At 44.6% G+C, this 59,107-nt stretch overlaps 2 protein-coding genes across 3 annotated transcripts; one reads left to right on the forward strand and one right to left on the reverse strand.

The window, feature by feature from the left end:
* Positions 1-16,464: 16,464 nt before the first annotated feature.
* Positions 16,465-37,993, reverse strand: LOC121288890 (transcription factor Ovo-like 2). 2 transcript variants are annotated; one of them, XM_041207727.1, is made up of 4 exons: positions 37,876-37,993; positions 36,051-36,253; positions 34,907-35,093; positions 16,465-17,561 (listed from the first exon to the last, which is right to left on the reverse strand). In XM_041207727.1, exons 1-4 carry the CDS (start codon positions 37,910-37,912, stop codon positions 17,254-17,256), a joined length of 735 nt encoding a protein of 244 aa, XP_041063661.1. In that variant the 5' UTR covers positions 37,913-37,993; the 3' UTR covers positions 16,465-17,253. The 2 variants fall into 2 exon arrangements, with proteins under 2 accessions (XP_041063661.1, XP_041063652.1); XM_041207718.1 differs by lacking the exon at positions 37,876-37,993 and adding an exon at positions 37,090-37,488.
* A 13,757-nt stretch (positions 37,994-51,750) lies between these two features.
* Positions 51,751-52,143, forward strand: LOC121275434 (histone H2A-like). The gene has a single exon (XM_041183026.1). The coding sequence runs from the start codon at positions 51,751-51,753 to the stop codon at positions 52,141-52,143; it is 393 nt and encodes a 130-aa protein (XP_041038960.1).
* Positions 52,144-59,107: the final 6,964 nt, after the last annotated feature.

The following is a 59,107-nucleotide window of genomic DNA, read 5'->3' on the forward strand; positions in this document are numbered from 1 at the left end:
ATTTAAACACATCTCCCTGACATCACACAAGGATGTGGAGACTAGTTCAACTGGAGGTTGACATCACAGCAATATTACTCTCACAGTGGGACACTATCACTGAATGGAAGCAAGCCTAAAAGTCAAAATAAGAGAATTCCAAAGTACAAAATCACGTCTTTAGTTGCCAAGAACATTCACGCAACCATCAAATGTATTCACAAAAGTGCAATTTCTTTACATGTCTAGCCCACCTGTGACCCAAAGTGACATCAATTTTTCTTAGCTTTCCTAACCCTACCGCTACGCCTGGGTGCAGCCCTGACATCCGCAGCAGAGATGGGGGCAGCCTGCTGACTGCTACATCCTGATCTCTATGATAACCTTGGCAGACGTCCTCTGTTGGTCCGAGGCCTGGAGGGCCCCGGCCTGTTAAGGGTAACCTGCTTAGGGGCAGAAGCAGCTTCGACAGCCCGAACAGTTGGAGTGGACGGGGTCACAGGCAGAAGGGGCTGTAAGTGGCTGCACACCTTTGGAATGTCCTGAGAGGGCGGTCGGCTCATCCTCATCGAGGGCCCCACCCTGACTCCTGCGGGAGATGGCACACATGGTCAGAGGTCAAGGTGCCTCGTCCACATGTTGCTACATCTTGATGGTGCCCACCAGGGTGTGTGGCCATGGAGTGCAGGGCCAAGCACAAATCCGGCAAGGCCTACTGGACCCAAGGTGGTTGCAGCCTTCGCAGTCGGAGCCACGACATCAGGCAGAACACGGCTGGACTCCTCCATCGTTTGCTCTAGTCTGCTGAGTGACTGTCGAATCTCTGCCTGATGTTCCGCCGCCTGTTGTTAGATTTCCAGCATTGATTTGGTGGCCATTTCCAGAGGCTCATCATCTGACTCGGACTGGGTGGGTAGCTGGTCTCTGGCAGCCCTCCGAGTGCCAGAGACCTGGGCTGTCCCTGCTTCTGACTGCTGCGGGGACGTGTCAGTGAGGTGTTTCCCAGAAAATGAGCCTGAGCCTAATCTGCAGCTGTGCCCCACCGACGTGTGTCTCTCTGAGCTGGTGGAGCGTGTGTGTGAGCGCCGTGACAGTTCTTCTGGAGCATCATCTTTGGATGCAGTCCGTGGGCTCACACTGGTGCTGGACTGGCTTGGGGGCCTCGATCTGCTGGTGCCTAGAAAAGAGAAAATAGAGTTTCAGTTAATGAGCATGAGCTAGATAAGACTGTGTGTGACTCACTATGAATGTCAGGATCTGATGAAGTGAAAGAGCTGTGATTCACACTGGGTTGGTGGGAGTGGCCAATCTCCCCTTCCACACAGGAGCAAACCCTGTCCTCCCCAGCCAGCTCGGCTACAGCCTCCTCAAACTCAGTGAGGGCAATGATGTCAGCCATCCCTCCCCCAGTCTGTGATCTCTTACTTCTGTTGTGTGCCAACTTGGTCTGTATGAAGAAGAAAGAAAGGCATGTGATGAGAGGGGATGGAGCAGAGATTGGGTGAGATGCATGTCCCCTGTGTGTGGTGAACCCTCCCCAGAAAGGCCAGAGGATGGAGTGTGAGCAACATGACAGATGGGATGATGGTGATGTGAAAGTTTTGGTGAGAGAATGAGTGTTGATATGTGTCCCCTGCTGCTGGTTGTGTGAGATCCCTGAAGAGAGTAGCCATTTGAGAACGTGATGCCTTGATGAGAGTTTGATAATGGAGGGAGTTGAAGAATGACTTACCCTGGCAGAGCAGGTGAGATCATTCATCCTCTTCCTGCACTGAGTGGCATTTTGGGTGCAGTTGTCAGCTGTGCTGACCTGCTCCATGACGGCCTCCCAGACCAGATGGGTGAGGATGCTGTGCTTCCTGCAGCCATCCCTGGGATAGAGCACCTGCACCCATCTGATCAAGGCCTGGTGGGTGAAGCAGGGTGCTGCCTTCTTCAGGCTTTTGGCCTTCCTCTTCTGGCTGCCAGACATCTCTGGTGGGCTGGACAGAATGAGATTGTGTGTTGAACTGGTCTTCAAATATGGCACCCAGAATTTTCAAGCCATAGCTGATGACAGGCGGATGAATCAACTCCCAACCTGCCAGGTGATTCGGACCAATATGTGCCTTTGCATAATTAATGACCCTCCAAGTGCAGATGCCAGTCTTCAGCCAATTCCATTCACTCCACATGATTTCAAGAAACGGCTGAAGGTACTGGATACTGCAAAGGCTTTGGGCCCTGACAATATTCCAGCAATAGTACTGAAGACTTGTGCTGCAGAACTTGTGGCGCCTCAAGCCCTACCAGTACAGCTACAACATTGGCATCTACCCGGCTATGTGGAAAATTTCCTGGGTATGACCTCTACACAAAAAGCAGGGCAAATCCAACCCGGCCAATTACTGCCCCATCAGTCTACTCTCAATCATCAGTAAAGTAATGGAAGGGATCATCAACAGTGCTATCAAGCGGCACTTGCTTAGCAATAACTTGCTCACTGATGCCCAGTTTGGGTTCCACCAGGGCTACTCAGCTCCTGACCTCATTACAGCCTTGATTCAAACATGGACAAAAGAGCTGAACTCCCACGGTGAGGTGAGAGTGACTGCCCTTGACATCAAGGACGCATTTGACCAAGTGTGGCATCAAGGAGCCCAAACAAAACTGGAGTCAATGGGAATCAGTGGGAAAACACTCCATTGGTTGGAGTCATACCATGGATGTAAAGGGCCATGGCGGAACCCAAACTGGGTGTCAGTGAGCAGGTTTTTGCTAAGCAAGTGCTGCTTGACAGCACAGCTAAATGACCCCCATCCATTACTTTATTGATGATCAAGAGTAGACTGATGGGGTAGTAATTGGCCGGGTCGGATTTGTCCTGCTTTTTGTGTACAGGACATGGCTGGGCAATTTTCCACCTAGCCAGGTAGATATCAGTGTTGTAGCTGTACTGGAGCAGCTTGGCCACGAGTTCTGGAGCTCATGTCTTCAGTACTATTGCTGGAACATTGTCAGGGCCCATAGCCTTTGCAGTATCCAGTGCCTTCAGCCGTTTCTTGATATCATGTGGAGTGAATCAAATTGCCTGAAGACTGGCATCTGTGATGCTGGGGACCTCCGGAGGAGACCGAGATGGATCATCCACCCTGCACTTCTGGCTGAAGATTGTAGCAAATGCTCCTTAACTTTAGCACTGATGTGCTGGGCTCCTCCATCATTGAGGATGGGGATATTTGTGGAGTTTCCTCCGCCTCTGAGTTGTTTAATTGTTCACCACTGGATGTGGCAGGACTGTAGAGCTTAGATTTGATCTGTTGGTTGTGGGCCTGCTTAGCTCTGTCAATCACTTGCTGCTTATGCTGTTTGGCCTGCAAGTAGTCCTGTGTTGTAGTTTCACCAGGTTGACATCTCATTTTTAGGTATGCCTGGTGCTGCTCCTGGCATGGTCTCCTGCACTCTTCATTGAACCAAGGTTAATTCCCTGGCTTGGTGTTAATGGTAGAGGGGGGGTGGGGGGGATATGCCAGACCATGGGGTTACTGATTGTGATTGTGTTCGAGTACAATTCTGCTGATGGCCCACAGCACCTCTTGAGTTGCTAGATCTGTTCATTCAGCAACACAACATGATGGAAGCTGGGACTTCATCTCCGCAATGACTGTGTGGTGGTCAGTCCTACTGATACTGTCATGGACAGAAGCATCTGCATGAGGATGAGTATGATTTTCCCCTCACCACCTACCACAGACCCAGTCTAGCAGTTATGTCATTTAGGACTCAGCCAGCTCAATCACTAGTGTGCTACTGAGCCACTCTTGGTGATGGAGTACATGCTCCCATGCCACCCTCAGTGTTTCCTCCAAGGAGTGTTCAACACAATCCATCCAGTTTCATTCCTTTCCTTTGTAGGAGTTTGATGCAACAGAGTGGCTTGCTAGGCCATTTAAGAGTCAACCACATTGCTGTTGTTCTGGAGTGATAGACTTTCTTCCCTAAAGGAGCAAACCAGATGGGTTTTTACAGCAATGGTTTCGTGGTCATCATTGGACTTTTAAGCCCAGTTTTCATTGAATTCAAATTCCACCATCTGCCATGGCCAGGATTTGAACCCCAGTCCCCAGATCATTACCCTGGGCCTCTGAATTATGACAATACCATTACACCACCGCTTCCCCCATCACTGCAGGAGTTCCTCAGGGTGCTATCCTCGGCCCAACTATCTTCAGCTGCTTCATCAATGACCTTCCTTCCATCATCAGGTCAGAAGTGGGGATGTTCGCCGATGATTGCACCATTCGTGACTCATCAAATACTGAAGCAGCCCATGTCCAAATGCAGCAAGACCTGGATCATGTCCAGGCTTGGGCTGACAAGCGGCAAATAACATTCGCGCAACACAAGTGCCAGGCACTTGTCTCCAACAAGAGAGAATCTAACCATCGCCCCTTGACATTCAATGGCATTACCATCACTGAATCCCCCACTATCAACATCATGGGGGTTACCATTTACCAGAAACTGAACTGGACTAGCCTTATAAATACTGTGGCTGCAAGAGCAAGTCAGAAGCTAGGAATTGTGCGATGAGTAACTCACCTCCTGACTCCCCAAAGCCTGTCCACCATCTACAAGGTACATGTCAGGAGTGTGAAGGAACACTCCCCACTCGCCTGGATGAGTGCAGCTTCCACAACACTCAAGAAGCTTGACACCGTTCAGGACAAAAGCAGCCCGCTTGATTTGCAACACATCCACAAACATTGACTCTCTCTACCACCGACACACAGTGGCAGCAGTGTGTACCACCTACAAGATGCACTGCAGGAATTCACCAAGGCTCCTTTGACAGCACCTTTCAAACCCACAACCACCACCATCTAGAAAGACAAGGGCAGCAGATACATGGGAACACCACCACCAGGAAGTTCCTCTCCAAGTCACTCACCATCCTGATTTAAAAATATATTGTTGTTCCTTCATTATCGCTGGGTCAAAATCCTGGAACTCCCTTCCTAACAGCACTGTGGGTTACCTATATCACATGGACTGCAGTGGGTCAAGAAGGCAGCTCACCACCACCTTCTCAAGGGTAACTAGGGATGAGCAATAAATGCTGACCCAGCCAGCAAAGCCCACATTCCATGAATGAATTTTTTAAAAATCCCATCTAGATAGCCTTCACCCAGTGCTTTTCAACAGTAACAGGGCTAAAGATCTGGATCTCACTGTCAGTGCATCACAAGCTTGAACAGTGAGCTACCACTTATGCTGTCAGTTGTGACTCAGCAATCTCACCTCTGAGTCAGAAGATCAAAATCCACTTCAAAGACTTGAGCTCAAAATCGATGCTGACACTCCAATATAGTACTGAGGGAGACAGTTTTCAATTGAGACATTAAATGGTGGCCTCCTCTGCCCTGTCAGGTGGACAGCAAAGATCCTAAGGTGCTATTCGAAAAAGTGACCCTCTAATCCCCTCACCCTCATATGGTTATATAACTTGCCCTTAATTGCACCTGTACTATTGGCCTCAAATACTCCCTATGGTGGCAAATTTTGAAATTTCGCCACTTTCTGGGTAATTGTTTTTTCAGAACTCCCTATTTGATTTCTTGGTGATTATCTTGCATCGATGACCTCTAGTTTTGCTCTTCCCCACCTGGAAACACTCTCCCTCTGTATCTACTCTTATCAAAACTTATAAGAATTTTAATGACTTCTATTAGGGCAACCCTTCAGCTTTTTCTTTTCAAAAGGAAAATAGACTCAGCCTGTTCATCCTTTCCTGATAGCTATACCTTCACTGTTCTGGTACCACCCTTGTAAACCTGTTTTACACCCTCTCCAGTGTCTTCATGTCCTTTCTATAATGCAGCAACTAGAACTGCACTGAACGAATGAACTGTGTTAAGTGAGTTCTAACCAAGATTCAATATTTGATTCACATAATTTCTCTACTTTTCAATTCTATTCCTCTCGAAAGAAGCCCTAGTATCTGGTTTGCTTTTGTTAAGGCTTTATAGATCAGCATACAGCTATTAGTGATTGTGTATTTATATTCCCAGATCAGTTTGCTCCTCTATTCTACTTGGAATCTTATTTTCCAAGTAATATGTGACCTCCTTATTTTTCTTACCAAATTGAAATCACTCACACTTAGCTATAATAAAATTATTTCGCCAAGTACACATCCATTCGTCAAGCTTATTAATGTTGTCTTGTCATTTATTGCAGTTCCTCAGCGCTGACTATCCACCCCCCACCCCCAACCCAAATTTGGTGTCATTTGCAGACTCAGAAATTGCATATTTGATTCCAAAGTCTAAATGATTAATAAAAATTCTGAGCAACTGTGGTTCCAACACTGATGTTGTGGCTGCCTTGCAGCCAATTAGCCATCCGTTCTGTTGCTAGTCCCCTAACTCAGGGTGCTCTGACCTTAATCTATCCATCCTTAGACTCGGTGGGGTGGCCCCAGGAGACTGGAGAGTTGCAAATGTTACACCCTTGTTCAAAAAGGGATGTAAAGATAAGCCCAGTAGCTACAGGCCAGTCAGTTTACAGAGACAAATTCAGTTGCAGAGAAACTTCTAGAAACAATAATCTGGGATAAAATTAACACTCACATGGACAAATGTGGGTTAATTAAGGAAGTCAAGCGTGGGTTTCTTAAAGAAAAATCGTGTTTAACTTGCTGGAGTTTTTTGAAGAGGTAACAGAGGGATAATGAGGGTAATGCTGTTGATGTGGTGTACTTGGACTTCCAAAAGGTGCTTGCTACAATGCTGCACAATAGATTTGTGAACAAAGTTATGGGTTATGGAATAGAAGGGACAATAGCAACATGGATATGGCATTAGCTGGGTTACAGGGACTAGAGAGTAGTGGTTAATGGAGTTTTTCATGCTGGAGGGAGGTTTGTAATAGAAGTTCCCCAGGGGTCAGTTTTGGGAGCTTTGCGTTTCCTTATATATGATAATACCTAGACCTTGGTGTACTGGGCACAATTTCAAAATTTGCGGATAATATAAAACTTGGAAGGATTGTAAACTGTGAGGAGGATAGTGTAGAACATCAAAAGGACATAGACAAGATGATGGAATGAGTGGACAGATGGCAGATAAAGGTCAATGCAGAGAAATGTGAAGTGACTCATTTTGGTAGGAAGAACATGGAGAGACAATATAAAACAAAGGGTACATCTCTAAAATGGGTGCACAGCAGAGGGACCTGAGTCTATATGTGTATAAGTCACTGAAGGTGCAGGACAGGTTAAGGGTGCGGCTAATAAAGCATACAGTATCCAGGGCTTTATTAATAGGAGCATAGAGTACAAGAGCAAGAAGGCCATGTTGAACCTGTATATATTCAGCCTCAGCTAGAGTAGTGTCCAGTTTTGGGCACTGCGCTTTAGGAAGGATGTGAAAGCGTTAGAAAGGGTACAGAAAAGATTCACAAGAATGGTTCCAGGGATGAGGAACTTCAATTATGAAGAGAGATTGGAGAAGTTAGGTCTGTTTTCCTAAGAGAAAAAAAAGCTGAGAGGAGATTTGATAGAGATATTCAAAATCATGAGTGGTCTGGACAGAGTAGATAGGGAGAAGCTGCTCCCACTCATGAAAGGATCGAGAACAAGAGGCTGCAGATTTAAAATAATTAATAAAAGAACCAAAAGTGATATGAGGAAAAACTGTGATGCAGCGAGTGGTTAGGGTCTGGAATGCACTGTCTGAGAGTGTGGTGGTGGCAGGTTAATCTGAAGCATCCAAAAGGGAATTACATTGTTATCTGAAAAGGAAGAATGTGCAAGGCTACAGGGAGAAGTAGTAAGGTGGGGAAATGGCACTAGATGAGTTGGTGCAGATACTGTGAGCCAAATGGACACCTTCTGCGCTGTAACAATTCTGTGATTATTCCTTAGTCTATTATGTGGTAACTTTTTGAAGGCCTTTTGGAAATATAGGCCAGAAATATCCCCCCATTGGGTGGGATTGTGTGGGGACGGGCATGAACCCGATCGGCACCCCGATCAGGGCCGTGCCGCCATTTTATGTGGGCAGGTCAATTAAGGCCCGCCCATCACAATGCACACCCGGAAGCGCTGAGCACTCCCTGTGCGGGCAGGGGGGATTCCCTGAGTGGTTCCCTGCGCTCTTTCGTGCATGTGTGCGAAAGAGCACAGAGATCTCCCTGAGGCACTTCCGTGCCTCAGGGAGATTTGTTTCAGTCTTAAACTTTAAAATAAAGGATTTTTAAACATGTGACACTATCACATGAGCTGGGACATGTCAAAGAATAAATGTATAAATTTTTATTAGATTTTAAAACAGTTCATGAAACCTCATCCTGCCCATGGATGAGGTTTCATGAAAAATGCGAAGGCCACCTGGGCTCTTCACCTGCCCACCAACCTTAAGGTTGGACGGGCAACTCATTAAATTGAGTTAATTAGTTTTTAACAGGCCTTCGACAGAACTGACAATCTAAATTACGTGCGGTGACATTGGGACGCACACCCGATGTCACTGTGTGTCATTTTACGCCCGCTCGCTGATGGGAAAATACTGCCATAGATTTATTAGAACTATTACATCATCCTTGTCTACACAGTGTTACTTCAAAAAATTAAATGGGCAGAATTTTCTGCCTGTCGGGAGGCTGGCCCGACCCAATCTCTGGCGGGTGGGGAGCCATTCCCCACCGGAGAAGTGGGCCACGCCGCCATTTTATGTGGATGGGCCAATTAAGGCCCACCCAGTGTGACATCTGGCGGGAAGCACTATGCGCTCCCTGTGTAGGCAGGAGGGATTCCCCAAAAGTGAGAGTGCGCTCCTTTGCGCATACGCACGAAAGAGCGCACATCTCCCTGAGGCAAAGTGCAGCCTCAGGGAGATCGCTTCCACTTTGAAAAAGATTAAAAATAGAAAAAAAAATTCCCTAACATGTCCCCCTCATGTGACAATGTCACATGAGATGGGACATGTTCATAATTTACACTATAACTTTATTAAACTTTTTACAGCCCTGCATGAAACCTCAACGCGTTGGTGGATGAGGTTTCATGTTTTATCTATTTGCCGCTGGGGCTCCTAGCCTGCCCGCCAACTTTAAGGTTGGACGGGCAGGTCCTTTAATTGTTTAAACGATCCTGTCAATGGCCTCAATTGCCATTGACAGGTCGGCGGCCTGCAGCTAATTTGGCTGTGGCCCCGCTTTCCTGAAAATTTAAATGGGGCGGGATGCTGTCGGGGATTTTGCCCGACGTTATCACGTGTCATTTTACGCGTCGGCGAGCGGGCCCTGCCCCCTGCTCGCCAGTAACAAAATTCTGCCCAATGAGTTTGTTCAAGCAAGACTTTCCTTTTTGAAATTCATGTTGGCTATTCATTACTTTTTTTGGTCCCTAGAATTTTTTCTATCCTTTCCTTTAGCAGGGATTCCATTATTTTCACTACTACTGAATATAAGCTGACTGGCCTATAGTTTCCTGAATATGTTCTACCTGCATCTCCCCACTTATTAAATATAGGACTATTAGCTATCCACCAGTCCTCTGACACTGCACCCTTTTCTAATGAATTATTAAACATGTCTAATAGTGCCTCTGTTATCTCCTGTTATTATAAAGTGTTATTCACCCAGACCAGGGATTTTATCCTCTTTGAGTTTGATTAATTTATTTAATATTTTCCTCTAGTTATTTTAAGTGCAGTTATATCAATTCTAATCTTACCTTCTGCAGTCATGTTTGTGGGAATGATCTCCCTAATAAACACTGATACAAAATAATTCTTTAATATTTCTACTATTTTGCTGCGGCTGCCTGTAATTTTATCCTATCTGCCCCTTGCTGGCCCTATTCTCATCCTTACATTTCTTTTTAGAATATTTGATTATTTTGCTTTATATCCCAAGATAATTTCATAGTTCCCCTTTGTCTTCCTAACTGTAACTTTTCCATTCTCTTTATATTTCCCTTGACATACTTTTTTAGTGTATGCCCCTTTCCTCACCCTCAATTTTCCCTTATATCTTTATTTATCCGTAATGTCTTATTAGTGTTTAATTCTTATTTTTTTAGTGGAACACAGTGTTCCTGGACTCTGTTGAACACCTTTTTAAATGTTGGGAAGACTGAAGCCATTGTTTACAATCCCCGCTCCAAACTCCACTCCCTAGCTACCGTCTCCATCCTTCTCCCTGGCAACAGTCTGATATTAAACCAGCCTGTTTGTAACCTTGTTATTATATTTGACCCTGGGATGAGCTTCTGAAAACATACTTGCACCGTCACACTGTCCATTTCCACCTTTGTAACATTGCCTGCCTTTGCCCCTGTCTCAGCTCAACTTTATAAATGGATGAATTAGAGTACAAAAGCACCTTTAAATAAAACCTTTATAAACTACTGGTTCAGTCTCAGCTGCAATATTGTGTCTAATACTGAGCAATGCACTTTAGGAAGGATGTGAAGGCACTAGAGATAGTGCAGAAAAAAATTACAAGAAAGGTTCCAGTGATGAGGGACTTCAGTTATATAGATAGATTGGAGAAGATGAGGGTGTTCCCCTTAGAGAAGAGAAGCTTGAGAAGAAATTTGATAAAAGTGTTAAAAATCATGAGGAATCTGGGCAGAGTGGATGGGGAGAAACTGTTCTCATTGGCAGAAGGATGGAGAACCAGAGGATACCAATTTAAGGTGAAGGGCAAAAGAACCAAAGATGACATGAGGAAAAAATGTTTTTACACAGTGAGTGGTTAGGATCTGGAACGCACCGTGTGAGAATGTGGTGGAGGCAGATTCAATTATGGCTTTCAAAGGGATGACATCCTTTTTGATGACATCCTTTAAAAGCAGAATTGAGAGAGGTGGATGGTTTGTAACTTACCTGGTGCCAGGACCAGAGGCCTCTCAAACTGCCTTGAAAGGATATTTGAGAAAGGCAGAGAGGATCCAGTCATTGTGCTCCATATTAAAAAGTGAAGAACATAAATAGAAGTAGACCTCAGGCCTCTTGAGCTTGTTCTGCACCATTCAATACAGTCCTGGCTCTTCTTCTGCTTCAACTCCACTTTCCCAACCACTCCCCATATCCCTAGATTCCCAAGAGACCAAAAACCTGTCCCTCTCAAACATAAACAAAAATGGAGCCTCTGGAGTTCAGAATTCCAAAGATTCACAGCCCACACTGTGAAGAAATTTCTCATCTCAGTCCTAAGTGATTAACCCCTTATGCTGAGATGGTTCTCGGTTCCCTAGGCAGGGGAAACAACCTCTCAGTATCTACCCTGTCAAAGCTCCTTCAGGATCTTGTATGTTTAAATGAGATCACCTCTCATTCTCTAAACTCCAGAGCCAATTCGCTGTACTCCCTCTGGGTCAAGTAACTCCTTCCTTAAATATGGAGATCAAAACTGCACAAAGTACTCCTGGTGTGGTCTTACCAAAACACTACACAACTGGAGCAAGATTTCCTTATTCTTATACTCCAATCCCCTTGCAATAAAGGGCCACATGCCATTTACCTTCACAATTCTTGCTGTATCTGCATGCTGTGTTCCTTTTATGAGTACACCCAAGTCCTTCTGAACATCAAGATTTAGAAGTTTCAAAGCTTGTAAAAAATATTTTGCTTTGTTATTCTTACTACCAAAGTCAATAACCTCACATCTCCCCACATTATGTTCCATATGCCAACTTGTTGCTCACTCACTTAACCTGTCTATATCTTCATGCAGCATCTTATGTTCCTCATAGCTTACATTCTCACCTAGCTTTGTATCAGAAAACTTAGATACATTACTGCTTGAACTCTTTGTCTAAGTCATTAATATAAATTATAAATAGCTGAAGCCACAGCACTGATCCTTACAGCATGACAACCTGAAAATGCCCTGTTTATCCTGACTCTCTGCTTCCTGTCAGTTAAACAATCCTCAACGCATGCTATTATATGACACCCAACTCCATGCACCTTTATGCGTATTATCCTCTTGTGGGGCATATTATTGAATGCTTTCCTGAAACCCAAGAGTGCTCCATCTACTATTTCATCAACAGCATAGGAAAGAGCAGGCAAGCGATCCTATTTTGACAGCCCTAGGAACTGGGAGCTAAATTAAAGAACCTCAAGAATTGTCTGGATCATTACCCAAGCCATGTGCAAAAGGGCATAGGGATAAGCAGATTAGGAAGGTGGTGGGGGAAAGAGATGTTTCATTTTATGGGACACAGGCACCAGCACTGGAACAGCAAGGATGTGTACAGTTGGGACAGGCTTCATTTGAACTGGTCTGGGACCAGGGTCTCGGCAGAAAGGATAAATAGAGCAGTCAGAAGGACATTAAACTAGTAAATGGTGGTTGTGGTGGTGGGGGGGAGGGCTGATGGCGCAAGTGGAAAAGGTAGTATAATTATTATTTCAAAACAAACAAAAGTGAAGTGAGTAAAGTAACAGTCAGAGATTGTACTTTAGGCACTACAGATAGAGGGAAAACATTCATCCATTACTTTTTTGCCTCTAGACTTGACTATTCCAATGTACTTTTGGTCAACCTTCCATATTCTACCCTCCACAAACTTCAGGTCATTCAAACTCTGCTGCTTGTGCCCTAGCTTGCACTAAGTCCCATGCATCTATCACCTTTGCGTTTGATTATCTAAATTAGCTCCTGGTCAAGCAATGCCTCGATTTTAGGTTATCCTTGATTTCAAATCCCTCCATGGTCTTATATCTCCCTATATCTGTAATCTCCTTAAGCTGTAGAAACCCCCTTGATCTCTGCACTCCACCAATTCTGGCCCTTGAACATTCCAATTTAAACAATCCACTGTTCATGGCTTCTTCTGCCACGACCCTAAGCTTTGGAATTCACTCCCTATATCCATCCTCACCTAGCTCTCCTTCCTTTTTAAGAAACTCCTATATTCCAACCCCTTTGACCAAGTTTTTGAACATCTGGCGTAATATTTCCCCATGTGGCTTGGTGTTGGACTTTGTGCCATTACACTGCTGTAAAGCACCTTGGGATGTTTTATTATGTTAAAGATGCGATATAAATGCAAGTGGTTGTTGTTGGATTTCTTATGCACTGGGTCAGACAGAAATCCTATACACAGGATCAACCCTGGTTCAATGAAGAGTGCAGGAGGCCATGCCAGGAGCAGCACCTAAAAATGAGGTGACAAACTGGTGAAGGTACAACTCAGGACTACTTGTGTGCCCAACAATGTAAACAGCATGCAATAGACAGAGCTATGTTATCACACGACAAATGGATCAGATCTAAGCTCCAGTCATGAATGGTGGTGGACAATTAAACAACTCGCTGAAGGAGGAGGCTTCACAAATATACCCATCCTCAATAATGGAGGAGCCCAACACATCAGTGCAAAAGACAGGGCTGAAGCGTTTGCAACACTCTTCAGCCAGAAGTGCCAAGTGGATGATCGATCCATCTCAGCCTCCTCTGGACATTCCCAGCATCACAGATGCCAATCCTCAGCCAATTCAATTCACCCAACATGATATCAAGAAATGGCTGAAGGCACTGGATACTGCAAAAGCTATGGGCCCTGACAATATTTCGGCAAAAGTACTGAAGACATGTGCTCCAGAACTTGCCATGCTCCCAGCCAAGTTGTTCCAGTACAGCTACAACACCGGCATCTACCCGGCTATGTGGAAAATTGCCTAGCTATGTCCTGTACACAAAAAGCAGGACAAATCCAACCCGGTCAATTACCGCTCCATCAGTCTACTCTCCATTATAAGTAAAGTGATGGAAGAGATCATCAACAGTGCTATCAAGCGGCACTTGCTTAGCAATAACCTGCTCACTGACCTCTAGTTTGGGTTTCACCACGGCTACTCAGCTTCTGACCTCATTACAGCCTTGATTCAAACATGGACAAAAGAGCTGAACTCCCAAGTAGGTGAGAGTGACTGCCCTTAACATCAAGGCAGCATTTGACTGAGTGTGGCATCTCGGAGCCCGAGCAAAACTGGAGTTAATGGGAATGAGGGGAAAAACACTCCACTGCTTGGAGTCTTACCTAGCACAAAGGAAGATGGTTGTGGTTGTTGGAGGTCAGTCATCTCAGTTCCAGAACATCACTGCAGGAGTTCCTCAGGGCAGTGTCCTCGGCATAACCATCTTCAGCTGCCTCATCAATGACCTTCCTTTCATCATATGGTCAGAAGTGGGGATGTTCACTGATGATTGCACAATGTTCAGCATCATTCACAACTCCTCAGATACTGAAGCAGTCTATGTCCAAATGCAGCAAGACCTGGACAATATCCAGGCTTGGGCTGACAAGTGGCTAGTAACATTCACGCCACACAAGTGCCAGGAAATGACTATCTCCAGCAAGAGAGAATCTAACCATTGCCCCTTGACATTCAATGGTATTACCATTGCTGAGTCCCCCACGATGAACATCCTGGGGGTTACCATTGACCAGTAACTGAACTGGGCCAGCCATATAAAAACTGTGGCTACAAGAACACGTCAGAGGCTAAGAATCCTGTGGCAAGCAACTCACCTCCTGACTCCCAAAGCCTGTTCGCCATCTACAAGGCATACATCAGGAGTGTGATGGAATACTCTCCACTTGCCTGGATGAGTGCAGCTCCAACAACACTCAAGAAGCTTGACACCATCTGGAACAAAGCAGCCATTGATTGGCACTACATCCACAAACATTCACTCCCTCCCCACCACCGACACAGTGGCAGCAGTGTGTACCATCTACAAGATGCACTGTAGGAACTCACCAAGGCACATTCCAAATTCACGACCACTACCATCTAGGACAAGGGCAGCAGATGCGTGGGGCACCACCACCTGGAAGTTCCCCTCCAAGTCACTCACCAACCTGACTTGGAAATATATCACCGTTCCTTCACTGTCCCTGGGTCAAAATCCTGGAACTCCCTCCTTAACTGCACTGTGGGTGTACTTACACCACTTGGACTGCAGCGGTTCAAGAAGGTAGCTCACCACCACCTTCTAAAGGGCAAAAAGGGATGGGCAATAAATGCTGGCCTAGCCAGTGATGCCCACATCCCATAAATGAATAAAAAAAAATTGTGGGATGGCTTTAGCTACCTCTTCCAGGGATAGTTGATTGCCCAAGATTATTTTCCTATGTTTGTTACTCATTTCCTTCATTTGTTTGCATATTCATTCTTCCGTCTCCCATCCATTATTAGATGGTCTGTAGGCTATCCCTGTTAGTTACAGTTGATCACTTTGTATTTCTTATCTCCATCCAGTTGTATTCTATTTGTCTTGCTGATGGCTGTGTTACTTTTTCCTAGTCATTATGTTCTCTGTTCTCTTTGTAAGTACAGCTACTCCACCTCCCCTGTTTCCCCCTTTATCTTTTCTAAATATGTTATGTCCTGCAATGTTTAATTCTCAGTCTTGATTTTTCTGTAGCCATATCTCAACAATCCTGATTATACCTGCTTCCTTGCAATGTATTATTGCCCCCAGTTCCCTGTTTTATTACAGACACTGTGCCTTGCTGTACCGACAGCTTTAGTAATTTTTAATAGAAGTTCCTTCACTTTATTCTTAAGCATCTTTTTATACTCCTGAACTATAACTATTTATTCTCTGGCCATTTATGTCATCCCTTGGTGTAGCCTATCCCATGATCTCCTTCCGTGTTTTATTTATATTTAAGCAAGTTTTATTTCTTGTAGGTCCCCCCACCTCAATCTTACTACTTTAAAGCCTCCCTATTTTGCTCTTTCCATTAGGGTACCGGTCCCATCTGATTCTTATAGAGTCTGTCCCATCAGTATGGCTCCTTCCTGTCCCAGTACAGCGCCCAGTGTCCCATGAGAAGGAACACCTCTCCGCCACACCAACCCTTTAACCACAAGTTAACTAGCTGAACTATCTCTCTTTGCCAATTTGCACGTGGCTCAGGTAATAATCCAGAGATTGGTACCTTCAAAGTCCTGCTTAATTTAGTTCCTAACTCCTGGTATTCCCTCAGTAGAACCAATTTCAATAAAACAGATTATCTGGTCGTGATCTCTTCATTGTTTGTGGAGCTTTGCTGTATGCAAATTGAATGTTGCATTTCCCTACAGTAGAACAGTTACTACATTTCAATAATACTTAACTGGCTGTAAATCATTTTGGAATGTCCTGAGGCTATGAAATGCATTATATAAATGCAGGCCTATCTTCTTTCACTTCCAAAACATGACACTGTGCCACTATACCATTCTAAAATCTGTCTGAAAGTTTCACAGATACCAAGTTAGATGTAGGGATAGTTTCCAGTATCTGCAGAACTTAATGAAAGGCTAAATTTAGGTGGGATTCCTATCTGTTTTTATCATTGTTTGAAATGATAAGACTGGTGCTAGCTGTGCAACATGTTAAGACAGGCTGATTTTCAAAAGCAATCTAATTTTGTTTCATGGAATGAAGCAATTTCTGAAATCTGGTTAAGAACTCATTTTTAAAAAGTTAAAAGCTCAAGGAATTTTTTTAATAAACGGACAGGTAGAAAACAGCATACCATATATTTCAATTCCTCTTAGTAGTATAAAGTATTTTTACAATGTTTATACAGGACTCCTTTTTGGAATGTTATGCATTAAATTATCTGTATTTAATATTTCCTAAATTCTCCATACTAAAATAAGAAATTTGTACTGAATTTTGGAAATTCATAATATCTTGCTTGATACACAACTCTTTTTAAAATTCAGAAGGCTACAAATGAATAAAGTATATTCCACTGTGGAGCAAAAATGTACCCTGAACCAACAAATTAAAAAAAAAACAAGAAAAATGGTAAACAAGATATATCTTAAAAGAACAAAATCTACAGAGAAGTGTTGAAAAGCCCAAAGCACCATTTGTACACTTAGCCGTTTGGTTAACAGCCACCTGAATTGGCCTAGCATGTCATTGGTTGTGTTAGATCAAATACAAAACAATAACAATTAATGAAGGCATCCCAAGGCCACCTCTTCAGGACAACTAGGAATGGGAAATAAATTGATAATGATACCCAAGTATTGAGAATTTTTTTTAAAGTGTGGCCCTTTAGAATACTGGATCAGTAACAGCAGTGTAAAGGTTTACTCTGATTGCTATATCTGGCAAATAGGTTTTAAAGGAGTTGGTTTACACTAGCAATTTAAGGGAATCTTCCTGCTGTTTTAATATGGTGATGCTGATCAGAAGTTTTATTTATCCAGCACGGTAAGGATCAAAACTTCACCACAGATACTATTGTGTCTACTTTTGCTCCTATTCAGAATCCTTATTTTCATCATTGTTATGCAGTACCGAGTTGAGTTTGTTCTGCAAAGCTGCAGCTATTTTCTTGGAAGTCTTTTTAAGAAGTGGGTTTTCTGGGTGATTCTGCTTCATGTGAAGGTAAAGGTCCTCTTGGTTCATGGCTGTGAACCCACATTCTTCACAGACATAGAGCTTTGCCCTCCTCTCCTTGTAGCTGTACTTCTGTGTCACTCCATGGATCTTCTTGAGGTGTGATTCCAAAGAGCATCTCTGCGTAAAGGCTTTATGGCAAAGGCTGCATTTATAAGGGCGAATTCCTGCACATGAAAAATAAATATGATACTTCTTAATAATATGCAGTTTTAGCTAATTACCTATGATACAAACCTGATTATTTTCCATAATTATATGATCTCCACTCCTTAAAGTATGAATTCAAGTAACAGAATTCAAGTACAAGATGTCCTCCCCTCCAGTGCACAATTCCTCACTTAACATTATGGTCGCATCCCTGAAAAGTGCGACTTTCAGCAAGTGGAACAATTAAGCGAATCAGATTTTCCCATTACAACTAAGGTAAAAAAAAACTAGTTAGGTTCTTTTGAACATTTATCTAAATATAAAAGAAACATAAATTTGAACTATTCACAGAGGTTTCACCATTGAACAAACCAAGAGCGAGAAAGGCATCATTAAACCTGGGGCTGGTGAACAGAACACAGGTACAAGATGTTAGATTAAAATTGGATGAGAAAAGGATCATTGGGAAAGAAATTGTGGAGAGTGAGTATGACTGACAGAAAGAGAATGTGTGAGAGAAGGATGGAAGGAGCAGAGAATAATTCATGAGGACAAACTGCTAAGTGTGTAGAACAATTGGGTTATTGGGTTGTTGTCAGTTTAGGTGAGTTTTATTTTTGGACTCACTGCCTGTGTGTGTATCCCTGTCAGGTCCTCACTCTGTTTTGGAGAAAGTTCCATTTCCTTACTTACAGATTGAATTAAAAAAAAATAATGGAATCAATTATTCAGTCATAATTCATTATTTAAATATTGCACTTTAAAATCTCTGACCACTGAATTCAATAAAGAGTGAGGTTGATTTCATCAATACATTTAAATTCTCCTCACTGTTGCTCGCTGGTAAATGATGTTCTAGCGGACAGCACCACATTTATTGTTCCTTGTTGTCTCAGCGTTGTTATAATGCAAAATGTTGACCAAATCAACATTAAGTGAGGATTACAATATTCTGCTCAGGAATCTTCCAATATGGGGAGCAGCGAATGATCCATCTTCATTTACCTTTGTGCCTCAGGACCCTGAGGAAGTCCCAACACGGGGACATGCGAAGTTATGCGGGAAGTTTAAGCCTCTGATTGCCAGTTTTATCCTGCCTGGATTGCTGCACAATTCCCCACGACAGTGGTATAAGATGACCAGATCTATGGATACTTGGGCTGTTTTCCCCATATTTACCCTGGTTTTTACACAGATTTACTTAGAGCTTTTTCTAGCACGTATAAAGCCTACTAAAGAGTGCAGCTTGAGCTAAATCAGCTGGAATGTTGAAGCTTCCATGGCAACCACAACAATGTTCACCCCAATCCTAGCAATACTCACCCACTAGCGCGGGATATGCGGGAAAGTGGCATTGAGATAGATGATCAGCCACGATTTAATTGAATGGTGGAGAAGGCTCGATGGGCTGAATGGCCTACTCCTGTTCCTATGTTCCACCCCCCCAAAAATCTGACAATGTTCAATCCCCTTCCCACACCCCCTTTCCCAACTCACCTTCTGGTATCCAAGGCTTCAGTCCAATCAATGTCGGGAGAAGCGACAGTGTTGGGGTTGGGGAGGTTGTGTGGGGAGGGGTAGGAGTGTGAGCCAGGAGTGGGGGTTGCAGGGAGGGCGTGAGCTTTTCCAGGGGTGTTGAAAGGGATGAATGTTCTTGGGGATTGTACACTGGGTGAGCAATATCGGGGGCGAATATTGTCGGTGGGGAAGGGGTGAGAGGATGAATATTGTCGGAGGTGAGGCAAGTGCTGGACACTGATGGGGAGGTGAACATTTTCGGGTCTGGTGAGAGGGTGAAAACTGACGAGGGGGATGTTATGCAGTTAAAAGCTAACTATTGCAGACGCTGGAAATCTGAAACAAAAACAGAAAATGCGGGAAATCTCAGCAGGTCTAACAGCATCTGTGGAGAGGAAAACGAGTTAACGTTTTGAGTCCGTATGACTCTTCTTCAGAGCAGTGTTATGCAGTGTTGGGATTGACAGTTCCATTTAAAACAGTGTAAGTCAATGAACTGAAGATAGGGATGTTTATTCAGTTCATGACGATAAAAGGCTTCAGTTGAGGCCTCCCACCTCTGTTCGTTGCTGGATCCCTGCTGGAGCTAAGACTGGACGGTGCAAAGGCTCCAGCGTAAAATGGTAAGTGAGAAGTTTAAATTGCAGCAGCAAGCACACTCGCTCTGGGCCAATACCTTAAGTAGTGTTAACAGCCAGTTGGAAAACGATTTGGTGAGAAAATCAACTCAGAGCTACAGGTGTATGAACTCTCTATTTTGTTTCGGAACTCTGAGACTAGCCAGGTGGACAGAGATGGTCTTTACTGCTCCTCGACATTCCATTAACTGGCCAATGGAAGAAGATGAGTTTGCACTAAGAAGTGCTGAGTCGGGTGAGTGAGGGAGTTTTAAGAGTTAATTTCTATCTAAAGTCTTTTTTAAAATTTAGCAATCAACTAAAAATTACTGCTTAAATTAAGAGAAGTTAAGTTTATTCCAGCCTTAAACAGGGGTATACACACTCGCTGAGAGCAGCTGCTGCTGGTTAACTAGGTAGCTAGTTTAAACTGGTTTTCAGAGCTTGAATCATTTGTTTTTCAGAAAGTATAAAAACAGGGATTCCTCAGTGCTGCCTGGTCTGCACTGAATACTGCTTTAAGTGCACAGTGTGTCAAGCTGGCAGTCTGGTGAGTGGGTTGTTCCTTTCTTTTTCAGCCTCCAGTAGTTGGTTCTTAATTCAGTACAGGGGAAGAAGCTGATTGATGAGTAACTGCTAAGTTATTCTACTCATTCTAATTGAAAAAAATTGTTTTTAAAATTATGGTATGGCAGGGCAGCTTGGTCGAGTGGAATGTATATCCTGCACTATTTGGGAAGTCATGGTTGCACCATGTGTCCTAGACAAACACATCTGTAGGAAGTGTAACTGACTGCAGAAGCTTGAGCTCTGGGTTTCAGAACTTGAGCTGGAGTAACTGTGGTGCATTTGCAAGGCAAAGAACTATGTGGATAGCACATTTAGATAGGGAGTCACACCACAGGTTAGCAGTGTGCATGCAAAGAGGGAATGGGTGACTGCCAGGCAATCTAAGAGAACCTGGCAGGTAGTGCAGGAGTCTCCTGAGTCTATCTTGCTGCTAATCGGTTTTCCAATTTGGATACTGCTGAGGGTGATACTTCCTCAGGTATCTGCAGCCAGAGCCAAGTCCGTGGCACCACGGGTGGCTCAGCTGCACAGGAGGAGAGGAAGAAAGGTGGAAGAACAATAGTGATAGGGGATTTGATAGTTAGGGGATCAGACAGATGTTTCTGTGACTGTAAATGTGACTCCAGGATGGTGCATTACCTCCTTGGTGCCAGGGTAAAGGATGTCACAGGGCGGCTGCAGGACATCCATCAGGGGGAGGGCGAATAGCAGAGGTCATGGTCTACATTGGTACCAATGACATAGGTAGAAAAAGGGATGAGGTCCTGAAAGCAGATTTTAGGGAATTAGGAAGGAAATTAAAAAGCAGGACCTCAATAGCAGTAATCTCAGGATTACTCCTAGTGCCATGTGCTAGTGAACACAGAAATAGGAGGATTGAGTGATTGAACACATGGTTGGAGAATTGGTGTAGGAGGGAGAGTATCAGATTTCTGAGGCATTGGAACCAGTTCTGGGGCAAATGGGACATGTACAAGATGGACGGGTTACACCTTAACAGGACCAGGACTAATGTCCTCGCAGGGAGATTTGCTGGTCCTGTTGGGGAGGGTTTAACCTAACTTGTCAGGGGGCTGGGAACCTGAAGGGGAGCTCAAATTGGAAGGAAGTAAAGCTAGTAACAGGAAGTAGAAAAATAGCAAGTGAAATTGGAAGGCAGGTGAAATGAAGGTGAGTATCAACTAGGCTTAGAATGCAGAATAATGTTAAAAAGACATAGTTAAGGGCACGCTACTTGAATGCGCGCAGCATTTGCAACAAGGTAGACGATTTAAAGATACAAGTAGAGGTAAATAGATGATCTAATTGCCATTAAGGAAACATGATTAAAGGTGACCAAGACTGGGAATGAATATTCAAGGATACTCAACATTTAGGAAGGACAGGCAAAAAGGAAAAGGAAGTGGTGTGGCACTGATAATAAGGGATGGGATCAGTACATTAGTAAGAGAGGATGTCGGATTAGAAGAACAAAATGTGGAATCTGTTTGGTGGAGCTAAGAAATAGCAAGCGGCTAAAACATTGGTAGTAGATGTTTACAGACCACAAAACCATAATGGTAGTGTGGGACTTGGTATTAATCAGGAGATTAGAGATGCATGTAGCATGGGTAAAACAGTAATAATGGGTAACTTCAATCTGCTTATAGACTGGATAAACCTAATGAGCATTAATGCTGTGGAGAATCAGCTTCTGGACTATGTTCGGGATGGTTTTCTAGAGCAGTATGTTGAGGAATCGACTAGCGAACAGGCTATTTTATATCTGGTATTCTGTAACAAGAAAGGGCTAATTGATAATCTTGTAAAAGAACCTTTAGGGATGAGTGACCATAGCATGATAGAATTTTACATTATGTTTGAAGGTAAGGTAATTCAATCCGAAGCCAGGGTATTAAATTCGAACAAAGGAGATTATGAAGGTATGAGAGGCAAAGTGGCTGAGGCGGATTGGGAAAATACATTAAAAGCTATGACGGTACACAGGCAATGGATAATCTGTAAAGAATTATTACATAGTTTACAGTAATTATGGGTGGAATTTTATGCTCGCGAGATTTATGGTCCTGCCGAAGTCAATGGACTTCTGGCTGCATTTTATGGCCCGACCCCCGCCACAATGGGGTTGTAAAATTCCACCCTACACATTCCTTCAAGAACCCAAAAAGAAAAGTCAGTCAACCATGACTAATAAAGTAAATTAAGGATTGTATAAGATTAAAAGAAAAGGCCTATAAAGTTGCCAGAAATACTAGTAAACCTGAGGATTGGGAGCATTTTTGAATACAGCAGAGAACCAAGAAACTGATAAAAGGGAGAATACAAGGTGAATCTAAACTGACAAAATACATAAAAGTGGACTGTAATATCTCCTATGGGCGGAATCATCCGGACCATTGGCGCTGGGCATCATGATGGGCATGAACATGGCGAGATGGCCAAAAATCGGTTCCACGCCATCGTGAAACCAGTTTGCGATCTTCCGCTCCAACCATCAATGGCAGGCCCCATTTCTGGCCGCTGCATGTCAGGAGCCTAATTTCACTACTTTAGCATCTTATTATAAGCCTGCTTGCTGGAATCATACCCCCACGTCAAATTTACCACCCATGTCATCATGACTTCAGAACAGCATGCTTCGTGACTGCCTTTAAAAGGAGTGCACCTGCCGACCTGAACTTCAAGGGGAACTCTGAGGTGAGTACGCACAACCTTGCACTTGTAAGCGTTGCCCCTATGACATTAAGAAAAAGGCACCGTGCATTGAGGGGTTGGGGATGGGTGACGCACACAAGCAAGTCGCTTTCTCCTGACTGGCTTTCAGTGTGGTGCCGGGGTAAGGGCTCCTGTGCAGGTGAGGCTGGGCAGGGTGGGGGCAAGGCAGCACAGCCTGAAGGAAGTACACAAGCACATGCTGGGGGTTGTGGGAGGGTGCAGTAGTGGGGGAGGTGTGGTAGAGGAAGTGGCATGGAAAAGCTTGTCGAAAGTGAGCATTCTTCTGCAGCTGAGATCGTTCAGCAGCAGCTCCATTGACATGCTTGGAGTTGGGTCTCTGAAGCATTTCCACCTAATCAAGCAATGCAACAGCATAAAAATGCCACCAAATGCTTCAGAACTTTTTGCCCCTCGGGGCAGACTGCAAATGAATGTCTGTTTTAGGGGGAATCAGGACAATTGGCTGACTGGACAAGTTATAGAATACCCTTGCGAAAGGCGGCCATGGTGCAGTCACAGGTGGAAGTGCTCAGAGCCCTTCCAGTGTCTTTATTAAGGTTTGGACTAGTATCCATTATGGTTCAAGCTAACAGCACAGCCTTGCAGTGCTGCTAGGAGAATGCCTGAGCTGAGAACGCATCATATAGTCCAGTGGCCAAAGTTGCCGCTAATCAGTCAAATAGAGTGAGGAGGAGGTGGTTGGGGTTTTGGACAGCCAATGAGTGCATTACACACTGGCCGTCCAAGTGGTGGCCTGCACACTCCTGCATGCATGAAGGGGCCTTCAGACTTAACCAAGAGAGTTTCTTAGGACACATATGCTAACCCACGTGTCTCTCTCTCTTTGATCCTGCAGGAGGAGTACGTCAGGATCATGGAGCCTGGTGATTTAGCAGTATGCCTCATGGCTTACAGAGAGCAGAGAAGAAGAAGAGAGTGACAGAGGTGCCTGGCTTGGTAAAGGGAGGAGCACCACCCTCAAGATGAAGGGACAGCAGGGCCTAATGTGCATGCAGCTGAAGATCTACAGAGAGCCGTCCCTCACAGGCACCTCGCTAGACCCAGGGTCTATAGACAGCATTTGTCCTTCCTGCACTTGACTGAGATCCAGTGTTGCCAAAGACTGTGCATGTCTAAAGATCTGGTCGGTCACATATGGCACCTGCTGCAGGATTTGGCACCATGGGGATATGCAGGGCATCCATGGCCAGAGGCTGTGAAAATGACCATGCGCTTAATTTTTATGCCAGTGGCTCCTTCATGACCTTCACAGGTGACCTCTGTGGGACCTTGCAAGCCTTCACACACAAGTGCATCTAGGAGATCATGGATGCCATCTTCATGAAGGCACAAAGCTTTGCGCATTTCGACTGGGATCAGGAACGCCAGAGAGCAGAAGTGCTGGGATTTGCCCAGATCTCAGGTTTCCCACAGGTGCAGGGTGCCATCGACTGCAATTACATGGTGCTTAGATCTCTGTGGCAACAAGCAGTCAGCTTCACCAACCACAAGGGCTTCCACTTGCTGAATGTTCAGCTGGTGTGCGACCACCACAAACACATCCTACAGATCTGCGTACGATTCCCAGGAAGCGTCGACAACACCTACATCCTTACCAAGGCTCAGATCCCTGTCATCTTCAAGGGTCCACAGAGGATGCAGGGTTGGCTCCTCAGGGACAAGGGCTACCCACAGAGGATGTGGCTGATGACGTCTGCGCGGCAGCCTCAAACTTCAGCAGAGAGATGGTAAAACGAGGCTCATGCCACAACCCTGACTTTAATGGAGCAAATGATAGGCATGTTGAAAATGAGGTTCCGGTGCCTCGACAGGTCTGGTGGGGCACTGCAGTATAGTCTCCAGAGGGTCTCATGCATCATTGTCACTTGCTGCGCACTACACAACCTGGTGCTGTAACAGGAGGAGGACCTGGCTGAGGAGGAGATGGAAGACCTGCATGTCTCCTTCGATGTCAAAGAGGATGACAGTGATGAGGTCCTCGAAGGCGAGATGCCGACGATGAGGCCATTGCACTGGCCAGATGAGGCAGGCGCGTTCAGGAGGCCCTCATAACTGCAAGATTTGTCAAGGATGATGATGAGATCCAATGTGGACAGTCCTGACATCCTCGCCTTGCAACTGTGAACATTTGACTCCTATATGGCTGATGGCAGAGCACATACACTCAGTGCTCAGGCTCATGTCATGGAGATGCAGTGGAGGCCCTAATAGTCACTAGATTCCAGGAAGATGATGACAACATGCTGTGAGGACACTCCATTGATCTTCACATAGCCTCTGAGTGTCTGACTCCTGTCTGGCCGAGGGCAACTCTGTAATCAAGATCATCTCATGGAGACGCAGCTGTGAAACTTTAAATGCACCTGATCCTTTGTCAGCCTTCAGCACCTGTCCCCATTCAGCAGCACACTGTCACCAGTCACAGACATCACCATCACCATCCCTGGGTATATCCTGTCCAATCGGGAGGACAGTCCAAACAGATGGCGGCACAGTGGTATACAGTCGGGAGGGAGTTGCCCAGGCGTCCTCAACATCGACTCCAATTCTCATGGCATCAGGTCAAACATGGGCAAGGAAACTTACTGCTGATTACTACGTTCCAGCAACCTGCGCACACGCCCCCCAACCTCCGCATAAGCCCCACCAACTCCCCCGTCCCACCCTCAACTGATGAATCAATGTTCCTCCACATTGAGCACCACTTGGAGGAAGCACTGAGAGTGGCAAGGGAGCAGAATATGCTCTGGGTGGGGGACTTCAATGTCCATCACCAAGAGTGGCTCAGTAGCACTGCTACTGACCAAACTGGCTGAGTCCTAAAGTACATAGCTGCTAGACTGGGTCTGCAGTAGGTGGTGAGGGAACCAACAAGAGAGAAACATGCTGGACCTCATCCTCACCAACCCGCCTGCCTCAGATGCATCTGTCCATGACAATAATTGGTAAGAGTGACCACCGCTCAATCCTTGTGGAGAGGAAGTCCCGCCTTCACATCGAAGATATCCTCCATCGTGTTGTGTGGCACTACCACCATGCTAAATGTGATAGGTTTTGAACAGATCTAGCAACTCAAGACTGGGCATCCATGAGGTACTGTGGGCCATCAGCAGCAGAATTGTACTCTAACATAATCATGGCCTAGCATGTCCCCCACTCTACCATTACCACCAAGCCAGGGGATCAACCCTGGTTCAATGAAGAGTGCAGCAGGGCATGCCAGGAGCAGCACCAGGCATACCTAAAAATGAGGTGTCAACCTGGTGAAGCTACAACGCAGGACTACTTGTGTGACAAACAACATAAGCAGCAAGTGATAGAGCTAAGCGATTCCACAACTAACAGATCAGATCTACGTTCTGCAGTCCTGCCACATCCAGTCGTGAATAGCAGCGGACAATTGAAGAACTCACTGGACGAAGAGGCTCCACAAATATCCCCATCCTTAATAATGGGGGAGCCCAGCACATCAGTGCAAAATATAAGGCTGAAGCATTTGCAACAACCTTCAGCCAGGAGTGACGAGTGGATGATCCAACTCTGCCTCCTCCGGATGTCCCCAGTATCACAAACGCCAGCATTCAACTAATTCAATTCACTCCATGTGATATCAAGAAATGGCTGAAGATACTAGATACTGCAAAGGCTACGGGCCCTGACAATATTGCAATAGTACTGAAGACATGTGCTCCAGACTTGCACCGTCTCTAGCCAAGATATTCCAGTATAGCTACAACACTGGCATTACCTGGCAATGTGGAAAATTGCCCAAGTATGTCCTGTGCACAAAGCAGGACAAATCCAACCTGGCCTATTCCGCTCCATCAGTCTACTCTCCACCAGTAAAGTGATGGAAGGAGTCATCGACAGTGCAATCAAGTGGCATTTGCTTAGCAATAACCTGCTCACTAAAGCTCAGTATGGGTCACTCAGCTCTTGACCTCATTACAACCTTGGTTCAATCATGGACAAAAGAGCTGAACTCCTGAGATGAGGTGAGAGTGACATCAAGGCAGAATTTGACCTAGTATGGGACCAAGGAGCCCTAGCAAAATTGGAGTCAATGGAAATCAGGGGGAAAACTCTCCGCTGAGTCATACCTAGCACAAAGGAAGATGGTTGTGGTTGTTGGAAGTCAATCATCTCAGTTCCATGCAGGAGTTCCTCAGGGTAGTGTCCTCAGCCCAACCATCTTCAGCTGCTTCATCAATGACCTTTCTTCCTTCATGAGGTCAGAAGTGGGGATGTTCGCTGCAATGTTCAGCATCATTCGCGACTCCTCCGATACTGAAGTAGTCCATGTCCAAATACAGCAAGATCTGGACAATATCCAGGCTTGGGTTGATAAGGTGCAAGTAAAATTCATGCCACACAAGTGCCAGGTAATGACCATCTCCAAGAGAGAATCTAACCATCGCCCCTTAACATTCAATGGCATTACCTTCGCTGAACCTCCTGCTATCAACATCCTGGGGGGTTACCATTGACCAGAAACTGAACTGGACTAGCCATATAAATACTGTGGCTACAAAAGCAGGTCAGAGGCTAGGAATCCTGCAGCGAGTAACTTGTCGCCTGACTCCCCAAAACCTGGCCACCATCTACAAGGCACAAGTCAGGAGCATGATGGAATACACTCCATTTGCCTGGATGAGTGCAGCTCCCATAACACTCAAGTAGCTCGACACCATCCAGGACAAAAGCAGCCCGCTTGATTGGTACCCCATCCACAACCATTCACTCCCTCCAAGTTCCTTAGACATCACCTTTCAAACCCACAACCTATCTAGAAGAACAAGGGCAGCAGACAAATGGGAACATCACCACCTGGAAGTTCTCCTCCAAGCCACTCACCACCCTGACTTGGAAATATATCGCCATTCCTTCACTGTCGCGAGGTCAAAATCCTGGAACTCCCTCCCTTACAGCACTTTGGGTGCATCTACACCACATGGACTGCAGCAAGAAGGCAGCTCGCCACTACCTTCTCAAAGGCAATTAAGGATGAGCAACAAATGCTGGCCTGGCCAGCAATGCCCTTATCCAATGAATGAATAACAAAAAAGATGCTGCAGAGCAGGGCCAGCCTCCCCCCTTCAAGGGTGCTGAGAATACACAGAAAATGACGAAATCTGATGCCTGCCCACGACATTTTGGTAGCAATGATGAGCACCACTGAGGTGCAGGCATCATTAATGTGTCCAGTAAGTGTGAAGCTGGACCATCACTCTGTTCTGAAGGTTACACACTGCACAGGGAAAAGGCCCTGACCTGAGACACCTGCCTTTATCTTATGCAGCAACCAAGGTTTCCCATCTGAGTGACACGAACACTGCTCATCATAACAAGAAGCCATAGGCAAGGAGACATTCTTGGGAGTTTATTTACAATAGTGAATACTTATGTATAAGTGAATAACACCCATGCCCAGGCTGTGCAAAAACCATCTTCTTAACCTGCCACTACCTCTTGGTGTTCCCCCGACATCCACAGTGGAGATGGAGGCAGCCTGCTGGCTGCTACATCCTGCCTGTGATGACCTTTGTGGGCATCCTCTGGAGGGCCCCAGCCTACATTAGGTGTCCTGTTGTGGGCCAGCTGTACCCTCCTTGACCTGTGGATATGGAGCTGCGGGGGTTACAGGAAGAGGGGATTTGGATCGGCCGGACATTCCTAGAGTCAAGTGGGTTATTGGCCCCGGGGCGTTGAGCTGCTGGTCCTCCTCCGTATGGGTGCCCGAAGCTCCTGGCTGACTCCATGAGGAGAAGGGGAAGCTGGAGTGGGATTGAGCTGCCCTGCACCCCTCTCACATTGACCCTGTTGTAGGCCAACTATGACATCAGATGGAATTCAGCCCGCACAGCAGTGCAGGACTGATGTCCTAGACCAAGGTCTCCATGGTGGTCGCCCTCCTGCCAGTGTTGACCTCAATGGGTCGGCATGCTGACACAATCGCCTCGGACTGAAGGTGGACTGACTCCTCCATTAATCTGAGGAGTGCAGCAGTCATCCCTTCCTGATGTTCCCATTATTGTCTTTGCAGCTGCAGCAAACGGCTGAGGTCCAAGTCCAGAGGCTTGTCATCTGACTCGGACTCAGCAGATTCCTTGCCTGCAGCAGTCTTCCGAGTTCCTGCGACCAAGGTTGTCCCTGCTTCCGTGTGCTGTGCTCACCAGATTGTGATCCCGAGGCTATTCTACATCTAGGTCCCACTGAGGTGTGTGTCGGTGCTCTGGTGGAGGGTGTGGGTGAGTGTCGTGGTGGGTCTTCAGTGGTGCTGTCCTCAGGGTCCTCCGTCCAAAATGCTCTTGGTGCTGGAGTCGGGCTCAAGATTGCCTGAGGGCGATATGTCAGACGTGTGTGGGGGAGAAAGTGGAAATTATTAGTGCTTGGCAGCTACCTTGAACACAGAATAGTGGACTCAGTAGCATTGAGAGAGGGATGATCTGGTGCAGGAACAGTTGACATTGTCCTCTCCAGCCAGCTCCAACGCACAACTCTCGAACGGAGTGAGGACCTTGATGTCCGACACTCCAGCCCTCGCATGCCAGGCTAAACGAGAAGGATGCCAGGCGTGTGTGTGTGCTGAGTGGGGCCGTGGATGGGATGAGGAGGCAGTCTCCAGAGGAGATGAGGTCAGATAGAGGTGAGGGTGTGTGTGAGAGTGAGTAATATCCCTTGAGCTGGCAGTGAGTGAGGTGCCACTGAAATGTGTGATGGGCTTCTGAGTGGGCAATTTGAGATTGATGAGATGGTCGCCTTATCCTTGTGACCAGAGCAGCAGTAGAGGACTTCGCAGTGGGCCTCCAAGGTGTCCAGAAGGTGTCCCAGAGATGGGTCACTGAATCAGGGGGGATGCACTCTTCCTAGCTTTTGGGGCCATGTCTTCACCAGAGCAGTCCTGGGCTGCAAGCATTGGAAAGTATGCACGCGGCTGCATTTTAAATATGGTATCCAACGTGAGGAAGTGGTGAGATAATGCTGTGATGGGCCAATTGGAGGCCTCCTGCCAGCAATCCAGAGTGTTTCCCAGGACTGCATAATTTGAGGTGGGAAGGGGACAATATGGCACAAAATCTGCTACTCTGGCCGGTGGGTAAGAATGCCCACTACCGCACTTTGTGCAAACCTGAGATAATTCCACCCTATCGATAAGTAAAAAGGAAATGTTGAGCTCCGACAAATGTGGGTCCATTACATGCAGAATCAGAATTTATAATGGGGTATAGAGAAATGGCAGAGAAGCTAAATGATTACTTTGTGTTTGACTTCACTGAGGAAGATACAGGAAATCTCCCAGATTTAGAGATCCAAGGGAATAGGGAGAATGAGGAATTGAAGAAAATTAATATTAGTAAGAAGGTTGTATTGGAGAAATTAATGGGACTGACGGTTGATAAGACCCCGGGACCTGGTATTCTACATTCCAGAGTGTTGAAAGAGGTTGCTATGGAGATAGTGGATGCATTGGTGATCATCTTCCAAAATTCTATAGGTTCCTGTAAATTGGAAGGTAACAAATGTCACCCCACTACTTAAGAAGGGAGGGAGAGAGAAACCGGGGAACTACAGACCTGTTAGCCTTACATCAGTATAGCAAATGCTGGAATCTGTAATAAAGGATGTGATAAATGGACGCTTAGATAATAATCTGATTGGGCAAATCAACATGGATTTATGAATGGGAAATCGTATTTGACGAACCTATTGGGAGTTTGTTTGAGGATGTTACTAGCAGAATTTATAAACGGGAGTCAGTGATGTTGTGTACTCGGATTTTCAGCAGGCTTTTGACAAAGTCCCCCACAGGAGGTAGATTAGCAAAATTAAAGCACATGGCATAGGAGGTAATATACTGGCATGGATTAAGGATTGGTTAATGGGTGGAAAACAGTAAGAATAAACGTGTCATTTTCGCATTGGCAGGCTGTGACTAGTGGGTTACTGCAAGGTTCAGTACTTTGGCCCCAGCTGTTCACAATATCTACCAATAATTTGGATATGGGGGCCAAATGTAATATTTCCAGGTCTGTGGATGACATAAAGCTGGGTGGGAATGTGTGTTGTGAGGAAGATGCAAAATGGCTTCAAGAGGATTTGGACAGACTTTGTGAGTGGGCATGAACATGGCAGATGGAATATTATGTGGAAACATGTGAGGTTATCCACTTTGGTAGGAGGAATAGATGTGCAGAGTATTTCTTAAATGGTGAGGGAGATCCAGGACTTTTGACCCAGTGACAGAGAAGGAACAGTGATATATTTCCAAGTCGGGATACTGGGTGGCTTGGAGGGAATATTCCAGGTGGGTGGCGTTCCCATGTGTCTGCAGCCCTTCTCCTTCTAGATGCTAACAGTCGTGGGTTTGCAAGGTGCTATCTGAGGAACGTTAGTGAGTTGCTGCAATGCATCTTGCAGATGGTACATGCTGCTGCCACTGTGTGTCGGTGCTGGAGGGAGTGAATGTTTGTGGATGTAGTGCCAATCAAGTGGGCTGCTTTGTCCTAGATGCTGTTAAACTTCTTGAGTGTTGTTGGAGCTGCGCTCATCCAGGCAAGTGGGGAGTATTCCATCACCACTCCTGGCTTGTGCCTTGTAGATTGTGGACAGGCTTTGGGGAGTCAGGAGGTGAGTTAATCACCATAGTATTCCTAGCCTCTGACTTGCTCTTGTAGCCATAGTATTTATATAGCTAGTTCAGTTCAGTTTCTGGTCAATGGTAACCCCCACAATGTTGGTTGGGGGATTCAGTGATGGTACTGCCATTGAATGTCAAGGGGCGATGGTTAGATTCTCTCTTGTTAGAGATGGTCATTGCCTGGCACATGTGTGGCATCAAATGTTACTTGTCAGCCCAAGCCAGGATGTTGTTCAGGTCTTGCTGCATTTGGACATGGACTTCTTCAGTAACTGAGGAGTCTCGAATGGTGCTGAACATAGTGCAATCATCAGCAAACATCCCCACTTCTGACCTTACGATGGAAGGAAGGTCATTGATGAAGCAGCTAAAGATGGTTGGGCCTAGGACACTACCCTGAGGAACTCCTGCAGTGATGTCCTGAAACTGAGATGATTGACCTCCAACAACCACAACTATCTTCCAATGTGCCAGATATGACTCCAGCCAGCGGGGAGGTTTTCCCCCCGATTCCCATTGACTCCAATTTTGCTAGGGCTCCTTGATGCCACACTGGGTCAAATGCTGCCTTCATGTCTAGGGCAGTCACTGTCATCTCATCCTCTGGAGTTCAGCTCTTTTGTCGATGTTTAAACCAAAGCTGTAAAAAGGTCAGGTGTGGAGCACAAACTGAGCATCAATGAGCATGTTATTGCTAAGCAAGTGCCGCTTGATAGCACTGTTGACCCCTTCCATTGTTTTACTGATGTTGGAGAGTAGACTGATGGGGTGGTAATTGGCTGGGTTGGATTTGTCCTGTTTTTTTGCACAGGAAATACCTGGGCAATTTTCCCCATTGCTGGGTAGACGTGGTGTTGTAGCTGTACCGTAACAACTTGGCCACAAATCCTGGAGCACAAATGTTCAGTACTATTGCTGGAATATTGTCAGGGCCATAGCCTTTGCAGTATCCAGTGCCTTCAGCCGTTTCTTGATTTCACATGGAGTGAATCGAATTGGCTGAATGTGAAGACCGGACTTTGTCTCCGTTGGTGAGGATGAGGTCGTGTGTTTTTCCCTCTTGTTCGTTCCCTCACCACCTGCTGCAGACCTAGTCTAGCAGCTACATCCCTTAGGACTCGGCCAGTAGTGGTGCTACCAAGCCACTCTTGGTGATAAACATTGAAGCCCCCACACAGAGTATGTTCTGTGCCCATGCCATCCTCAGTGCTTCCTCCAAGTGATGTTCAACATGGAGTATGATTCATCAACTGAGGGGGATGGTGGGGTGTGGTACGTGGCAATCAACAGGAGGTTTCCTTACCAATGTTTGACCTTAACTGTATTGTGCATTATCAAATGTTGTGGTAAGAGTTTGCTTTGTGTTTTACAAATTCCATTTTTTTGCTTGTATTTGTTTTTCATTTCCATGGCAGGATTGCCTGGGATTATTTTGTAATAAGTTAACCAAATGCATTTTAAACAGTGTGGGAATATTCTTAAGCACAATAAAAACAATTTAGAAATGTTGAATTTAACAGAACACTTGTTAGCTAAATTACAAAATGTTCACTTGCTGCTATAAAGTATTCATTATTAGTAATAAAACAGGATAGTTATCATGAGCATAAATCCCAGTTGTGTTTGTCCTTTAACTTTCCCATGCAATTTTGACCCCTCCTTTCCTATTGGTGTTGACTCCTTATTGGAGCAAAGAATATCAGGCATGGATATGATACCTTTTTACATCCGTTATTCATTTGTGAGTTTTGATGGTGAGGTTGGCCAGCAATATGTATCTCAGCCCAGTCCGATCTGATCCTTACGTAGCATTCACATGCAGACGTTTTCCAGCAGGGGTCACTGATTGGCTGGAAAGCTTGCCCTTTTTTTTTCCTTGCTGTGCACAAGTTAGCTGCCATTTTTCCTATATAAGAACATAGGAATAAGAGCAGGAATAGGCCATTTGGCCCTTTGAGCCTGCTCCACCATTCAATAAGATCATGGCTGATCTAGTTGTGATCTCAGCTCCACTTTCCTGTCTGCACCCCATAAACCTTGACTTCAGCCATGAATAAATTTAAAGGCCCAGTCTCGACTACCTTCTGGGGAAGAGAATTCCACACTCTATTGACCCTTCGAGAGAAAAAAACACTCCTCATCCCTGTCTTAAAGGGGAGACATCTTATTCTTAAACTGTATCCCAGAGTTCTAGTTTGTCCCACAAGAGGAAACATCCTCTTGTATCCACCCTGTCCCATCCCCTCAGGATTTCATATGTTTCAATAAGAGTACCCTCTCATTATTCTAAGCTCCAATGGGTATAGGCCTAATCTGTTCAGCCTTTCTTCACAGGATAAGCCCTTCATCCCAGAAATAAATCGAGTGAACTTCCTCTCAAACTATTCCATTTTGTTTCCTTCCCTTTATTATAATAATGACTGTATTTCACTGGTTGTAAAGTCTTCAGGTGCATTCTGAGGTTGTGAAAGGCACTAAATAAATGCAAAACAAAAACAGAATTACCTGGAAAAACTCAGCAGGTCTGGCAGCATCGGCGGAGAAGAAAAGAGTTGACGTTTCGATTCCTCATGAGGACTCGAAACGTCAACTCTTTTCTTCTCCGCCGATGCTGCCAGACCTGCTGAGTTTTTCCAGGTAATTCTGTTTTTGTTTTGGATTTCCAGCATCCGCAGTTTTTTTGTTTTTAACTAAATAAATGCAATTTAACATATAAGACACAGGAGCAGGAGTTGTCAGTTTGGGCCCTGGATCCTGCTTCGCCATTCAATAAGATCATTGCTGGTCTGATTGTGGCCTTTACTCCACTTTCCTGCCTGCCCTGCATTACCCTCAACTCCCTTGTAGATCAGTAACCTGTTTAATAGCTTTGAATATAATCAATGAACCAGCCTACACTGCTTTTTGGGGAAGAGAATTCCAAAGATTAACAATGCTTTGAGAAAAGACATTCCTCCTCATCTCTGTCCTTATTTTTAAACTGTGCCCGCTAGTTCTAGATTCCCCCAAGAAGGTAAACATCCTCTCAAAAACCTACCCATCAGAATCGTTTATGTTTCAACAATGACCTCTTATTCTTTTAAACTGCAATAAGTATAGGCCCAACCTTTCTTCACAAGACAACCCCTTCATCGCAATTTCTTTATTTGACACCGTGACTTATCATGCCTAGCTACCATTTGAATCATTGAGTAGGAATTGGTCTAGCTACTAAAGCCGAGCAAGTTAAACAAGACCACCAGCACTCCCTCCTCGCGGTGGGCGGGGTTTACGGCTGACGTACCGGTGTGCGTCCTGACGTGTCTCTTCAGGTCGAAGGTGTCATTGAAGCCTTTGCCGCAGTACGTGCACAGGTGACGCTTCACTTGGCTGTGACACTTCAGGTGCCGGTTGAGCATGCGCTGTAGCCGGAAGCCTTTACTACACACCTGGCAGCGGAATGTGGCGTCGCTGCACTCCCCGGTTGTGATCTGTTATGGGGAAAGGGGCAGGCAGAGCACGAATAAGACACACCGTTAGTTTCAGCACCGCCAAGCGCCCCAAAGGATGCTAAATAAAAAATCTCCTCAAGGTTCCCCCATTTTCCCACTTCAAAATAATGCGAGACTGTCTAAATAAAGAGCAGTAGAACTAATTCAGTTATGACCTTGGCAAAGTTCTTCCAGATTTCCATGCTTAACGGAACACGTCTAGATGTGACTACATTTAGATACCAAATGTTACACTGCTTTTAGATGACAAAGTAACACACGCTTACTGAATCATGTGCTAAAAGTCTTGTACAACTGTAATCATTTTCTGTCTTTCTTCCAACAAACCCCTCCTCAAAAAAATCAGTTATATTTCTACAAATAATTTGGTCCTGCTATCAGTACCTCAATTTTCTTTCAATGTTAATGGTGCATTTAAAAAGGATTAATTTATTTTCCTCAAATAAGATGGGAGTGTACAACGACAAGGTAAGTTGCACAGGGCCTTTTAAGCTGGTTTCTGACAAGCATAGTATACAAAATACTGTAATAAAATTAATAATTTAATCTGAAAATGTAATGTATGAAATTGTAATGTTTGAGTGTATTACATAATGTATAATCTGAAATCATGTGTATTTTAATCATTATTTCAGATATACGGTCTGTTGAATACAATATAGCGCAGTTATGAAATTAAATGTGCATTATATTTAAAATAATGTATAATCTGAAATCAATTCCTTTTGCTGAGCAGTATTTGCTTTATTGTATTGTAAAAAGTTTACCTAATGTGATCTTCCTTAAACTAGGTGACTATCCGTATACATGTCTTACATCCCACTGTCCCAGTCAGCATGTTCTCAATCGGGGTCTCGTTCAGTGCGCCGACCAAGTTTTCGCTCTGCTGATCTCGCCAAGTAATGATTAAGCGGAGTCTCGAGGGACCCGGCTCACCTTGATTTTCGTTCGCAAGACGCTGCACTTTTTGAATTCCGATCCCAGAACTTGCTCCTCTGCATTCTCCTGGCCCGGTTCGGTCTTGCATGGGAGGCGGCGCTCGTCTGAATCGTTCAGCAGTTTGTCTAAACCAGTTGTTCCGGGTGTAGGATCCTCGGTCTCTCTTTCTTCTTCGTAACTCAAGAAACAGCTCAAATTGACTGGAAATAAAAAATAAACCCTTTTACAGAATAGCCTTCTTATCCAGCAAGGTCTATAGATGGACGGCTTGTATCTTAAGCCAATTTAAACAATGGACTGAGATGTTTTTTTCTTCTTGGCTTGTTTGTGTTTGGGGTGTTGTCTGGTTCTGCTGGTCTTTCTTATCAGTGTTTGACTGTAAAGCATGCAACCTGATACCCCTGATAGATTGAATCCTTTAAACGGCAGTGGTGGGGCAAGAGTAGGAGCCCGGGTTCCGTTATGTTTACATTGAGAAGATGCAGCTAAACCGGGGGCTAGGGGGCGGGGGGAGGCGTTTGAAAGAATCGGAATGTGTCCCGGTACTACTAATAGGTTGATGACTGATGGAATCAGAGAACACAAAATACACCCTGTAATGTAAACACAACCTGCCGCTTTACAGGATTCCTGAATCCGGGAGCATTTTTAATACTCGACCTTTAAAAGTGTGGTGTCCCCTCTCTCTCTCTCTCGAGAAGCCTGTCCACATGAGAGGTTTACCTTCAGAGCGGGTGAGTTGGTTCACTGTTCTTCAGTGTTGGATCGCCTGTTGATTTGGAAGAGGTGTTGGACCTTGTGTTCAAGCTCCGAGCAAAGGTGCCTGAAGCGAGCCCATCCTGTGCCCCGATATGGAAAAGGCTTTTCTTTTTGTTTGGGCTTGGTTGATCCCAGTTTCATAACTCCCCCCACCCCCGAACTGTTTCTACCTCCCACTCTCTCACTTCCTCCATCTCTCGCATCCTCTCTCTCTCTCTCTCTCCTACTTACCCTGGTCTAACCCGTTCGCTATCAGACTCTCCCTGTTTTGTTTCACCTGGTATGTAGGTGTCGGCTCTCTCCTCGTCCGGTAGCTCATTCCAGTCGCGGACCTCCGGATACGGCTCCTTCCTTTTCACCAGGAAGGCTCTGGGCATGTTGGGCGGTGATGAAGCAGAAGCCGGATTCCCTCCTGCTTCCACCTGACCCCTTTTTTTTCATACAAACCGGATCCTCCCCAAGCAAGTTCCAGGTGTTTTACAACGACGGCCGGTCGTTCCCGAGCTATCCTCGGTCTTTCAACGAAATGTTGTCGTTTGTTTCGGGAAAACTGCGGAGAGGGGAAAGGGTGTTTCGGGAAGACCCACTCTCACCTGGCGAGCTACCTTTGCCGTAACAGGAAAAGTTTGCTCCAGTAATTGAAAATACAACAGGAAATTTGGGAGGGCGCATGCGTGCTGAAAAAATAACGGTGTCAACAAGCCCTTGTACCTGTTGGACCGGTTGGTGCAGCTTCGCCTTGGTTTCCCTGCCCCTCTCGCACATGAATGTTTACGAAATGTCCAACTATGCAAAGATCTTTGTTGTTTTTCTATAGATTATATATGTCAGAATATGCTTCTCCCAACAAAGAATTGAGCAGAAATGATCACAAGTCGACTGAACAATGCTAACACTAATCATTCAACTTTTTTTCCCCAAAGCTCTCTCTTTCTCTCGGTCCAATATTTTCCTAAGTGCTCTGCAATTGTTTAAAATCGAGCTGCGTTAACCTTGCTGGGGATTTTCAAAAGCTGGCTTGCACTAGATAGGATTGCGAGGACTACCAGCTAAAGATGCATACCTGGATTTAAAAATGCCTCGGAGCGGTCTGCAGACATTCAACAGCCTTCCTGTGAAGATGAAATCTGAGATCATATCACCTCTTGTGCTAGGGCTGGCCCGTCTGAGGCAGGAAAACGGTTCACTGCCGACAATATTAAAAGTTTGTCTCTTTCTCCCCAGCTTCAACCCACAACATATCTCCCGGAAATTTAATTCTAAAGCATATTTTGCCAAGGATCACGTACAAAGTTTTCAACTCTGGACATCTGCGTCTAAACAAAACGCACCCTGTCAAAGCACTCTATTTTAAATGTTGTTCGGGTAAATGCAGCCGTGTGTATTTCTTCATGTGCAAGTCTCCCTTCGGAGCTATCGCTGAAAAGTAGCTCCCTTCCTCTGGAGATCGGACACATGGCTGATTTGCTTAGCAAATGTGGTCAGCTTGTTCCTGCATTGTGTTGGTTCCTCACCTCACCTAGGATATCCCAGAGTACCGGGTGCAGGTTTTTTCCATGTAGTTCTCAACTGGATTGGTTGCCACATGCACACGCCGAGTGGTTGATATCTGTGCGGTTTTCACTCTTGACCTATATTTCCTAAAACCTATCCTTTTGGAATATTTTCGATGCACTAATGGCTAAATGTGTCCCTTCTCCACCGCCTTCCACCTAGTAACGGGTTCAGAACTGTCCATTTGCATGTGAGATATGTCTCCCTTTTAAACATGCTATTCCACATGATTTGTCATTCCGTCTGACAACGAATAACTGTCCCATGTTGCTCTTGTTCATCTCTTTTAGGGCGAAAGATAGCTGGGGAATAGATTGTTTTCTTGTAACAGTTAGCTCACCTAAGGTACAGCTTTTTTGAAATGTTGAACGAATATGCAAAAAATAATAAAATGCAATGCATAAACCATTGCATTTGGCTAAACTAATCAAACAATTTTTCCAGCATGCAGAAGTCTCCCGCTAGAATTCTTATTGAACCAGTGATAAAAATGAATGAAAAGAATCACATTTTATTGGGCAACAACATATTACAGCTGCTGAAAATCTGAAATAAAAACTAAAATGCTAGAAATACTCAGGTCTGACAGCATCTGTGGAGAGAGAAACAGAGTGAACGTTTGAGGTCGATGTTAGTTTCATAGTCACCATTAGAGACTAGCTTTGTATTCCCAGGTTTTTGATAACTGAGTTTAAATTCCACTAACTGCTTGTGTGGGATTTGAACTTATGTCCCAAGAGCATTAGCCTAGTTCTTTGGATTACTAGTGCAGTGACCTTACACCACCATCTCCTCTCTTGAATCACAAAAAGTTAATATGTAGGCACAGCAAGTGATTCGGAAGCCAAATTGAATGTTGGTGTTTATTGCAAGGGGAATGGAATAGAAAAGTGGGGAAGTTTTACTGCAGCTGTACAGGATCTTGGTGAGACCACAACTGGTATACTGTGTACAGTTTTGGTCTCATTTTAAAGAGGATATAATTGTGTTGAAGCAGTACAGAGATGGTTCACTCGACTCATTCCTGGGATGAAGGGCTCATGAAGAAAGGTTGAACAGGTTGTGCCTATACCCCTTGGAGTTTGGAAGAATGAGGGGTGATCTTATTGAAACATATAGGATCCTGAGGGGACTTGATAGGGTAGATACTAGGTGGATGTTTCCTCTCATGGGAAGACTAGAACTAGGGGACACAGTTTAAGAATAATTAGGATTTTATTTTCTCACAGAGGATCATTCGTATCTGGATTCTCTTGTCCAGAAAGCTGGGTTATTGGATTTATTCAAGGCTGACTTAGATAGATTTTTGATAGACAAGGCAGTCAAAGGTTATGGGGGACAGGCTGTTTGGTGCAATTCCCATTTAAGCTTTTTTTGACGAACTACATGATTGGTATTGATTGGTTGGCATGTCAGAATAAGGGTAACTTTAGAATGTGCTAAATACTTTGAACTTGTCACTACATTAAGTGCACTATCTGGTAAATGGGGTTGCAACCTGCTGATCTGAAACTGTATTGTAAATTCCTGAAGAATGGTTCCAATGAACTAATCTTCAACTGTGGTGGTGATACAGTGAAAACTACACGCAGGCAATGGTTAATAGGAAAATAACTGCAGGAAATAACCTGCATTTATATAGTGTCTCCAGAAGATTTCAAAATGCTTTATAGCCAATTAAGTACTTTCACTGTTTTAATATGGTGTATAGCAAGTTTCCAACAACAATGTGAATAAACAATTATTTGGGATAGAATTAGTAGTCACATGGAAAAATATGGTTGTTAATGGAGAGTCAGCATGGATTTCTAAAGGGGAAATTGTGCTTAACTAACTTGCTAGAGCTTTTAGAAGAGGTAACAGAAATGGTTGATGAGGGTAATGCTGTTGATGTGGTGTACATGGACTTTGAAAAGGCATGTGCCTCACAACAGACTTGTGAGAAATTATTGTTCATGGAATAAAAGGGACAGTAACAATGTGGATACAAAATTGGCTGAGTAATAATAAACAGAGGGTAATGGTCAATGGATATTTTTCAGGCTGGAGGAAGATTTGTAGTGGAGTTCCCCAGGGGTCGGTATTGGGACTCTTGCTTTTCCTGATATATATTAATGGTCTAGATCTTGGTGTGTAGGGGACAATATCAAAATTTGCAGATGATATGAAGTTTGGGAGTGTTGTAAACTGAGAGGAGGACAGTGTAGAACTTCAAAAGGACATAGACAAGTTGGAGTGGGCGGATAGGTAGCAGATGAAGTTCAGTGCGGAGAAATGTGAGGTGATACATTTTGGTAGGAAGAACAGGGACAGACAATATAAAATAAGGGATGAAATTTTGAAGAGGGTGCAGGAGAAGAAAGACCTGGGTTCATATGGGAGTAGGTAATTGTAGATGACAGGACAGATGGAGAGCAGTTAATAAAGCATATAGTATCCTGAGTGATGAGACAGGAGTGGAGACACAAGAGATTGAGTGGCCTAATGGATGTGCACAAGAGAGTCTCTGGTGAACGTAAGGTATAATGCTCATGTGTTCTTCACTGGTCATAGGAGTAGCTGAAGAATGTGATGGAATGTGAATTACCCTTGAATTAATCTTCTCTATCACGCAGCTCAAATGACAAGGGCACAGCTGTCCACATTGGAGGAGGAGATAGCCTCAGAAGGTGCCCTGAACATCATTCCCTTGCACCCTCCACCAGCACACATACTCTCATGCTGGTGGGGTCACAACCTGGCGAGCAGAGCACAGACATGCCCATGCAGCTGATGGAAGCTGTGACAGCTGAGACCATTGACACTTGGACGACTGCAGGAGGCCAGGGCGATGCTGAGCCTCAGGCTATTGAAATGCTTGGGTAGTGATCAGCAAAGTGGCAGATGTTGGAGCTATAGTGCAAGGTGTGAGAACATCTGGCAAAGCTTCACAAAGTTTTGCGCACCCTGGCATGGACGATGGAAGAGTCCACCCAGGCCATGTTTCTGGTTTGTGCGTGCCTGGTTTCCTCCAATGAAATGTTGGCGACCCTGATGGGGAGCCAGATTAGGCGTTCCAATCTGTGGATGCATGTAGACCTGTAGTCCATCGTCAACTGCATGAGCTTTGTGTAGCAATGGCTAGGCGAGAGAGAGGGGTGGGGTGCTTGGACTGACCAGCAGATAGTAAGACTCCTCACGTGAGCAGGGATGTACATGTGCGTCTTGAAAAGGAGGTGGAGCAGCTGCCTGATATATCTGGGAGTTCATCTCAGGGCACTCCTGATGTGGCCAGCAACTTCTCTACCCCTCTGTTAGTGGCACTGGCACCTCACTTAGTCGTGATGACAGAGGAGGTCCCTGAAATTGTCTAGGAGGCTTTGGGAATGTCCCACCACGGCAGCTGGTAGAATTTAAATTCAATTATTGGCTCTGATTTTCCACAGAGGCAATCATTGTCAGATTGCTGCTCCCCTCAAACCTTTCCATGCCTTGACGTTGCTTCGCACTTCTTGCCAGGTCTTACGAGCCTGGCTTCTTCAGAAATGCGAAGTGCGGCGTCCCTCGAACAATTCCATTGCAGCGCTGTAGCTTTTGGTGGGGGTGGGGTGGGGGGGGTGTGGGCAGACAGGACACTCCCTTTTTATGGCAATACCTGCTGTAAGGTAAGTTTTAACGGTCCAGTATAAATGTTAATGAACTGGTGAGTGAATAAATGAGTGAATGAGTAGGATGGTAGGTAGGTGAGATAAGTGGGTAGGGTAGGTGAGGTAAGGGGGTATGGTGGCAGGTGGGTAGGTTGATAGGGTGGTATGAGCATGAGGTGGGTAGGGTGGTTAGTGTGCAGGGTGGCACGTCGGTAGGGTGGTTGGTGGGTAGTGTGGCAGGTAGATAAGTGGCAGGGTAGGGTGGCAGGTGGGTAGCATAGCAGATGGCGAGGTGGCTGGTGGGAAGGGTGGCAAGTGGGTGAGGAGGCAGATGGATGAGATGGCAGGTAGTTCTGGGGCAGTTGGTTTGGGAGGGGTAGTCAGGTTGGGGCTAGACAGGTCAGGTTGGGCGGTAGTGGGAGCTAGTCAGGTTGGGTAGGGGGTTAGAGGGGGCTAGTCGGGGGGCGGTAGTCAGTTGGGGTAGTCGGGTCGGGTGGTAGTCAGGTGGGGTTAGTCGGATGGGGGGGGGGTAGTCGGTGGAGGAGTCAGAGTGGTTGATTGTTTCGGGGGGGGGGGAGGCGCAGTGTGTGGGGCGGGGCGATCAGTTATGTGGATACGCGGGAGTTAGATTGGGAATTTTCTGCCCAACATTTCCTGGGTGACTATTCAGTTATGTACTTTGGCAACTAACCGAAGTCACCGACTCTAGAACAGGGGAGGGTTCCGGGGAGCAGAGGAATTGCCCATCGGAAGTTCAAACTTCCCAGGCAATTCCCATGGAAGTCAGGGCACCTGGACTATCGCAAGGTTGTACATCTGGTTTCCGACAATCCGGGGACCAGAAAATCTGGACCAATAAATCTGAAATTAAATGCTAGTTTCAGAAAGACCATGAAACCATTGTCAATTGTCATAAAAATGTACTGGTTCACTAATATTCTCTAGGGAAGGGAATCTGCTGTCTTTACCTGGTTTGACTTCACACCCACAACAAATGTGTTGACTCTTAAATGTCCTCTGAAGTGGCCTAGCAAGCTATTCAAATGTATCAAACCACTGCAGAAAAGTCAAAAAGGAATGAAACGATACAGACTACGTATCATTGACCTTGGCATCAGAAACGACAATGGCACATCCAGCCCTGTCGACCTTGTAAAGTCTTCCTTCCTAACATCTCGGGGCTTGTGCCAAATTTGGAGAGCTATCCCACAGATTAGTCAAGAACAGCCTGACATAGTTATACTCACCGAATCATACCTGGGTATGTCCTGTCCAATAACAGGAGAGACCCACCAGATGTAGTGGCACAGTGATATACAGTTGGGAGAGCTGCCTTGTGAGTCCTCAACATTGACTCTGGAGCCCTGAAGTCTCATGGCATCAGGTCATACATGGGCAAGAAAACCTCTTGCTAATTAACACCTACCCCAAGCCCTCCCTTCACCTGGTGAATCAGTACTCTTCCATGTTTGAACACCACTGAAGAAGCACTGAAGGTGGCAAGGGCACAGAAGGTACTCTGATTCTGGGACTTCATCACTGGTGGTGTTTCGATAGTACCACTACTGACTGAGTCCTGAAGAACATAGCTACTAGACTGGGTCTGCAGCAGGTGGTGAAGGAACCAAGAGAAGGGAAAAAGCTACTTAACTTGTCCTCGCCAATCTACCTGTCGCAGATGCATCTCTTCATGACAGTATTAGGAGTGACCACTGCATAGACCCTTGTGGAGGCGAAGTCCCGTCTTCACATTCAGGATACCCTCCATCGTGCCCAGTGGCAGATATTTAAGGAGATATTCAATTCCTCCCAAATAAAATATATCCCAATGAGGAAGAAAGATGGTAAGAGGGGGAAAAAGCATCCATGGCTAAGCAAGGAAGTTAAAGATAACTTAAAGGCAAAAAATAAGGTATACCAAATTGCAAAGATCAGCGGCTGGCTGGAAGATTGGGAAACTTTTAAAGATCAACAAAGGGTTACTAAAAAAATAATAAAAAGAACAAAGGTAAATTATGAAAGAAAACTAGTGCAAAATGTAAAAACTGATAGCAAAACCTTCTACAAGTATATAAAAGGAGAGTAGCTAAAGTGAATGTTGGTCTCTCAAAGGACGAGACTGGGGAGTTAATAGTGGGGAATGCAGAAATGGCAGAGATGCGTAATCAACAGTTTGTCTCGGTTTTCACAGTGGAGAACACTACTACCACCCCAATAGTAACAGGTAGTGCAGAGGATATAGAGGAGGAACTTAGTACAATCACCAAGACTAGAGAAAAAGTACTGAGCAAACTACTGGGATTAAAGAGTGACAAGTCCCCAGGACCTGATGGCCTACATCCCAGGGTCTTAAAGGAAGTGGCAGCGGAGATAGTGGATGCATTGGCTATAATATTCCAAAATTCCCTGGATTCTGGAAAGGTTCCAGTGGATTGGAAAAATGCTAATATAACGCCCTTATTCAAAAAGGGGGAGGCAGAAAGTAGGAAACTATAGACCAGTTAGTTTAACGTCGTTGGGAAATTGTTGGAATCCATTATTGAGGAAGTAGTAATGGGGCATTTGGAAAGTCAAAATGTAATCCATCAGAGTCAGCATAGTTTTAATGCAGAGTAAATCGTGTTTGACTAATTTGCTAGAGTTCTTTGAAGATATGACAAGCAAAGTGGATAATGGGGATCCTGTAGATGTTAAATATCTGGACTGCCAGAAGGCCTTTGATAAGGTGCCGCACAAAAGATTAATACACAAGATAAGATCACACGGAGTTAGGGGTAATATATTAGCTTGGATAAAGGATTGGCTAACCAACAGAAAGCAGAGAGTCTGGATAAATGGGTCTTTTTCTGGATGGCAAGCTGTAACTTGTAGGGTGCCACAGGGTTCAGTCCTTGGGCCCCAACTATTTACAATCTATATTAATGACTTGGATTCAGGGATATAAGGTACTACAACTAAATTTGCAGATGACACCAAAATAGATGGGAAAGTAAGTTGCAAGAAATAAGGAATTTACAAATGGATATGGACACGTTAGGTGAATGGGCAAAAATTTGTCCGATGGAGTTTAATGTGGATAAGTGTGAGGTTATCCATTTTGGTCGGAAGAATAAAAAGGCGACTTATTATTTAAATGGAGAGAAACTTCAGAATACTTCAGCGCAGAGGGATCTGGGTGTCCTCATGCATGAATTGTTGAAAGCTAGTATGCTGGTACAGCAGGTAATAAGGAAGGTAAATGGAATTTTGGTATTTATTGCTAAAGGAATAGAGTATAAAAATAGGGAAGTGTTGTTGCAACTGTACCAGGCATTGGTGAGACCGCACCTGAAGTACTGTGCACAGCTTTGGTCCCCTTACTTGAGGAAGGATGTAGTTGTACTTGAGCCGATTCAGAGGAGGTTCACTAGATTGATTCCAGAGATGCGGGGCTTATCTTATGAGGAGAAATTGAGCAGTTTAGGCTTATACTCGCTAGAGTTTAGAAGGATGAGAGGAGATCTAATTGAGATATATAAGATGCTAAAGGGGATAGACAAAGTAGACGTGGAGCGGATGTTTCCCCTTGTGGGGTATTCTAGAACGAGAGGCCATAGTTTTAGGCTAAGGGGTGGTAGATTTAAATCAGAGATGAGGAAGAATTACTTTTCTCAAAGGGTCGTGAATCTTTGGAATTCACTACCTCAGAGTGCAGTGGATGCCGGGTTGCTGAATAAACTTAAGGAGGAGATAGGCAGATTTTTAATTAGGAACGGGTTGAAGCGTTATGGGGAGAGGGCGGAAAATTGGAGTTGAGGCCGAAATGAGATCAGCCATGATCATAATGAATGGCGGGGCAGGCTTGAGAGGCTGAATTGCCTACTCCTGCTCCTCGTTCTTATGTTCTTAGGCACTACAACCGTACTAAATGGGATAGATTTTGAAAACAGAGATAAAAACAAAAAAACTGCGGATGCTGGAAATCCAAAACAAAAACAGAATTACCTGGAAAAACTCAGCAGGTCTGGCAGCATCGGCGGAGAAGAAAAGAGTTGACGTTTCGAGTCGCAAAAGATGCAACACCTGCCCCTTCACTTCCTCTCTCCTCACCGTCCAAGGACCCAAACACTCCTTTCAAGTGAAGCAGCATTTCACTTGCATTTCCCCCAACTTAGTCTACTGCATTCGTTGCTCCCAATGTGGTCTCCTCTACATTGGAGAGACCAAACGTAAATTGGGCGACCGCTTTGCAGAACACCTGCGGTCTGTCCGCAAGAATGACCCAAACCTCCCTGTCGCTTGCCATTTTAACACTCCACCCTGCTCTCTTGCCCACATGTCTGTCCTTGGCTTGCTGCATTGTTCCAGTGAAGCCCAACGCAAACTGGAGGAACAACACCTCATCTTCCGACTAGGGACTTTACAGCTTTCCGGACTGAATATTGAATTCAACAAATTTAGGTCGTGAGCTCCCTCCCCCATCCCCACCCCCTTTCTGTTTCCCCCTTCCCTTTTTTTTTCCAATAAATTATAAAGATTTTCCTTTTCCCACCTATTTCCATTATATAATAAAAAAAAACCCCACTAGAGCTATACCTTGAGTGCCCTACCATCCATTCTTAATTAGCACATTCGTTTAGATAATATCACCAACTTTAACTCTAACACCTATGTGTTCTATTGTACTATTGTCGTTGACATCTTTTGATGATCTGCTTCTATCACTGCTTATTTGTCCTTACAACCACACCACCCCCCCTCCACCTCTCTGTCTCTCTATCTCTCCGCCCCCCCACACACACACCTTAAACCAGCTTATATTTCAACTCTTTCTTGGACTCGAACTCAAGTTCTGTCGAAGGGTCATGAGGACTCGAAACGTCAACTCTTTTCTTCTCCGCCGATGCTGCCAGACCTGCTGAGTTTTTCCAGGTAATTCTGTTTTTGTTTTAGATTTTGAACAGTCTAGCAACTCAAAGCTGTGCATTCATGATACGCTGTGGGCCATCAACAGCAGCAGAATTGTACTCCACCACAATATATAACCTCATGGCCTAGCATATCCCCCACTCTACCATTACTACCAAGCCAGGGTAATCAACCCTACTTCAATGAACAGTGCAGGAGGGCATGCCAGGAGCAGCACAAGGCATACCTAAAATTGAGGTGTCAACCTGGTAAAGCTACCACACAGGACTACTTGCATGCCAAACAGCTAAAGCAGCATGTGATAGATAAAGCTGAGCGATCCCACTACCAACAGATCAGATCTAAGCTCTGCAGTCCTGCCATATTCAGTCATGAATGGAGGTGGACAATTAAACAACTAACCGGAGGAGGAGGCTCCACAAATAGCCCTAATCTCAATGATGGGGGAGCCGACCACATCAGTGCTGAAGCGTTTGCAACCATCTTCAGCCAAAAGTGCTAAGTGGATGATCCATCTTGATCACCTCCGGAGATCCCCAGCATCACAATCTTCAGCCAATTCAATTCACTACATGTGATATGAAGAAACGAACAAAGGCACTGGCTACTGCAAAGGCTATGGGCCCTGACAACATTCTGGCAATAGTACTGAAGACTTGTGCTCCAGAACTAGCTGCTCCTCTAGCCAAGCTGTTCCAGTACACTAGCATCTACCCGAAAATTGCCCAGGTATGTCCTGTTCACAAAACTCAGGTCAAATCCAACCTGGCTCTTTACTGCCCATCAGTCTACTCTTGATCATCAACAAAGTGATGAAAGGTGTTGTCGACAGTGCTATCAAGCGGCACTTACTCAGCAATAGCTTGCTCACTGATGCTCCGTTTCAGTTCCAACTATAGCCTTGGTCCAAACATGGCCAAAAAAACTGGATGCAAGAGTTAATGTGACAGTGACTGCCCTTGCCATCAGTGCAGCATTTGACTGAGTTTGCAGAAGTTCCTCTTGGTGTCCTAGGCCCAACCATCTTCAGCTGCATCATTAATGACCTTCCCCTCATAAGATCAGAAGTGGTAATGCATGCTGATGATTTCACAATGATCAGCACCAGTTCACAGCTCCTCAGATACTGAAGCTGTCCATGTCCATATGCAGCAAGAGCTGGACAACATTCAGGCTTCGGCTGAGAAATAGCAAGGAACATCTGCACCACACAACTGCCAGGCAATGGCCATCTCCAACAAGAATGAATCTAACCATCTCCCCTTGACATTCAATGGCATTAATAACACTGAATTCCTCACTATCAACACCCTGGAGGGTTACCATTGACCAGAAACTGAAATGGACCTGTCATATAATACTGGGGATACAAGATCAGGTCAGAGGCTAGGAAGTCTTTGGCAAGTAATTCACCTCCTCAATCCCCAAAGCCTGTCCACTATCTATGAGGCACAAATCAGGAGTGTGATGAAATACTCTCCACTTGCCCGGATGAGTGTAGCTCCAACACTCAAGAAGTTCGACACCATCCAGGACAAAGCAGCCTGCTTGGCGTCCCATCCACTACCTTAATCACTCTGTCCACCACTGACGCAGAGTGACAGAGTGTGTGTACCATCTACAAGATGCACTGCAGCGACTCATCAAGGCTCCTCTGACAGCACCTTCCAAACTTTTGACCTCTACCACCTAGAAGAACAAGGGCAGCAGATTCATAGGAACACTGCTGCCTGCAAATTCCCCTCCAAGCCACTCAGCATCCTGACTTGGAATTATATTGCCATTCCTTCTCTGTCACTGGGTCAAAATCCTGGAACTCCCTTCCTAACAGCACTGTGGGTGTAAATTAACCACATGGACTAGTGTATAGCACGTCATTGCACAGGGAATCTCAGGTATGCAAATCACAGCCAGAAAAAAAGGAAGAGCTAGAGACTATGGCAGGCCTAGATAAAAGGCACACTGAGTTTTATGGACTGTACATTAATGAAGCAAATACCAACGTTATGGCTCTAAATGGCAATGGAAAAGTCAAGATTGAAAACAAAAAGGTGGAGGCAGTGGACAATTTCAAGTACCTTGGCTCAATGATAAAATTACATCCAGGAATGAAGAGCAGGTTAGATTAGCTACGGCAAGAGGTGTGACCAGTGACTTAATTAGCGCCTGGAAGTCCAAAAGCATCAGTGTGAAGCTGAAAAAACATCTCGTACAGTCACTGGAGTGGAGTGTTGCTCTCCATGGATGCAAGAGTTGGACATTGAAGAAAGTGGTTGAGAGGAGAACATCTTTGAAATGTGGGTTTGGCAGAAGATGCTCAGAATCAGCCTGATGGAAGGATGGCTAAATACAGTTAGAGAAAGAACGATAGCCAAGTATGGAAGAAGATCCAACAACAATTGAAGAAGAAATTGAGGGTAAAAACAGAAGGGGAAGAAAAGTTAGATGGATGTATAACATTGAGATGTGGACTGAGGGAGGCTTGAAGAAAGCCAGAGAAGTAAGATGATGTCAACAGTCCCATCAAGGTTATAGTGAAAATGAATGAATGAACTGTACTCAGTTCGTTGGTTTCAGCTGGGCACCTGTTGGAAGTGGATTGGCGTGTTCATGACAGTGGATCACAGCCCGAATTACTTACGGGCATTTTGAACTTTTCGAGAAAGACATTTGTTTTTTTAAAAGGCATACAAACAAAAGCTGGCCGAGAATGTAAAGTAACCACTTTCTGGAAAATTCCTATGTGGATTATACTTGATCGATTAGTTCAGAGAGACCTGGAATGTTGCACCTAAAATGGTGTCAAGGCCTACTTCAGACAGAGACACTTGAAAGGATGAGATGCAATGCAAATGCTGAACTTTAATCTCCTGTGGTTGCAGAGACAATGGAGACCGATTACCACATCTCAGCAGAAACCATCTCCTGCCAAGTGATATCTCAGAATGTGGAAATGGTCTGAGTTGAAAGAAAACAGATTCTGGGGTCCTGTTCGGGAAGTTAACAATTTGGGGTGTCTTGTCCGGGATCCTAACAAATTGGATGGTCTTGCCCAGGGACTGGTCGTAACAGGTTTTCTTCAGTTAGGAAACAGGAGCTCGGATCCTGCTTATAATAATGATTCAATGTCCCCCGATACCCCGCATTTCACCTCCTGTTGGAAAGTGTCCATGTGAGGTCACTGTGTGAAGGTAGGAACGGGCATACTTGCAATGTTCTCCGCAGTTAAATACCCTGACAAAATTCACCTCAGGCATGATCAATGGACCAGGGGGATGCCAGTTACAATGCTCAGCATGAACCATGACAATTAATTCTGTTTTTTTTGTCAAGAATCGAAGGTGTATCTCAAGCATCTCTTTGATAACCTCATTGGTTTAGATCAGGTATTAGCACTTCTGATTGGCTGGGGCACCTTAGACAATAAATAAAAAGGATTCCTGGGTAAATAAGTTACCCAACCATCATCACTCAACCTGACTCAACCAACCCTCAGCTCCAGAGTCATACTAATGGATAGTCAATGGATATGACTATTAGCTGGGAAGTGCTCAACTGTGATGAAATAAATAAACCCACACGGAGTAGGTGAACATCCACTGAAGTTAATTGAGAAGCAAAGTAATTATAAAAATATTTCAACCATGCAGCCAATTTCCAATTCTGAAGATAATTACAGCTCCTCGATCTCACTTCAGGCAAAATTAGTGGGTGGTCCCATTCCTATTTAAAGCAATATACAGTATTTGCTTGGGAGCCTCTGGGTAATATTTTCACTTATTAAAAAATTGCACAGCTTCACATTCGCAGCTCAAAGCTTCCAGGCACACATTAACACCCCATGTCCAATGAATACAATAAGTTCATAGGCAGGAAAAGACCAGCAGATCCATCAAGCCTGTCCCTCTCTCATAACTAGATCCTCCGCTACTTCTCTCTCCAGCCATATAATCACCTGGGAGAGGCAAAAACCCAAAGAAATCTCAGGGCTAACAAAGAAAAAAGTAAACTGGGAACTTCCTCTCCAAACTCCTATTGCTTTGCATACTTTCTTCCATTTGATAGGCCATCAATAAGCTAGTCTCAACACATTCATTCTCTTCACATGGCAGTTTACCTGTCTTTCCAGGTTGATGCTCAGCTGCTTGATGTATCTACGTGCAAAGACAACATCTAGTGCTCCGTTGCTCATGATAGAGGATCCATCTGCTTTATTGCTTTTGCCTCTGAGATAGAAGATCATGGGTTTGAGTGATATTCTAGAGATTATAGAGCCTATAATTCAGGCTGAAACTCCAATGCAGTACTAAAGAAGCACGACACTGTTGGAAGTGCTGTGTTTTGGATGGAACATTTGCCCTCTAGGATGGGCATTAAAGATCTCATACCACTATTTTGAAGAATATTTGAGTGCTCTTGGTATCCCAGACAATATTTACCCCTCATCTGTTCCTGTGTTGTAAACACTTTGTAAAACATTTCAAAAAGTAATGATAGCAGGATTAGTAATTTCCTTTGAACCATACACTATTCGGCCACCTCATTTAAAGCCAAGATAATTGAATCATCTTGTTCGTTCTTTGAGGTGAAGATAGCCATGTTCATCATCTGAAGTGTTTAAGGTCCCACACAAGAGGTTAATAAGCAAAATTAGAGCACATGGATTCATATATTGGCATAGGTTGAGAATTAGTTAGCCAACAGAAAACAGAGTAGGATTAAATAGGTCATTCTTAGATTGGCAGGTTGTGACGAGTATGGTAATACAAGGATCAGTGCTTGGGCCCCAGCTGTTCACAATCTACATCAATGAGTTGGATGTGGGGCCCAAATGTTCGTGAGATTGTGAAATGTCTGGAAGAGGAAAGACCGGCGGTAAAGCTCGCTCCAAGGCCAGATCTCGCTCTTCCCGGGCTGGTCTGAAGTTCCCGGTGGGCCGTGTTCACAGGCTCCTGAGAAAGGGCAACTATGCTGAGCGTGTGGGTGCCGGAGCCCCGGTCTATCTGGCTGCTGTGCTCGAGTATCTGACAGCTGAAATCCTCAAGCTGGCCGGTAACGCGGCCCGGGACAACAAGAAGACCCGCATCATCCCCAGACACCTGCAGCTGGCCGTCCGCAACAACGAGGAGCTCAACAAGCTGCTGGGAGGGGTGACCATCGCTCAGGGCGGGGTGCTGCCTAATATCCAGGCCGTGCTGCTGCCCAAGAAAACCAGCGCCGCTGCAGGCTCGAAGACCAAGTGAAGCGGCCATACTTTAATATAATAACCCAAATGTAATATTTTCAAGTTTGCTGATGATAAAAAACTAAGTAGGAATGAGAGTTGTTAGGAGGATGCAAAGAGGCTTTAAGCAAGGGGATTTAAACGGGTTAGGAGAGTGGCAGATGGGATATGATGTGAAAAAATGTGAAGTTATTCACTTTGGTAGGAAAAACAGAAATGCAGAGTATTTCTCAGATGGTGAGAGACTGGGAAGTGTTGATGTCCAAATAGGCCTGGGTGTCTTTGTTCATGAGTGACTAAAAGGTAGCATGCAGGTGCAGCAAGCAATTAGGCAGGCAAGTGGTATGTTGGCCTTTATTGAAAGATGATTTGTATACAGGAGTAAAGATGTCTTGCTCAAGAGAGTGTGCTGCCGAGATAAGGGAATTTATCCAGTGCTGACAGGTTCTGGTCATGGACTGAAACCTTGGGCTCAAAATAGGCCTTTTCTGGATCAGGCTGATACAATCAATACAAATAAAACTGAAGTACTGCAAGGCCAAATTAGTTGAGAAATTGCAAAGTATATCCTTGGAGAACTTGGTCTTTGCCTGAAGTCATCTCAGACTGAGCAAGATCACCTTCATGGAAGGCATTGGAGAGCATGGCTGAGAAAAAGATGCTGAAGAGAGTCGTTGCTAGCATGCAGCCCTGTTTAACTCCATTAGTGACTGGGAATGGGCCAAAAGACTTATCAATGACCCGTGAGTATGCTGTTATGGAACTGTGGAACCATTGTGATAAATTTCTCCATTACCTTACAAGGGCCCTATGGTTGAATGTGTCAAAGTCAAGTCAACATAAGTGTGATGGAGGTCTTAGCATTTCTCCTGGAGCTGTTTAACTGCAAAAAACATATCAGTGGTTCCTTGACCTTTTCTGACTGACTAGCAATAGATCCTGGTCGAGATGTTGCACAAAGCAGTTTAGAAGGGTTCTGGCAAGGATTTTTGCCGATGATGAAGAGGAGTGATATTCCTCTATGATTGTTACAAGGTTGGCGATGGAGGCATTTTTGTAATCTTGCAGGGTAGTTTCTTGCTCCTACGTAGGCAGAAAGAGTTCAGTGAGTTTCTTGACCAGGCATTACCTCCAGCCCTGTACAACTCAACTGGGATTGCATCAGCTCCTGGAACTTTGAGTTTGATTGCATTCATCGTTTCTAACAGCGTAAGAGGGTTATCAAGAAAGCAATTGATCACAACCTGTGGCAGCCTGTTGATTGCTTCTTCACTGATGGATGAAAGATGACTGAAGGTGAGCAAAGCCTACACCAGTTCTCCCGCTGTTCGTCTTTTCCTTAGCCAGTCGAAAAGAATGTGTAACCAGCAACAATTCTCTTGAGTTGTCCCTCCTTAGGTGGACGAGTCTCGCTGAGGGTAGCCATCTAGACATTGTACTTAGCCAGTTCCCCATTGACAAGAACAGTTCTTCTCAGATCTGTCGGATGTGGTGTTGCCCACGAGGGTGCGCATGTTCCATGCACCAATGGTGACCGGTGTTATCTTTACTTTCTTTTTTGATATTGACTTACATTGATGGGGTTCCTCTCAACTGTGGCCTGCTGGCCAGGGAGGTGAAGCAGACAATGTTTAGGGCTCCTTTTCTAGCCCTTCCTCATTTTAGGGAGGTGAGCAGTGTGGTCCTGAAAAGAGTTGCTCAGTCACTCAGGGGTTTGCCAAGTTCCACTTCTGCTTCCAGCAGAAAAAGACCCTACAACTTGAGTCGCCTGTCTGCAGGTTCACAGCTACAGCTCCTGGTGAATCCACATCTGCTGCTATGTTGCTTGCCCATCGCCTCAGGACTTGTGATAGATAGAAGATGCATGACAGATGATAGAAAGATGATGAACATGACTTGCGAGTGAATTGTATTATAGCGTGGGAGAGTTGTGCATTAGCGGCCTCACTTTCCCGTCCTGACCTATCTTGGGCAGTGGCAAGAGGAGAGGAGACCAGACTGGAGTTTGCATCAGATGCAGTAGGTGATTAAGACATTTTCTGTGTCTTGTTGAGCTCTACATGTTCTAAAACATGGTGCTGACCCAAGTTCAAGATCATTGGACCTCAGACTGGTCTTATCAGATCAGACCACCAGACTCAGTCTTCACTTGCCAGGGTAGATAAATCCTTAAGTCACTAAGGGTAAGAGGCCCAACATCTAGCCTGGTTTGGCCTGCCTGTCGAAGTGGTTTACCAGGGTGTGGCTGCGGTTGCATGCCAACGACTACTTGGAGACACAGGTGAGAACTGTGTGAAGATGAACACCAATACAGGATCAGCCAATCCAAAAAGTGTGCCGAGCCCAATGGTGAGGGGTGCTATCCCTCCCTTATAACCCCATTGAATCATGCAGCACAGAAGGAGGCCATTCAGCTCACCATGCCTGTGTCAGCTTTTTGATAAGCCTATCCAATTAATCCCATTTCCGACATATCCCCATAGCCCTATAAATTTTTCCCTTTGAAGTATATACCCCAATCCCACTTGAAAGTTACAATTGAACCTGAAGTAGGCCATATGGCACATCAAACCTGTCCCATCATTCAATAAGATCATGGCTGAACTTCTACATTAACTTCACTTGCTCATCCTATTCCTATATCCCTGGGTTCCCTATGAATCGTGGTCTTGAACGTACTCATCGTCCACAGTCATCTGGGATGGAGAATGACAAAGATTCACAACTGTCTGTATGAAGAAATTTCTCCTATAGTCAGTCCTAAATGGCAACCCCTTATCTTGAGACAATGACTCATAGGTCTATACGTTGCAGCCAGCGGAAACAGTCTCTCAGCATCTACCCTGTCAAGCCCACTAAGAATTGTATACATTTCAATTAGAGCACCTCTCATTCTACTAAACTCCAGAGAATGTAGGCCATTTTACTCAATCTTTCCTATTGATTCCTGGGATGTCCAATCTAGTGAACATTTATTGTACTCGTCTAGATCAAAAAGAACCTTCTTTAGGAAAGGAGACCACTAATGTACACACTACACCAGGTAGATTCTTACCAAAGCCCTATATAATCGCAGTTATTCTTATACGTCAACCCTCTTGCAATAAATAACATTTGTCTTCCTAAATTGCTTGTTGTACCTGCATGTTAACATTCTGTGATTTAGACATAATGATCTCAAAATCCCCTTGCTAGTTACTAGTACTAGTTATTTGCTTTTAAAACTATTCTGCTTATCTATTTTCCATGTCGTAGTATTAGGGTTGAAAGGATTAATGTGTGGGACTGTGTAAACAGCACTGCCCATAATGATGATGTAAGAGACACATGACCAAGAGTCGAAAGGGAGAATGCTTCTAGCTTAGACAGAGTAACACCCAGTCACGTATATCTGTATATAGTTCTGTTATATCCAATAAACTAGTTATTGTTAGACATACCAATATCTCAACAATCATTCTGCAGCCAGTCCAACCAACATACAACATGGTGGCTATGTTGGTGGCAGATGTGCAAGCGTGGGTTTTGATACGCCCCGCAGTCCAGGTCCGAGACCGGCGCCTTTACATGTGGAGAGGCAGCAAACAGAAAACAAATGGTTGGCAATATTCAATGCTCCGAGGGAAGGAAGTGAAGAGTATAGCAGTAACTTCAAGCAAAGAGTTTTAAAGGGTTTGCAGAGTTTAAGAAGCAAATACCTAAAAGAGACAGCAACCATAGCAGATCTCAGTGAGAGGCTGATCAGCATGGGAAAACTGCAATTACTGCAAGAAATATTTAAAAATTAATGCAAACCACTTAGAAACTTACAGGAGCCATGGATTCCAAATTTACATTACCTGAGAAATTTGGACAAATGAAACGGCCAAATCAAACTCAGAATTGGGCACTTTGGAGAAAAAGATTCCGAATTGCTTCAGGGTTGGACAATAAGTCTGAGGCTGAACAAGTCAATATATTACTTTACTCCATTGGAACAAAGGCAGATGATATTATTGTAAGACAAGGCCTTAATGAAACCTCAAATAAACTTGAAGAAGTCTTAAAAGCCTTTTATAATTATTTCAACTTGAGGAGCAACAAGATACTGGAAAGGACCAAATTTAACAAAAGAGTCCAGAAACAGAATTTACACACTGGCTGAGGGTTGCGAGTATGGAGATCTAAAAACAGAATTATTAATACGAGACTGCATTGTTGGTGTCACTAATGACAACCCATCAAACCTACTGCAATCTAAGGAAGAAGCAATTCAGCAGGTGAGACAAACGGGTCCGTAAACAGTCAAATAAAGGCAAAATACTGTGGATGCTGGAAATCTGAAACAAAAACAAAAAGTGCTGGAAAAACTCAGCAGTCTGACAGCATCTGTGGAGACAAAGACAGAGTTAACATTTCAAATCCATATGACTTCTTCAGAATGGACTCGAAACGTTAACTCTGTCTTTGTCTCCACAGATGCTGTCAGACTTGCTGAATTTTTCCAGCACTTTTTGTTTTTGTTTGGGTCCGTAAACAATGTAGGGTAATACTGAGAGGTGAAGAAAAACCTTGGCTCGTACAGTTAATTAAGCATTAGAATGTACAAGAAACCTCAGAAGAAAGTACAATTTGGAGAAAAAGTACAATTTGCCATCAAACCATGCCAACGGTGTGGTGCCAAAAACACCCATAGGCATGAACAGTGTCTTGCAAATATTGCACAGTGCTTTCTCTGCATAAAATTTGGACATTTTGGGAAGATGAGCCAAAGTAAAGCCTTTAACTTTACAGGTGTTAAGGAGAAAGTCTTCACATACAAGGCTATTAATGAAGTTGAGGAATTTCAACAAGAGGAACAAAAATGTTTCCTGGGCGAGATCAAAGACCTCAAGGAGGAACGCATTCTGGAACGCAGATATTTATGTCAATGGACATATCACCAACTTTAAACTAGATACCGGAGCATGTATAATGGTTTTACACAAAGAACCATGGTTATTAACACAATGCCTGAAGCCAACAGAAACCCAGCTATATGGTCCAGGGAGGGATTAAACTACAAGTCCAAAGAACATTACAGGCAATGTTCCAGTATAATGGAAAACAGATACTGGAAACATTGTATGTTCTGTAAAATTACAAATTCTCTCTTCTAAGTCAAAATGCCTGAATAGACCTCAATCTCATCAGGACAGTGGAGGATGTCAATCAACAAACGTTCAAGGATGACCTCAGAACCGAATCCCTGAAACTATCCAACTGCACTGAAGATCTGGATTGGGACTTTGTGTTGATTTTTTGACACTCTCTATTGAAAGTGATACTCCAGCTCTTTTCCAGGAAGATGTCCAGGCGGGGATGAATGAACATGTTCCCACCAAAGGCATAGGGAACCAATTAGATCAGAGCATGAGTATAATAATGATCCTTCACCACTTTGTAGTACTGCCGAGAAGATAAAATATAAAACTATAGTGCTGGAATATTTTATTTCAATACCACATTTATCCAACAGTGGTGACCTTCTAGAAAGTACATCTGCACCTATCCATCCACCAAAAATCAAGGCTGCTAGCAGTCAAACAAGTCCAGAATCAAATCATGCAATGTCTGCCTGTTCTACGTTGGAAGACACTGACCTTATTGCTCCACCAGACCTGCTGGATTTTGAGGGACTCTTCACAGCTTCACATTATACCTAAACAATTATTTCCAGAGATAGAACTCAGGGTTATCAAAGTGTTCCCAAATGAGTGCCTACAAGGAGTCGTCATTCCAGAAGTTAGAAATGACAGAAAACACCATCCAAAGGAACCAGAGTGAACTCAACAGACTAAGGGTAGGGAACATGTGAAACGCAAAGAGAGGGATTAACCTACAAAATCCAATGACGAGAGAGAGAGAGAGGCAAGTGATTGAGATAAGTATAACAGCAAAGAGAGAAAGAAAAGGATCACCAAACAGGAGAAATCTTATATCTATTCCTCAAAGACAACATTTTGAGTCAGAAATTGACAAGAACCAGATACTGCAACTCTCAATGGAGACCAACCAAGTCAAGAAAAAGTAGAGATAAAAACAAAAAACTGCGGATGCTGGAAATCCAAAACAAAAACAGAATTACCTGGAAAAACTCAGCAGGTCTGGCAGCATCGGTGGAGAAGAAAAGAGTTGACGTTTCGAGTCCTCATGACCCTTCAACAGAACTAGGTGAATCCAAGGAGAGTGGTGAAATATAAGCTGGTTTTGGGGGGGGGGGGGGGAGAGAAGTTCACTTCTCTCCCCCCACCCAACCCCCCATCCCTTAAACCAGCTTATATTTCACCCCTCTCCTTGGATTCACCTAGTTCTGTTGAAGGGTCATGAGGACTCGAAACGTCAACTCTTTTCTTCTCCACCGATGCTGCCAGACCTGCTGAGTTTTTCCAGGTAATTCCGTTTTTGTTCAAGAAAAAGTAGTTCAAAGAGACTACTGATCTTCTAAGTCTGACAAGAACATGATCAAGGGGAGTTGTGAAGCCTACTGACAGAGTGAATCTATGAAGTCAGAGACTTGGAGGGGGGTTGGGGGTGGTGTGAGGAGATGGGATAGTATGTATGAATAAAAATATATATGTAGGAAGGCTTTGGGCAGATGTAGGATTAGTGTTGAAAGAGTTATTGCAGAGTACTGTGTAAATAGCACTGCCCCTAATGATGATGTAAGAAACACACGACCAAGAGTCAAGAAGCAGAATGCTTTAAGCTTAATCAGGTAACACCCAATCATCTTCTCAAAGGCAATTAGGGATGGGCAATAAATGCTGGCTAGCTAACAACGCACACATCCCCAAAATGAATATCTGTATATAGTTCTGTTATATCCAATAAACCAGCTGTTAGACATACTAATGTCTCAGCAGTCATTCAGTCCAACCAACATACAACACACATTACAAGCTATCTGCTACCATTTCGCCCTCTTAAAAGGTCTATATCTCTTTGCGTCCTCTGCGCAGCTT

Source organism: Carcharodon carcharias, chromosome 2, assembly GCF_017639515.1.
Source record: "Carcharodon carcharias isolate sCarCar2 chromosome 2, sCarCar2.pri, whole genome shotgun sequence".
NCBI classification, from domain to species: Eukaryota; Metazoa; Chordata; class Chondrichthyes; order Lamniformes; family Lamnidae; genus Carcharodon; species Carcharodon carcharias.

What these genes read in the sequence shown, in the direction of transcription:
- LOC121288890 (XM_041207718.1), bottom strand. Translation starts at nt 37,189, where the DNA reads ATGCCCAGAGCCTTCCTGGTGAAAAGGAAGGAGCCGTATCCGGAGGTC. An exon ending in AGCCGACACCTACATACCAG is followed by an intron (nt 36,254 to 37,089) that starts GTGAAACAAAAC and finishes TTTTATTTCCAG; the next exon opens with TCAATTTGAGCTGTTTCTTG. An exon ending in ACACGTCAGGACGCACACCG is followed by an intron (nt 17,562 to 34,906) that starts GTACGTCAGCCG and finishes TTTCATGTGCAG; the next exon opens with GAATTCGCCCTTATAAATGC.
- LOC121275434 (XM_041183026.1), top strand. Translation starts at nt 51,751, where the DNA reads ATGTCTGGAAGAGGAAAGACCGGCGGTAAAGCTCGCTCCAAGGCCAGA.